This window comes from Parus major, chromosome 10 (assembly GCF_001522545.3).
Source record: "Parus major isolate Abel chromosome 10, Parus_major1.1, whole genome shotgun sequence".
Classification (NCBI taxonomy): Eukaryota; Metazoa; Chordata; class Aves; order Passeriformes; family Paridae; genus Parus; species Parus major.
In genome coordinates, this window is record NC_031779.1 from 3,055,433 (window position 1) to 3,116,380 (window position 60,948).

At 40.2% G+C, this 60,948-nt stretch overlaps 1 protein-coding gene across 1 annotated transcript; it reads left to right on the forward strand.

Moving 5' to 3' along the window:
• Nucleotides 1-47,287: 47,287 nt before the first annotated feature.
• Nucleotides 47,288-60,728, forward strand: CHRNB4 (cholinergic receptor nicotinic beta 4 subunit). Its single transcript, XM_015639293.2, has 6 exons — nt 47,288-47,638; nt 52,259-52,404; nt 54,172-54,216; nt 54,342-54,451; nt 56,907-57,879; nt 59,936-60,728. Exons 1-6 carry the CDS (start codon nt 47,584-47,586, stop codon nt 60,074-60,076), a joined length of 1,470 nt encoding a protein of 489 aa, XP_015494779.1. The 5' UTR covers nt 47,288-47,583; the 3' UTR covers nt 60,077-60,728.
• Nucleotides 60,729-60,948: the final 220 nt, after the last annotated feature.

A 60,948-nucleotide genomic window follows, 5' to 3' on the forward strand; every position in this document is an offset into this window, starting at 1 on the left:
TAATTTTACTATTCAACATCTTGGGAAAACCACATGGTATTTCCAGTATGGGATTAAATGTTTCTGATAATCTTAGTCTTCCTGAGAATCTGCAACATACTTTGTATTCTGAAAAAGCACTTATAAATCTGTTTTCATAAATAGATTCATAATCTATTATGAATCAATATATTCATAATGGACCAATATCTTCATATCTGTATGAATATGAATCAATTTCATAAATAGATTTTCATTCTAGGTTCATAGAGCCTTCACCTGTTTGCCAGTATTTGCTTTGGCTCACACTGAAGTTAACTGGGGAATTAATTCTATATGATGGCTAGACAGAGTTGTGATAGAGTTTTACTATCTGAGGGCAGCACAGAATGGTTTGATGAACAGTTTTCAGTGCAGATCCATTGACAGTGGTTACAATTTAGTGTAAAAGGAAAGTATGCTCACATTAATGTTCCAAAGCTAGTGTATTCCATTTTGTTAAATTTCCACATTTTCACAGGGGAAAAACTCCGTTTGAAGAAGCAGTGTCGTTCAATATTTATCCATGATTTCTTTCCCATTTTAATTTCCACTAATTTCACTTTTTCCAACTCATTTTCAACTAGGAAAACTGGAAACTGCTCAAATCTGTCTTGATCAACCCTATGTTCCTATCTTGTATATGCTGATGTCTTAAATGCTCAAAATAAGAGGAACTTTATAGGAACAATCCACATTATCTGTTAATCTGGAATCTTCATCACCTACTTCAGTTACTCACCCAGAGGCCTGTGGCTTTATGTCCCATCTGGGCCGTTTGTCCATCCACAGAGATCCAGATGGCTTCAGTGTTAGTCCCACATCCTTGCACTCTCACTCAGTTATGCACATGAACTCCAGGGGCCACACAGGTGAGGATGTCCCCAGCTCCATGCAGGAACAAGTCCAACAGCCCTGGAAGCTTCCTGCTTTGCACCAGCTGCACTGGATCATTCCTAACCTGACTTTCAGGATGGTGCTTCCTGATGGCAAAATCCTACTCTAAGTAACTTTGTTGGGGTCACTTCGGGTCTCTTGGAAAACAGACAGAGGCACTCATCTTGGAAAACAGACAGAGATTATATGAGAAGTAAGGCAGTGTCACAGACTGTTTTCCTCAATACATCAGATGTTCGCTTTGGTACCTGGGATTCATCTGTCACACTCAGAACAGAGTGAACTGCTTGGCAGTCTGCTACAATGCTCTTCACTTTTGTTTGCTCTTAACCTTTTGTATTACTGATTTAGTTGTTGACTGACTGTGGTTTCTTTTGCAAAACATAGTAAGAAATATTTGGAAAAAACCTTATCAATGACATAACTACCTATCATTTAAAGTGGCTTTTGTCAGTACTACCTTACATAAGCAGTCTGCAAATACCCCTGTCTTCCTCTGCAGGGAAACTCTTGTAAGACACATCTATTTGTAGGAACAGGGCTCCTAAATGACAGAGATGGACATGGGAGACTCATGCTAAAGACTTTTCAGTCACACACTAGCAAACAGTTAAAAGATAAACTCTCTGAATGCACAACTTAGGTAACCAGTGGCAGAGAAAAAGCACGTGATTAGCTGTGAGCTACAGAGGAGGAACAAAGTCCAAGAAGAAAGACTGAAAATAGACTCCAGGTTGGTTCTCTGGGGAAGTTCAAAACTCCATACATATCAGCAGGCACCTCAGCACCTTTAAAACAGGCTCAGAGTCTTTCAGCAGCTCACCTCAATCAACCTGTGATTCCTCTTGGCTAGTTCTTAGTCACTGGGTTTTGCACACACACAACCCTTCCCATGTTTCTAATGTTGATGCTCTGTGGTTAACATAACACTTCATAGCCACCAGCCACCCCATACCATCCTCTCCTGGCACTCTCCCCACCTGACCTTGGAAGCATTTTAAGGCAGGAGTGGGAGACTGTCCTGCACTGCCTCAGCTGTGGTGTTTTTATTGTCTGCAGAGCAAAGGCAGCAGGGACAGGGTTTTGTGGGGTGCAAGGCTCACTGAGGCAGGTGGAACTCCTCATGGAGACAGCTGGCTGTGCTCCCCAGCTTCTGCCCTTTGACATCTGCTCTCCTCTAAGTCATATAGAGAAACAGTTGGCTGGGAGGCAGCTAGGAAAATGTGCCCAGGGGAGCAGACACTGAGGCATGCTGAACAGCACTTGCTCATAAGAAGTTCAGAAAACAGAAGTATGAATGCACCCTCCAGCAGAGAAAACATAATGAGAATTAATACAAAATACTGATGCTGCAGTGAAAGTTCCCTAGTATAGCTGACAATCTCTTCAGCTTGTTTTGGTATGAAAGTCTTCAATTTCCTGATAAACAGAAGGTGATTTCAACTCCACCTATTCCCTGTACAGCACCTTTTTGCCACAAGAGTGCATCCTTGCAGCTTGCACCAGGCACAACCCCTCTTGCTGGAGCATGAAGGTACCTTAAATCCTAACTTGCCTTGTACCTGCAGCCCTGAGTATAGCCTCTGATAAGTAGCTGTTTGCAAATGCTTAGTTTGATATAAAATCTGGTTTATAGCATAGCAAATCAATGGGATGGTAAGAAAATGCCTTCTAATGAGATTAAAGATAGGTATTGTATATTGGTACACTAACAAAACACTGCTAGAAAAACAGTATCCAAAGCAATACTGCAATATCCAAAGCAATATCTGTGGCCAACTTTCTTAGGACTTCCTTGCCATATTACCCTTTTCCCTAACATGCTAACAACAAAAGAATAACTACCTTAATAGTTTAACTCACAATTCCATACCAGGTACTTGCTATGTCTTTGTAAACATTGAAAAAAAGTGTTTTTGAAACTTTTCAGCAGATGATCTCCAGGCATGTCTCTAGGAATAGGAACCAAGGTGAATAGACATAACACAGAATCTGAAGTGTACTCTTGAAATTGCACAAAGTCTCACACACCCAACACTATGAGGCATGTATGTAAACCAGGCAAAAGGAAAGCTGATTAAAACAGAAATCTCCTCAAGTTTACCCTTCTAAAAGAAGCTGTTTCATCTTTTTGTGGATTTTGACTTTCCCACTTGGGCTTTTTCACTCCTGTGCTTGTCCTGCACATTTGGGTACAGAGCTGGAGACCTAAAGAGAATGTTGAGTATTTCCTACTTTGGTCAAAGAACATTCTTGCTGAGACCCTATGAATTAGCAGGAGCAGCATGGCTGATCCCCAGACAAGCTATTTCACATCACAGACACCTTTCTGGAACTCCACTGCTGTCTTCCCAGAAATTACCCCCTCTGGGAATAATCTTATGCTTTACAGAAGTAGATGCATCTCTTCTGATATTTCAACAATTTCTCCATGATGACTGCCCTGTAAAATAGCCCTATAAATAATCCCTGGAATCCCATTTAGACCTAAAGGCTCTACAGGTTATACACTTATTGCTGGTAATTTTTCCTGGGCTGATAAACAATTGCATTGTTTTGATTTACAGCCACTGCACTGTTGGACTCTTTGTATGGTCTTACTACCTGATACTTTGGGAGACTGACTGGTCTAGAAGCTGTGCCAAAGCCATGAGGACTCAGACAGCTGGATCACTGCCCCAGCGTTGTCACACACCCTGCACATGGGACCTCACGACTGCCATGTGTCAAACAAGTCACAGAGCCTGCTGGTGCCTCCCTTTCATTTTCACCTGTCATCTGTCTCATCTCTTTAGACTGGGAGCTCTGCAGAACAAGGGTTTCTTCTTTCAGTAAATTCATTTAAGATCACAGGTGTGCTTTCTAGACACAACTGCAGCACAATGGGATGCACAAAAGCAGAGCTGAGCTATTGTTTGACACTGTCCACAGCATGAGGCTGTTGAGGCCCAAGAAGTGCTGCCAGAAGGATGTGTCAAGAGCAGAATTGATGACAAATAAGATTGCTCATCTGAACATCTAAAAGCAAATGAGTGTGCACATTAAAGTCATTAAATTCACTTAAGAGGCAGACAACTAATGTGATACACACAGTTGTGGATAAAGAACAGACAGTGTAGTCACTGAAACGATCTAATTAATAAATACTGGTGGCTATTCTAAGTTTCTCAATGGCCTAAGAGGATTTTTGTTTTCAACTTCTTAAAAAGGAAGGAAGAAAATGTTTTTGTAGAAGAAAGGAGGATTAAAGATGGAGATCAATGCCCTTGGTTAAACAGACACATATCAGAGAAAAATACTTACACTAATAAGTGGTGTTTATAAATATGGAACAGTCTTGGATGTGAAAAGAGAGGCAGAATATTGGTGTGAAGTGGTGGCATTCCTACCTGCAAGAAGATAACAGTTCCTGGATAAAAAGATAATAGAAGAAGATAATAGGGCAGCAGGCCTTAGACTGGCCAGGAAACACCAAGGTGCAACAGTTGTACTGAATTTTTGAACTGTACATCTCAGTTAAAAAACTCTGAAACTGTGACTTTTCACTCATCAGCTGATAGGTTCTCCATCAGTAAAACAGTCAAAACAGCCAGTGGAGGATAAGGAGGTACTCTAAATTTAGAGTGGTCTGATTAGCAAAAGGAGGATTTCCTGCATCTCAGCAATTGAGAATGAGCTGCTACTGCTATATCTGCCAGTTACTGGGTTTGGACTTTGAGGAATTAGGAATTATTATTCTTTACTTTTATATCACATCACTCATGAATCAGTTAATCTAGAACAATTTCTGGTTGTATGCCTGAATGAGCACTCTCAAATGGAAAGTTTGTAACACTGAAGTTGATCCCTTTGTTTAAAAGAAACCTTCCCTCCTATAAGTAAATGTGAAGCAGCACAATTATGTTTTCCCAGCATGCCACCAGGCACTACTTACCATCTCTTTTCAAGAATTTCAGGCAATAGGTCAGATGCTTTCAGGCATATGTGATTAGCTGGGGATCAAATTAATCACAAGTGAAAACATAGCTATGACAACCAAGTCAATGGGTGTACTCATATCTGTCTTTGGAAGTCCAAACACAGGTAAAATTGTTTTTAAAACTGGTACAAACTTTGACAGTGCCATTACCTGTGGAAATATCAACTGGAAATGGCTCCTGGTTTTCTATGTGTCAAAGCTGGGGGAGGAAGCTGAAGATCTCATATTTAACTATTCTGGGCCTGGTCAAATGGATAAATGATGGGACACAGTATCAGGCTTTTGCTGGTGCTACCACCAATGGAGCAGCTGGTATCTGGGTCAGTGGTTCTGGGCTTTCCCTTGGCAGAATGGTTCTGTGCCAGAACTTTGCTGGGCTTTTGTGTGCAGGGAAGCCCCCAGTGCATATTGGCAGAAGCTCCAAGACAGGTCTGGAAAGCTTTTTGTCAGCTGCCACCTTCCTGCTTCCCTGGTTTTAGGAAAGCCAAGGAAAACAATAACTGGTGGGTGAAGATCCTCCACTGCCAAACAATACAGTAGGACAATTTGTCCTCCTTGTTCAGGCTCCCTCTATCAGTAATTGCTGCTGGTATCTTTTATATCCAGGTGGATAAAGGAATGACCTAGCAACAGCCAGGGCTCAGAGCTGTTTTTCCCTTGCAATACAGATTGAAGAGGCCCAGTCCTCTTCCAACCCCTGCATCAGGTACTTAAAACAGAGTGAGGGATGAGTCATCCCACTAACAGCAGAAGAATTGTATCCATTATTTACCAGTCCCTGGGGTTCTGTGCTGCTTGGAGATGGCCTCCATCTCCTCTCAATCATTTAACACATTCCAGTTCAGTGCAGTTAATACAGCTTAGAGCACAGATCTTGCTGGAAGAATCTCTCACTTACTGCTCTTTTTGTACAACCTCCTCCCCAGTCTCATGTGCCTTCACCACCCTTATAATCTCTTGGCAATGGTTCAGCCCTTTTTCACTTTAAAAATTCATCTGGTGTTCACAAAAGGTGCCAAACTGCCAGCACTCAAACCTGCAGCCTGATGGTGTCCCCACAGAGCAGGTACAGGGGGATTGTGTTGTGTGGCACTGACCTGAAAATGCATTTCAGCCCTTTTGTGAGGCGCAGTCTTTGGAGGTCAATTAGGTACATTAGAAATTAATTAATTTCTTAATATTCTCTTGAATATTCTCTAGCTGAGAATATTCAAGGTCCAGCCATGCAGAGCTGGACTAAATATCCCTTTGACCCCACTGTCCTGGATCTCCTGGTCCAAGCTAGATGTTCAGGGAAGAAGGCAAGAGGGAAAGTATTAGTCCCAAATACCCTTCTACAGACTGCAGCTCAGAGACCTCCTGGGTTTGAGGTATTTAGTGGTGCCTAGAGAGTATGAATGTCTTTTCCACAAACTCATTCATGGAAGTCTTTGGCATATGTAGTCCTACAGCAATAACCCCATAGTTTATCTACCTGTTGCAACAACCCTCATATTCTTTTCCCTGCTGTGGACCTCCTGTGTGAGGTTCACATGACCAGAGAAGATAGTGGTAATTGCTGCCTCATCTGCCAATGACCTATCCCAAAATACAGGACAAAACACAGCAGATCTCTGGAACTCTGCTTTACCTGGCTCAAAAACCCAGGAGTTAAAACAAACAGGCTTTTCTAGTACATATCTGGATGAAGAGGTTTGTAATGTGCATTTTTGCCATGAGGGGACCACTGGTTATAGCCTAACAGACAGACAACAAGGTCAAACCACCAGGTCATTAAATGGTAGGTTTTGCAATGCAGCTAATCTGAAGCAAATACTAAACACACACTTAAAAGTAGGCCTGGAGCTCCTTTCTGATCCTCCCTACTGATCCAAGGGTAACTGCTAATGCAACAGTGGTCTTACACCACCATCCTCCCTCAGGGACATAGCTAAAATCCCCCTTGCATCCCCATTCAGCATTTCTGGAAGGAAGGTGCACACTGAGTATTTGCAGCAGCAACTTAGAAAGCAGTGCAAGTTGGAAAGGGCTTAGAAATACTCAAAACTAAAGACATCTGGAGAAAAATGTCTACTACATGTTTGCCAAACACAAACAAGGTTTCCTGGGAAATGTTTTGAGTTTTCATTGCAAACCACAGTTGCTTAAGGCAAAATTGTAAATACAAGATTTTAGAATGTTTCCCCTTCCCATTTTTGACAGAAATATGACTGCACAGAAATCTTAATAGAAAGATTGTTTTTTTAAGTGTACTAAGTCTCTGGTAAAACTAAATCAACTCAACCAACCCTTCTTAAAAACCTTTAACAAATGGAAATACCAAGAGGTGAGATAAATAAAAATGAAACTTTTGCCATTTAGAAGACTTGGTGAGTTAAAAAGAAGATAGAAAATGAATTATGGAAGAGAGAAAGAAATTGGAAGATTTTTTTAAAGGTAGAATCCTATAGGAAATCCAGCGTCATTCACAGGGTTTCAAAGGGACAGGTGTGTGACTGAGCACTTTGGCCTTCATTTATGTGAACAAGGAAAGTAGCTGTTGCTCCTTCTCCTGGTGCAATTCCAAATTGCTCAAGATCACTGAAAAGTTTATTGGTTGGGTCTTACCCAGGCAGAGCAGAGCAAACTGACAGTGAGGGTATTTATTCTTCAGAGCTTTGGACAAAGCCAAAGTGCTTTAGTCTGCCTGAGAGCCAGGGAATACATGTTTTGTAGATCATGACTTCGGAAGAGTTTTCTCCAAAAAAGACAAACATGGATTACTCCCATGGAATACTCAGTATTTCACAACCACAGCTACTTCCTTAACTCATTTCTGCAACAAAACAGAGCAATGCACTTCAGACAATACCATGGATTGGTGTTTGCCTGGACTAAGTCCATTAACTGCAGTTTAAGCACTAGAAAATGCTCCTACTTGTGCCCATTTTCTATCTAAATATTTTAAAGAATTCTTGGGATAAGGGTCTGTATCTTCTGGAATACATCATGAAAAGAAAGTATTTTTCTGACAGCTTTGGCAATATTTCTCCACACCACCAGTTGTGACAGGAACTTTTGGTTGTCTCACAGACTTCTTCACAACTTATTCATGTGCAGCTATTCTTAAGTCAATGCATCCTCCATGATTACACAGGAGACTGGCAAATACCCTGTATGAAGTGATCAGTTGCAGTAACTGTGCTCTTAGTGTAACATCACAGCTCTTCCCTCAGCCACTCTGCAAAAGAAGATCTGCTATTTAGAACTGTAATTTTTATTTTTATTTTTATTTTGAGCTTACGTGGTAAGAGATTAAGCCTGAATTGTCCTCAGGCTAAATGAACACAAAGTCTGTTGGAGTACAGGAAACCTTGTGCAGCTGTTTACCTCTGGGTGAACTGGAATGATACCTACCTAACCAATGGAATCTAGCTGGAGCAAGGTAAAATCTCTCATTTTATCCAACTTTAAGTTATAAATATTCAGAGTATAGACTCATAGAGACAAGGGATAGTTTGGGTTGTAAGAAACCTTACAGGTCACCTAGATCCAACATCCTGCCATGGGCAGGGACATTTTCCAATAGACTAGGTTGCTCTGAGCTCCATCCAAGCTGGCCTGGAATTCATCAGGGATGGGGCATATACAGTTTTTTAATTTAAACCATGAACATGAAAAGCTTTATTGTCTTGGATCCAAAAATCTACTACCTTGATCCACATGCAAAAATTTCAATTATGACCCTATTCTGTAGAAAATAGTAACATATTTATATTTTGCACAACAAAAGGCAGGGAGAGATTAAACAGAATTAGCAGGAGAAAAATACTGAAGTAATTGAAAGAGAGAAATTAATCTCATTGTATCAAATACTTGTGATAATATAAAATCTGAATGCAAAAAGAAAACACCCCGCCACATGTGGCTCAAACTGAGCTGCATCTGCGATGTAGTGAATGAACACCGTGTTAAATCCAGCAAGACTCATGCTGCTCTTTCATTCCACACCATTTCTTCAGGGAACAGCAGTGACAATATTCCTCATCTTTATGCTTATTCACAGCTCTTTACATGCACCTGCCTGCTCTCACAGGACTGCCACAAATCTGCACATTTTTCCAGATGGAAGAGCACATAGAAGTTTCTGAGCTGGGCAGAGCATCATCCCTCACTGCTGGGCCAGAGCTGCTCTCTTGGACACGTTGATGCTGCAGGCCATGGTGGTTTCCCAGCTCATCTCTGTGCTGCCAGAACAGTCCTACCACCACTCACAGGAGAGAGCTGAAAGCCAGCCTTGGGATGAGCCTGTAGAATTGGACACTTTTGGCATCCAATACACACCCTCCCCAAATCTGGGAGAGAATTGAACTGGACCAGGAAGCTTTGGCTGTACCCACACTTTACCCATACTGCAACTTTCCTTCTCAGTGGTGTCTGCTGCCTCTGATTCCTTAGAAGCTGCTCCCAAAAGCTGCCCCATTCAGTGGTGCTTCTGCTGGCTGCTCCCTTTGTCTCCTACCATTGAACATTTACATGTGGTTCTCCTGAGGTGAGCCTCCCCTCTTTCCATGTCTGGCTCAGACACCTCTGTGCTCTCCTGCAGGCCCATGGAACAGACTGCAGTATAAACACAGCTGCATCTGCAATCTCCAAGGGATTTAATGCACAGACATTTTCAGCTTCTCTAGCACTGTGCAAGAAGTGAACTCAGCAAACTTTTTAAAATAGCATTCCATGTTTTGATATCTTACTTGAGTTCATCATTACATCAGCATGGAAGTACTTGCTTGACTGACAGCTGGACTGAAATTCATGCAACTCCATTTTTAGGGTGCAGGAGTGTTAAGAAAACCATGAACACTAATACACTTTATAGAATCTGAATGCATGAACCAACATACTTTTATGACTCATCTGTGACACTATTTAAGCATTCTAAGGAGTGAGAAGTTGAACAATGCACAGATGGTCTCCTTCACATTGAAAAGAAATTTGTATTTTTGTGCTTCATGACAGCAGTTTGAATTCAGTGAAGCATTGTAAGAGAGAAACTGGAACTGCTGATATTTGCAAGCAGTGAAATGGCTCAGTATCGAGTGCTGCAGGCATAAACTCCAGCTGACAAAACAGTTCCTCTCAAGTTTTATTGGGAGGTCAATACAGGATGGATTGTGATGATAATGCTTTCCAGGTCCAGGCCTCTGTGGAAAGGTCAAGCCACAAGCACAAATATCCTACAGACCCCAGCACTGCCAGAGTCACTGCAATTTAGCAGAAATTGTAATTTCAATTGTTGCATCTACAAGTGGGAGTAGAGGTCACAGGTAAAACACCTTCTCCTGGATTCTTGCTGAGCATGCTGTATTTATTCTTTCATAAGTCAGGATTAAAACAAGCACAGCATGAAGCCAGGTGGATGTGGTTTGGATTTTTGGTGTTTTGTTTGTTTGTTTGCTTGATTATTTGGCTTTTTAATAAAATGCACCTCAGAAATATTTGCTACAAGTATTATTCAAGCCTTTATCTACCTAAAGGATTGAGGAGAATGTTTGTTTCCCGTAAGTGGAAGAAGATCTCATGATAACCAAAAGAAAGAAAGAAAATTTTCTAACTCACAGAAAAAATCTTGTTCCAATCCCTAGGTACATTTATTTTCCTAAGTGTCACTCTTTCTTAACTCTTCCAGTCAGAAACTTAAATACTAGGCATTTATTCTAATGAATGTTATATATATTTTACATGTAATTACCACATGGAAATAAAGATATGTTGTCCCAATGGATTCTACTGATTCTAATTCTGAAGAAAAAGCAATGTGAGACCTGGGAAACTTGAACCTTTGATTCTGAATTCTTTGATTCTGATGGTTTCTGGAATGTTGTACAATTTTTTTCTAATATATCCCTCCCTTTTAGTCAATCCTGAAATGCATAAATGCATTATAATCTACACCACTTGCACAGCAAGGCAGGCAGTTTATCTATTACACTCACCCAAATCATCATTTCTGCTGTAAAAGGAGTTGCTCAGACTGGGAATCTGGGAGAGAAAGATTAAATATCTGCTCTTAAAGCATAAAGATCTTGAGCCCATACTTTTCATGATTGAAAATTAAATTCTAATTTTTGCTTGCTTTCACAATCATTTCTATCTTGTTCCTGAAAAATTTTCTGACAGATTTTGACCAAGCTGAAATGGTTCTACTCAGGTGCAGCTGTAATACTTTGCAATGAGAAAGCTTTCATTAAAATATTCCCAGCCAGCTCTCCTTTCAATACAATTTTTTAATTTAACAATCAAGATTTTTCCAGTAGCTCTAGAAACAAAGACACTGAAAACCCCAACCTCAATCATTCTTGTGTTACTACTTGTTTATTCTACCCGCAGCCAGAGTTTTGTAGCTGTGTCCAGAGAGTGGCTCTGGAACTTGAAGAGCCTGAGGGATGTGCACTTAACAAGGAAAATTTAGGATATTTACTAGCCAGATTTCAGCACACCTCAGGCACTGGACACAGAAGGAAGTTCTAGCAACTCTCTTACAAGTTTTAAGCATACAATAAATAGAAAGGTTTGAGCCAGGATAAAGATATCACCTTTGTAGTCCTTGGCATAGGGAGAAGCACAAGAAACAAATCTTCTGGAAATCCTTATAACTGTGGGAAAGTCAAATGACACTGGAACTAAAGAAAGTATGATTTCTTTTCCACCTGAATAGACTTACAAAGACAGAGAGCATTGGCAGCTGCTATTCTCAGCCACTGGGAGCCAAAGCTGATAAGCAAAAGCAGAGAAGATGGAAATCCCCTCCAAACTTCACAATTAGCACAATTAGCACTGGACTTCCAAGGAGAACCAATGCACAACTTTCAAACAGAAATGGCTACAGGGAATTTCTGTTGAAATTTATGGTAAAGAATTGCTTAATGTGATTGTAACACATTGAAGTCACATGATTTAAAAATCACATTAAGTGTGATATGAGTGAGAGTTCCTTACAGAAGTGATGATTTAGAGGAAGCATAAACTAGACTAGAGGATTACCTACCTCACAGTAGACAGAAGTAGCTGACTCCTATATATACACCAGAAAAACATCATCTTTAGCTACACTCTAGCTACAGGCACATCCAGCATAGATATTCTAAAATCTGTATGTTACCACACTTGGACAAATCATTCCTGGTGGTCTCTAGCCATTGCTTTTTCTAACAACTCTGTCTCTACTTACCTCCAACCCATCAGCCTTGTACTTGCCCTAAAAAACTATCTAGGGCCAAATCTGGATGATTGGTCAGTATCAGAAACAGACCTTCCCCATGGGAAAATCTCTTTCATCAAATCTTAATGCTTGCTTCCAACCCTGGAACTTCAGCCACAAAGTGCAGACGATAAAGTGAATCTCCATCATCATTAAGTGTACAATTTTGAAAGTTCAAGAGTGCTCATAATTCCATTTGTGTTTCCATTTAGGATGAGACCACAGTTCCACAAATTACACTGCCTACCAAATACAGCTTTTGTAAAGTGACACTAAATCTCGTTTCCTGATACTATCTCAGTGATCTCACGTAAGTAGAAGCACGCAGACAGAGAAAAACAGGGGAGGAACTTTTCAAACTTCTCTTGATGATTCCATTATGTGGCTCCTTCTACAAAAAATATTATAAGTTTGAGAAACAGACAACTTGCATCCTGGATGTCTATTAGCAAAGTCATTAAAATCCCATTATTACATAAGATTACAATGTAAAAACAACTTTAGTGCAATGCAGTGGAGACCCACTCATCTTTCAGAATGAAATTATAACAAGCTTCCTCTGAAGATGAAATCACAAAGAAAATTGGACAGTTTTAATACAGTTTCTACAGCTTTTCAGAAGAACATAAGGAATAAAAGGCTGTAATTTAAATGAATGCTGTATTATAGGCAATAAAGCCCAGCAACATGTAAACCGTGTACTTTTGCATCCGGTTGTTTTTGGCCCGCTCAATTGTTGCCATTTCAGTGTGTGTTGTGCAGTGGATGATGGCACCTGAGCACAGCAGATCTCATTTGTGTGAGGTGAACATGAGCTATCTGAGCCACAACAGTGTGTCCACACAGACAGGAGAGCAGCACAGAAATGCTGCAAAGCCCAGGGAGCAGAGCTGGTGCTGGGCACTGCAAAGCACCCATGTGAAAGAATGGTCTACAAGACAACATTTACAACTGCTCATGAGTCACCTAAAGCTTTAGACCCCAGTTCAACATAACTTCTAAACAGAAGTTCTGTTCTCAGCATGCATTCAAATGTCAGTACTTTTCCAGAAGTGAGTGGACATTTGTGCCAGGTCTTAACACAGATGGAATAAATGCTGTATTTACGTATTTCTTCAGTCCCAATAGGCAAATAATGTCTGGATGATTTAACCAGTGAAAGATTGTTATTGATGTAATATATTTCTTAGCTCTTTTAAAATAAGCCAATCAATAGTCCTTCCAATTTCCTCTCTGTCCTGCTGGATTGCAGTAGAAAGATTTTTTTCCCCCCAATATTCATCCTAGTTTTCCATTAGCTCAGCATTCACCCTCTGACTAATCTTTGAAATAATCTACTTTCCTCTTCAGTGCTAGGATCCTCTGAAATGATTATATGATAAAACACACTCTGTATCTGTTGTTTATGTATTTTTTTCAAAGATAAACCCATGCTAAAGCCACTGCTGAAGGAAGGGTTAGATGGACAGAGCTCAAAACAACCTCATTTTTATACCTCTTCCTGGTCTCAGACCAGCTTTCAATTAATGCATCAGGACCCAAAATAGAGCAGAATTGGGACAGCTGTTACTTGAAATGCTATAAAGAGGCGGAGGTGCTAACACAGAGCAATGCCTGTAAAAGCTACATTCACTTCACTGATACAAAGAGAGATTTGTGTGAAGTGATAAATGCCTAGATAACAATCTTCCATCCAACCATAAAATGTAGCTTATGCCCAGATGCAGCACCATCAAAAAAGATAAAGAACATCAGCAAAGGTCTGAAAGGACAGCATCGTGAATGTTGCTAAGAAAATGCTTTGGGCATTTTCAGATAAAACATCTGCAGCAGGTGTATAAACAGAAAACAAAATTGAAGCTTGAATCATTGCTCCAGAACTAAGGTTTGCTCTTCCAAACTCTTTCTGGGAGAAGTTTCTATATGAATACAATATTTATGCTAAGACATAACCCAAGAAGGACTGCAAAAATAAATAATGCCCCCCCCCAAGCTGACAAGGTTACTCAAGCACAGTCCTTGTCACAAATCCTGCAAGTCATCACATTCAGTGCTCTCTTCTAGGCGTCCACATAGCATCAGACATCAGCTCTGAGCTTTCTGAGTAGTCACTGATTCATTAAAAAAAGAAAAAATGTTGAATGTAAAGTTTAAAATTGCAAATCATGTCCCAGCTGAATATTGTACTGAGAAGGTCAGCTGGAATGCTCAAACCCAGCCCCAAATCATCATGAACAAATGCCAAAAATCACAAATGTGTCCCATTCAGCAGCCAACAGTTTCAGCTGGCACTGCACATCTTGGTCACAATACAAAAATCTGTGGTATGGGAAGTGCTGACAGTGCAGAACAGCCAAAATAAAAACATCTATCAGTATCACACGTCCAACAATCTGCAGAGTAAGTGCATTCAAAAATCCATTCAAAACCCCATGCTCCACCTCAGATCCCAATCACTAGAACCCAGGCTGGAAGATTAGGAAAAATATTACTACAGAAATGCCTCCAGATGATTTGGAGCTATGAGGAGCATCGTGGATGTGTCATAATTTCCAATAAAGCACTCTGTACTCAGGAACTGCCTAGATTAGACTGGGCTATACAGCTGCTGTATCTTTGTGTTCTGCTCAGGTTTAAGGTCCCAGTCCTGCAGGATTTACTCACATGTTTTTCCTTATCTCTGCTCAGTCCAGGCAAGTTCAATGGACCTATTTGCATCTGAACACGGGAACACAAAGGAATCTTTACAGGACCAAGAAAAGACATGTTAATGTACTGTTATTGCTAGCCCATGTTTTTTTGTTTAAACTGATCCTGGCCCAAAGACAGAGAAAAGTGGAAGAAGTTTGAAGAATGTTTTCAGGGTCACACATCTGTCACTGATCAGTGCATAACAAAAAGTCATGCTGGGAATCCATGGAGATTGAGACTCATATGGTTTGGCAGCACCATCATAAATTGACGTTACCCCATTAAACTAATTGACTTTGAAGAAGGAAAAATAATTAGGAGACAAAGAATTCTCACAGTAGAAAAACACATAGCATTAACAAGAATTGCTATTTATTGCTCATATTCCTGCCTGTCTATTTTTGATACACAAGTCCTGTATTGAACACTAGCTGGAACTGCTACATAAAAACTTAAGAATGAAAAGCCACTTTCTTTAACTTCTATCAGATTATTCAGTATAGAAGTAGAGAATGTGACAGCAACACAGTTCAGACAAAGAAGATGACAGCAATACAGATGAGAAATGAACAGGAAATTGCAGGATATGATGAGGAGCAAAAGAGCGACAAAGTAATTTACCAGTTAAGGAGACCTAGGTTGTGGCAGCTGTCCCTGGATGGTTCAGAGATTGAAAACCTGGGCTCAGGACCAAGCCTGCATATGAGACAGAAATGCAGTGTCTCTCCCTGCCTGCTGACAAAGCAGCTACAGAAAGCAGCAGATAAGCATCTTTACAGTCTGAAGGGGTTCTGGTCATGTTGTCCTGTTCTCAGAATCTTGGAGAAAACCTGCTGACCCTACTGAGCTACTTTGGTGCCACTGAGCCCTCTCTCCTCAGGTGATGGCGGTCAGGAAGAGTTTCAGTAAAGTCGATGGAAACTGTCAGTATGGCAGAGTGGTGAGTTCAGAGCAGACCAAATAGATGGTCAGGAATGGAAACTTGGGAGGGAAGTATCACAGAAGCCTGGTCCAAGTCAAAGAGAAACTGCAGCCTTCACTTCAGGCACCACATGCTCCTCAGTTCTTGCCTGGGAACACGTGCGCAGGCAGCCAGAGAAGCTGAGAACAAGCATCACATCCCTAACCTGCAGGCAGAGAGCTTTCCCAGCTAAAGCAGAGCTGGCAGTGTCCCATTCCCTCACTGCCAGCACAGCCCTAGGGCTCCACACCACAGCTGAGTTCATGCACTGAACATGGCCCAGGAAACTCCTCTCCCCCATACAAGACTCCCTGCTCTTGGACTAGCAGGTCTCAAAAAACTAAACCCTATTCTTAACCCACAGAAGGCACAGTTTAAATGTTTTGAAGCCTCCAATTTTGAAATGAGAAAGGGAAGGAAAGAGGAACAAGGAGGAAAGAGTTTTAGGAGTCATGTGGTCTGGAGAATCTTATGAGGACACACTCAGCTAATGTGGCCACAGATTACCCATCCAGAAATGCTGCTAGTGCTGGTTTACCTGATGGTTATGGCAAAAGGAGATTTTGATGGAACAAAATTCTTCCCTGTGGAAGAGATTACATTGACCATGTATGCACAGGGAGGCAAACAGCAGCATTTTTCTTGACTTTGTTAGAAGTGAGATCATCAGCCACATTGCAATTCAGATAAAGTTGGGGATCAGGTGGGAAGGAGAACATGCACACATAAATAATTTCCACTCAAACACAAGACTTAACCATGTCCATTTTTCTACCCAGTATAGAGTTTATGGAGTAAAATAAGAAAGACCAGATTAGATGAAACTGATACACTAATAAAGTATGTAATAATTACTAGAATTAACAAAAGCTCTTTCCTAGCTGGGCAGGCAAAAATGAAATTTGAGATTTTCTTTGTGTAACTGAATGAAACTTTTAAGTCTCACTCCAGGCATGCAAGCCCCATCACTTTCTGCTTACATTATGTCTACAGCAAAAAGCAACCCAGAAAATTATTTTTGCAATATAAAAGCTCCCTAATGGAAAGTGCTGCTAGTCTGAGCTACTGTGGGAACAACAGGCAGATTTAGAAGTACTGGACATGGAAAAAATGACAGTTAAAGGAATGGCCTCAATGAAGTGATAGATTCTTCCCTGTCCTGCCCAGTGACTCAAGAACAGCAGAAATTGCATTTCCCAAGAGTCAGGGATCCAGCTGCTTGTTACTCTGAAGTTTTTGAGAAGCAGTATCTCCTGGGATGATTTTACTTTTGAATGATTAGAACTGCTCTGTTACTCTTCCTCTCTTCCAGGAGCAGCTGTGTGCCAGTTAATTGCAGCTGCTCCCCAAGGCTTGTTGAACTAAAAGAAGCTACAGGCAGTGTCTGTGTCTTGCTCCCAAAGACAGATTTGAGCACAGTTCCACTGAACTTCCAGCCAGGACCTGCATGGTGTGAGCCAAGATCAGGAATGCAATCGGGGAAAGTGTTCTTGCAGCAGATGTGGCAGCATTCAGGACCCTGTGGAGAACAAGAGTCTCACTGCAGACAAGCAGCTGGGAAGTTCCCCAGCAAAACCACAGCCTCCAGGCAGCCACGGTGCCTCAGGCTTCCAGTGTTGGCAGAAAAAGAGAGAGTTGTTGCAGGGTAAATCCATGAGGCCTCATTTTCAGCTCACCTGTTCTCCTTTCATTTAAGTAAAGTTCTGGGTTTAAAACAGGGGCAGGAAGAACAAAATCTGCCTGAGAACAGCTGTTTCCACTAGATGAGCCAATAGGAACCATTCCAGACACTTCTGACCCACCTGGGACCTTCAGTGCTTTTTGGTCTCCAATAGTTTATTTTCCAAATGTGTTAGGAAAACTTCCTAGGACCTGTTATCTGAGCTAAAACCTTCCAGCACCCCCTGAGGCTCAGTTAAACTGGATACAGAAGTGGACATGGATTTTTAGATTGCTCATAAGCTCTTTAGATCTTTAGTACTGTTGTTCCTAGTGGGTGATTTTATAACATGATACAGGACATCATGAGGAATTGCTCAAAACCATACAAGATATTATTACCATGTGTCAAAGCTGGAAAACTCCTTTTACTGTGCTGTTTTCTAAATGTGAAATTCTTCACTGTTGCTCTATTTTCAGAAGAGCAGACTTTTTGAGGGCTCTTGGAAAATCTCAGTATTTGACAGGAAACAGATTTGTCTATGTTTTTTTTTTTCCACCAAGAAAGTAAAGCACACAAATTTCCTTCTCAAAGTAACTCTTCTCTCATTTCAGAAAAATGTCAAGATTCTTATTAAAAAACCCCACAAGGGTATACATACAAAGAGCAACTCAAAGTACAAGTCACCACCATAAATCAGACACCAAGAAATCACAGCTTTAAAAGTGAATAAATTTATCTTGGTAGAAGTGACCTTCATTGCCAAGGTGAACTGTTTTTCTATTAGTCTTTGGAAGTATCTAATAAGCAGTATGTACTCTTTTAAAATCCTCTTACACTATTAAAATACATTTCATAAGGCCAATGAGGCAAAAACCATAAAATATCATTAGAGTATTTCCAGAAGCTCTGCAGATAGAAAATTTGCAAGACTTGCATATCCAGACATAATACAATCAGCAGCAGCAGCAAAGTTAGAGCACTGTACTCAGATCTGCAGCTGCTTCCCACTCCATAAGGAAATGGAAGGCAAACACAGTTATCACTTCCTTCCTTCTGTTTACTGAAAAAAAAAAAAAAAGTAAACTCCAATGGCTTCTGGATTATAAGAGTCCAAGGAAGTTAAAATCCACACCAAATAAAACCCCATCCATTTTCTAGACACAGAAATGGTTCAGAAATCAAAATGCCATCCATTTCAAGGCTGGTGCAGTGTTTAGACACTCTGGTTAAATACCTGCTTTTCTGTTAGGGTTTTCCTTGTGTGTCTCTGAAAGAAGGTTACTCAGACAGACTCACTTGGCAGTGAAATTAGTCCTTAAAGACAGTATAAATGAAATAGAAATGAAACATGGAGCAGTGGAAAGAAATGCTGTCCAAGTGCCAATTGGGTTTGCAGTGCTCAGGTTGCAGCGGCTGTTTGGGAGTCTCCACAGGGCAGCTCCAGCCCTGCCCATAGCTGAGCATGTGGATGAAGGGCTGTGCCAAGCTCTGGCATCAGCAGCTCTGCTCTGTTCCAGCTGCTCTGATGTCTTTGCTGCACTTCCCTGTGCTGCACAACGTGGTACCTACACTCACCACTTAGGGCTGGTCTACAGGAGAAATGTGAATTTCAGGCCATCTCTGAATCTCTCATGTAATTTCCATGCTTTGCTTGGACTAGCAGCTACTGCTTTGAGCATATAACTTACTTCAGTTTGTAAGGATTGCTCTTTTTTTTCCTTCCAAAGTTAGGTTTGCCCATGTGAACCTTCCTCCCCCTGAAAAGCAGTTGTGAAATATCAGTGTGTAAAGGGAATACATCACTGCACAAGAGCTGTGGTAGCCCTTTTTTCTTTGAACTGTGCCTCTGAAACCTGTTCAGCTCAATGCACATATCTGCAGAGAGCAAACACACACTATATGCCCCCCTGGAGATTTAGCTTTTCTTTACTCTTTATTGTTAACTTAATGAGACTAAAAGCTTACTCTTTTGCTCTGTGTAAAAGGAAACCATGTGAACCTCATTTTGCCCTGAAACTATATAAAATTCTACATTCAGCCTCTTTAGCCTAACAAACATATTAATGAAGCTCAGTTTCAGCATCTGTGTTTGATTCTCTCACTTTGTTACAGCTGACATATTTTTTCTAAACCATCCTTTTCTGCCTATTCATAAATTAAAAGAATAGGGTTCCCATGGGAGCTGTGCATGGTAAAAGATGACAGTTTGCTGACTTATTACTACTCCAGCAGATGAGGTTGCTTGTTTGTATTTACCTCAGTGCATTTAGATACCAAATCCAAGAGGAAAAGAAAGACTCTGGGGATGTACACAAGCACTGCCTGACTGGCTGCACTGCCACAGAAACAAGGACTTTGAAAATGGACTGTGAGCCTTTTTCTCACACAGCAGCTTTGGCATTTTAGCTATCTTGTTTATATACAGGCAACTGTCCTGAGTTGTGTATGCACAGGATTAAATCATGAAAAGCTTATTCCTGCATAGGAAACCATTCTGATAAAAGGCAATCTGATTCTAATTTGACTAATTATGAAATGCACAACTATCAATTTGCCATACAAATGTATTTGTGAAAATATAAACCAACATTTTTTTTTTTTACCTACAGACTTTGTTCCTGGTATGAAAACCTATGCCTGCAGACAATCTAAAAGTGTTCTGAGAGGAATGATCTATTCCAAATTATCCCTTACCACTATCAGGCTTAGAACTTCTGCTTCTCAAATTGCACCTGTCATCCTCATGACCACTTTTCTTCTTACATGTGAGGATACACAGTTTCAGAAGCTTGCACTCCCTCAGGGATTGGCATATGGAGTTACACAAATAGATGGATCTGGAAACAGTTCTGTTCCTGTGGCTGTGGGAAATCTCACACGTACTGCTCCCTTTGGAATTGTACAAGTTACAGCACAGGGATCACACATAACTGTTTTATAAAATCAGAAGGAAAGAATTAGAGCAGCCTTATTGATATAAAAGCTGATGACAACATGTCATCCAGGTACAGAAAGGAAAGTAATGCTAACTTTAGAGAACACTTCACTTGAGAGTAAAGGCTGAGGAAGAAATAACCAATCTTCTCTCCCCTCCATCAAAAATTCAGCTGCTGAGTGTTTTTGAGAGGAAAAGAAGGCAGTGGCAACTCTTCCTCAGTTTATTCCCAACAGAAGACAACAAGATGCTGCTTTCCTTGCCCAAATTGCTCCATTTGAACCTCCCAAGAAAGCCACATCCCTCTTGGGCTCTGAGTAATTTTGTCTTTCAGCTTTACTCTTTGGCCTTAATGCCAAAAGGACACCCAAGTGTTTGCCACAGGGAAGTTTGATGTGGACTGTGTACTGTACCACTATTGTCAAGCAATACTGAGCCCCACAGTCACTTCAAACAAGATTATAACCCAAGCAAAGAAAAACAAACCAACACCAATTCAGAAGTTGAAGACCAGAGTCTGAAGAACTTTGTGCCTTGCAAGAGAACTACAGTACACAGAGTTAGAAAAGGAAAACTACAATACACAAAGTTAGAAAAATATTTGAATAATTTGAGTACCTTAAATGTTAGGAAGAACCTTATGGAAGATAAATATAACAGAAGGCACTATCACTCTTGTCAAACCTGCAAGGAGCTCCTCAAAGGAGCAGTTATTTTGTAGTTTCTTCACTGTACAACCACTTCATATATCCCCTCTTTGGAGTTCACCTCCCCTCTTCTCACCTTCTTCAGTCTCCTACCAGGACGAACCAGGAGAGAGCACCAGTAACCATACAGCACCCAAGCCTGCTTTTACAGGTAGGGAAAAGAAGAAACAGGACACTGGGAGAAGGAGGAGCTGAGGGGAGGTTCAGGAATTAGGCTTCTTTTCAATCCCAGGCTGAAGACATGTAAGCCTTCTCTGCTTCTCAGTCTTCCTCAGTATCCAGTAAAAAAAATATTGATGCAAACTACAGTTGTCAATCAGAAGAGAAAAGCAATGGGAAACATACCTGCCCTTTACACAGCTTAAAAGCTCATTAATTTAAAGGCAAAAAGAACACAGCATGAAAGAGTGCTTTAGACTGTTGTGTAGACTAAAACGTGGCTTACATCCCACTAAATTCTTGTCTTTCATTGTGCTTCTACATTGTCACTTGGGCTGTATCACAGGAGCAGCCCTGTTCAGCTTGCCTTCCAGTCCTGTCTGCGTGGTGCAGGACTCCCCAGAGATGTTCTGGGGCTTGCAGAGCAGACTGAGCACACAGTGTGAGCATGGTCCCCTGTGCTGGAGTCTGAAACACAGAGTGTGTGCCCCTTGTTTCTGACACCTGGCTCTGAGATCCACAAAAACATTGAATTTCATACAATATGAAATTTATGAGCATGTTTTCAAGGTGATACATGAAAACAACTGCTAAAGTTATATAGAAAAGTTAAAAGTGTGAGTGTGTAGATTAGAGAGTTTTCTTAAGTCATTGGGTGAAAAAGTTAGTTTAGAGTTTAAAATAATTTCAAAAGCAGAAGACAGGATGGAGGATTTAGAATGTTGTTTCTTTTCCTTCTTCTTTCTTCTTCATGTTCTTCTTCTAGAGGTTTTTGGGTAATAGTGAGTGATTGGACAGAAAATGCCACAGTGCAGCACACAGGTGTTGAATCATTAAATCATTAAGAAAAATAATATATGTATCTACTGTTAATTGGATAAGAATAAGTAGAAAGATAAAAGAACTGCATGGCTTGAACCCATTTTGTACCATCACAACAAAATGAGCCAGGTTGTGGTGAATTGAACTTGTGCAGAAAGTCTGGAGAGACCTGCCAAGTTTTATAATGACATCCTAATAAACAGGAGAAACAAGATTCTAACGAGCTTTGGAGTTTTCTTCTGGCCCGGAGAACTGAGATAAGCAGGACTCCCCGTGAGAGAGTATCCTAAAGGAGCTCAGCCCAGAGAGGACTGAGAAATCCAGGAGTGAGGAAGAGTACAAAAGAAGTGCAGCAGAATGGAGAGAGAAAAAACACAAATTAAAAGTCTCACCCTGTCCTGCTGGCCCTGCAGGCAGGAGTTCAGCCCAGGGTGCCCTGACAGCAGAAGCCTGGTGTGCAGTGAGGGAGGAATTGCTGCCAGGGCTGGGCTCAAGCACAGCCCCGGGCCCACACTTGCTCTGCAGTTTAGATGTACCTGCTGACAGCCCTGAGCTGTCATTGCAACTTCATTTCATTTATATCTCCTTCACTAGACTCTGTCAATCAAAATGACAATTAAGGCTGCCACCAGTCAAATGCAATTCTGGATAACTCAGAGGAGGTGAACTCACTCACTGTACAAATCCTGACAAATTGGCTATCACCTCCTTCCTTCCTTTTTTTATTTTTTTTTTTAAGTAACCATGTGAGCTGTTTCTTGCATTTCTAGTAATCCTATTAACTTCCAAAGTGATGCAGCATGGGATCCCAGCCAGCCAGTGAGAATTAATGGCCAGTGGAAAGGCTGCCTGTGATAGATTGAGCTTTCATGCAAAGAAAATTGGAAATGCAAGTGAAAGAGTCAATGGAATAAGCTGCAGTAGCCTGGGGCCCTGCCAACAACTGAGTGAAAAATATCTACAAAACACACTGTACAGCTCACTGCAATAATCTGACCCTCAGGTCATGTGCAGAGTAGATTGCTCAGGCCACAGAAAAATAAATTCAGATGTCAACACATTGCTACCAACCTCAGGTGGAGCTGCCAACTCATTAATGGAATGAAGCTTTGGGGTTGGGGGGTGAGAAGATAAGGTTTTGGAGAAGATGTTTTGTTTTGGAGAAGATCCAAACCATCCAAGACTTTTATGTATGGGGGAGGCCTGTAAAAGGCCACAGAACACCAAGTCCTTCACCACAGCTCTGTGTCTGCTCACCTCTGTGTCAGTTAATAGAAACTGATGGCAGCTTTTCTAGCAGAACACACCTGAGATAAATGCAAAGTTTTCCTTCTTTTGGCAGCAAACCAGTGTTTCATTATCCAGGATCTGAGATGGAGCTTCAAGGCCTCGGTCAAACTGAAGGGCTAAGGCAATTTGATTGGAACTCTCTAGCCCTCTTCATTTGAAGCAAAAATCTCCTAGTTTTAGCTTCCTGATGCATTCTGCTTCTATAAAAGATTTTCCAGTAAAAAAACAAAAATCTCCAAATCTGACAGGTGGTTCTGGAAGATAATCATCCTTTCATTGGAGGAATGGGAACAAACCTAACCAGTTTAGATGCACAAGCCCATAAAGGAATGCTTGAAAGCCAGGATTTGTTTGTCTGCAACAACAGAGGATAAGCTGTATTGGTTTCCTAGGGCCACATGTAGGCAGACCACAGTCATACAAGAGCTTTTATTGTCACACAAAAGCAGAGAGAAACACAACTGACTTCATTCTGAGCCTTCAACACTGTTCTTTTATCATTTGTGATGCTCTGCATTAAAGCAGTGTACATGGTACCAAGAACACAAGAATCAACTTTATCATTCTCATAAATAAGATTTTCTTGGCCCTGTAATGAACAGAAGCAGATAAAGATGCCTTGAGATGCTCTTTAGTCCTATGTACCACCTACATTATCCAAATGTCACACAAACTGCTCACTTGTATCAAAACACATCTGGAGAAAAATTTATCACTGACATAGTCCAATATGCTTAGATTCTGTAAATCAAGTGTACAGGGCTGTCTGCTCACTCAGCTACTTCTGAAGAGATACACTTGTGTCCAAGGAAAAATTTTCACCACAAAACAAGACACCCAATAATAAACATGTTTGGTTGGGGGGGTTTTCTGTGTGTTCCAAGTGATTTCAAGCAAGAGATGTAAATATTCCACCTCTGGAGTCTAATTTCTGTAGGAGTGAAGCTAATTACCTTTTGGAAGAAGTGACTTCTGACTAGCACTCTACTTAATTCATTCTGTCAGCGTGTACTTTAGTGGTCTGTGTGGGAGACTGACTTTGTCCAAGACTGATGCTCTCTACTTTATAAATTGAATTCACTGATGCATAATTGAGCCCTTGACTATATTGAGCATTTGCTTCACCAGACCCTCTTCTTGCTTACTTTTGCTATATTTGCTCTGTGAAAAATATGCTGCTTTCATTCTGGGGAATGAAAAATTGAGAGCCATGCTGAGCATGCTTGGAGCCCTGCAGAAGTAGGTAACATTTGATACATGTCAAGTAACACCTTTGATTTCTATTTTGCTTTTTTATTTTTTTTAACAACATTATTTTTAAGCAAATCTTGTTGGAAGCAAAAAAACCCAGTTAGTGTTTGTTTTGAAACAGTAATTATTCTGGTTTTGGATAGACAAGGAGCAGGCTGATTCCATAGCTTGCTGTGAACTTGTTTGTATCTTACAAAGCTTACTGGGCTGCTCAGAGTCTGAAACCTTTCAAAGAGCCCACCCAGCATTGACTGTACAGCACCCACAGCACACACCCTGTCACACACCTCAGATACTTCATCTGCAAAATGAGGGAACATGTTTTTACTTGATGAGTCCCACGGGGAGGCCAGTTTCCTTATCCCTCTGTCAGTGCTAATTAATAACATATCACGATTGGTTCTCACTCAGGCAGAGAGAAGCACAGTACAGCAGGATTACCATTCTAAGTGCCATTTGTCTCTCTGTTACTGAACTTCCAGGCTTTGTTCCAAAGAGATTTGAAAGATGTTGGGAAGCAGCTGCACAGAGCTAATGTCTGACAGGCACAAGTGTCTGAGCAGAGCAGCGTGAGGCAGGTGTAAGCAGCCCCAGCACAGAGCCCTACCCCAGGGGCTGTGCTGTGTCCCACAGCTGCCCTGCTAGGATCGCCTGCACTCGCAGTTTCTGCTGCATCTCAACTGGCAGAAAGCTTGCCTGCTTTTCTGTGGATGTGAAATGTGGAAAGGCACCAAAGTGCTGTTAGCACCACGCAAAATGGATCAGATAACAAGAAAGGAAGAAGCAAAAATCAAGTTTTATCCAGCATGCCTATTTGGAGAAGCGTATTTGGGGCCAAACATCACCAGACCTTTTGACAGAGGGGTCTGTGTGGGCCAAGAGGACAGAACTGCTTGAAGTAATGGTACAGGAAAGTCAGACCATTACTGCAGGGATTGCTTGTAACACCCCTTAAACTCTTTTTGCTGTAAGGATGAACTATGTGACTATGTTAGCCTGGAACAGAGAAGCTTATTCCACAAACATAACATAATTCCACCTCACTTGGATATAATGGAAATTCTGCTAAAACCTTTGAGGATCTCGTTAATCTTCCCTGGCTTAATTTACGACAACTTTCTAATTCTGGTGAATTTCAAACCTAGTGTTTGAAAGAGAGGACAATACTGAGGTTACCAACTCCATCTCAATTAAAAATCAAGTTTAAATCAGTTTAATCACGCTAAAAATCAAGTTTACCATCTCAATTAAAAACTGTACTTGCCCCAGACTTCCTTCATGATGTGGCCAAGCTGCTCCCTGCCCATTTTGCAGACACAGAGAATATTCTTCCTTCACCAACTGGTGTCCCCATATGGGACACTACAAATGGATGCTCCTTGGAGTGGGGATGATGTTCCAGAGTGTACAGCAGCACTCAGTGCAACAGGGCTCTGATTTTAAACCACTGAAAACCTAAGAGTGTGTCATAGTGTATATAACAATCACCTCTGGATGGGGGATTTTCTGTTTGACAAATCTCTGCTTATCAGCAGCACTCATCCCCACCAGATTTCCATGCACAGGAAATAAAAGAAGTCATAACAAAGAAAATTGAGCAATAATTAGAACTAATTTCAGGTAATATAACATGTAGCTAAACTGGAAATAACTGTGCTGGGAATTCTATGTTGCACATACAGTAGTTTGCCATCATTGTACATTTTTAGGTTTCCTTTGTTGGGTTTTGTCAAGAATGTATCTGTGGTATTTTTACTGGCACATGTAAGGTATCTCATGATTGCCATTCATAACAAAATGGGGACAGGTTGTCACAAGCTTCACTTTTTTTCTGGAAGCCCTTGGGTTTCTCTGCACCAGTTAGGCAGATTGCTTTTGACATGTGGGTTGCACTTGCAGATGCCAGTCACAGAGCAGCAGAGAGCTTCAGAGCAGCCTCTGTTATCCCTCCAGCTCTAGAGGTCACTGCACAACCAGGATTACACTCAATACTGGACCTAGAGCCTCTGGCTCACCCACAGCTGAACAGACCCTGGGGTGTCACAGGGCAAGGCCCACATTCTTAAGATTTTTAGGTTCTCCTTAAGTGTATAATTAACATCATATTCTGCACCTTGGTTTATAATAGTCCTCAAATAAATCATATTCAGAAGACATTCAAATGAAGGCTGCTATGAAAAATAGTAAGAGTACTACCTGATAATACAAAGGTCTACATTTTCTGAATTTTTGGAAAGTATTAGAGATTTATTGTTTGTTTGGTTTGGTTTTGAGTTTTTGTTGTTGCTGTTGTTGTGTGGGTTTTTGTTTTGTTGTTTTGGTTTTTGTGGGGTTTTTTGGTTTTTTGTGGTTTCTTTTTGTTTTGGTGGGTTTTTTTGGTTTTGGGGTTTTTTTGGTTTTTTTAATTTTTTTTTTTTTGTGTGTGTGTGTGTGTGTGTGTGTGTGTGTGTGTTTTTTTAAAATGAGGTTAATGCAGAGAAGTTTTCTGCATGTATAAACTGTCCTGTCTGGAATAACTGAAGTTCAACATGTACTGGAGCAGGACCCTAGGATGTGATTTCCAAGTCCTGGAACACAAAGGAGTAAATTATTTACAAACATATTGTGTAAAATTTGGCTGAATTACACTGCAGAAAATCTGTTCCCAAGCTCTTAAAAGCCCAGTAAAGTTCTTTACAATTGATTTAATGCCAACCTTTGCTTATTCTATTTTCACCTTACGGAACTGCACAGGACCCAGCACAGCAGCAGCTGGTGGTGGAATCAGATGAGACCTTTCCTAAGAAGACTGAAACATAATCAGCTCCATTGCCCATATTCAAAAGCAGGGGTGGATATGATACCCCACCTTAATGTCTATTTACACATAGGAGAAGAAACAGTCACATGAGTCTCAGAAGCATTTGGAAAGATCCAGAGAGAAAAAAAGCACATTTCCAGTTTCCTCAAGTATCTTTCCACTGTGTCTGCTATGATGAAGATGGACAGTCGTGATGCATTATTTAGAGTTGGGAATGCCCCAGAGCCAAAGGAAGCACACTGTTGGCAAGAGAACTGCTGTGAAATGCAGGGCAAGCATGGTTTGCCATGACACCATGGCACAGCTGAAGCTTTTCAGGGGTAACAGAATTATTCTTTCTGGAAGGAATCCATACTCATGAAGAAAGATATTTCTCAAAGGCACAAAGAAGCATAAAACCTCAGCTCTCTCCTTTAACAATTCTTACTCTCCATTATTTCCTTTATTTCATGGGCCTATTTCAAGGGTCATATATTAATTGTGACGTTCTTGCTCCTGCAAAACAAGTCTCTTCTCTGACCAGACTTTCCTCTCCAGCTTTATTCCAAAGTTGTCCTCTTATCATTCCAGCCTAACTGACATTTCCCTCCTCAAGATCACTCCAGGGGTTTACTCTCAAGTAACTACATGAACAAACATAGCACATGAGGAGAAGTCTGCACCTCAAGAGCAGATACAACTCCAGCTCTCAAGGGGTCATGCCAAAGCTGAATGGGCACATGAAAGCCTGCAGCTCCAGGGTAATGAAGCTTTAGTGTTGCAATTTGCTCTTAGAAAGTCATTCTGGTGAAGCTGGCCAAAGCTTTTTAAATGTTTGGACACAAATTACTGCACGTTAATTAGCAGCCCGGAGCTATAAGCATGGAAATGCCATTTGAAACACTCATAGCATCATTTGCACATATTTGTGGCAAAACCTAAACAGGATTGCAGTGTTTGAGACAGCAAATTGAAGACAAGTCATAAACTTCTCCAGGAAGTTAATGTCCAGCATTTTTCAGGAGCTGAGCAAACATAAGTGCTAAAGTAAGAGTGAAGTCCAATGTAGGTTCTCACATCCACACAACTAACACTAGCCCATTTATATTCAGAGAAGATGTATTGCACTCTGGAGTTTATCTGTTATGTGACATACAAAAATGCTGCCTAATGAGGACTGACCTAGTTTTAAGAATGGAGGGAGCACCCTCTGTTTGCTTCTCCTTCCACTGCTCATTAGCAAGTCCCTTCCCCTCTGACAGTCCCTGACCAAGCCAGTACAACACATGGCTGATAATGGCATTTTATTCACTATTCCTTTAGGATCTCATTGGGTGACAGTAACCATAAATTCCCCAGGGGAAACAAACTGCACCTGTGTTGGAAACTGAAAAATAGAAACTTCTACAGATTCTGAAGGGTTCTTAGAAAGAGCTTAGACTGATGTAGTGATGAAGGTACACAGACATTGGGTAGAGAAATGATAAACTTGTGTTCCTATAGTTACAAGTGAGAATATGCCTAAAGTAAGTAAGTAAGAAATTATATTAGGTAAAATAGTTTGAGGTTTGAACTGCAATAGTGTGACTTACAGAGTAGGTTAGAGATCTAGAAACTATAACAGAGGTGTGCATGAGTATGTGACCTGTCAGCTCAGTGGCCAAGAGAGAGATGCAGTGCAGCAAAATTAAGCAAAGGTGAGAGGTTAATAACAAGTTTTGTGTCAACTGTCTATTGGGCTAAAATGTTCTATATGGCTGTGCAAAGAGGGAACTCCCCAAGCTGTGGCTGACTTGTTGCTTCTATAAACCTCATGCCTTGAGACTGATCTCTTATCTGGCTCCTTGAGCAATAAATCATTTCAAAGCAAGGTGGTCCCATCCCTTGTTTTTCATCTGGACACACCTGAAGCTCAGGGGCTTCTTGATACTCATCTTTATAGCAGGGGCCAGAGAAGTGTTCAGAGCCCCTGGCTGGGGAACCTGTTTGAAGAGTAGTTACTTCAGCAGCATTAAATACACCATAAGGAGGAGACAACACTGCAAAGCAAATTAAAATATTTCTCTGATTGCATTGAAAATTCAGCTCCAATTAAAAATCATTGACACTGAGGAAAAAAAGGATCATGCAAGGCTCCTGAATTAGAAGTCCAAGAGAGGCCTCTCACCCAGGCAGATTTAATGAAATATTATTTCAAAAGCAGAGATCATGACTGCACAGCAAAAGCACTTCATCATACGGAATGTGAGTCATAATACATCTACATCCTAAATAGAAAAGATATAGCCAAGGTCAAAGGGGAAAGGAAAGCTGATGAGGTGGAGGGACTGTGCCCAAAATCATGCTGCAGACCCAAGCCAGCTCTAAAATTTGTGTCCTGACTCTGCTCAAGCAGTCCTGAACAGCTACTGTTCACTGCATGATCTTCCTTCAAATGGTCACATGTGGATTAAACTAAACACCTTACATCCAATTTCTGAATTAAAATCCCTTTTTTTTTTTTTGTCATATAACCAATGTCTTCCACATGTGCCTTGAAAACTTACCTGGAAATATACCTGGAAAACTTGCATTTGCTCCTGCAAAAATTCACTGCTGGAAATGTATCACACATCTTTATATACTCAATAAATTATAAGTTTTTGCATGTCTATTTTCTCTACTATTTTTATTACTTTTTTTAATAACACAGATAAAAGCTAAAATCCTTTAGTCATGAAATTATAAAGTTGTCAGGATTAGGGAGCTGCTGAATTATCTGAAATTACTTAAGTTTGTATATACAAAGAAACTGCAACTGAATCAGACTAATAAACAAGTAGTTGCATGAAAAGCTACTGGGTAACAAGTAATTCAATTTCAACAAAAGAACAGTAATGCAAAAAGAAACATAAGTACATTTCTCACTGCCTCTTATTGCACATGTGAAAAACAGGGGTGGTCTGCTCTTTTCACATCTGGGAAAGAGGAAAATTAACAGTCATTATAGTATGAATACAGTAATTGAGACAGTTCTTTCATATTTCTGTTCAGAATTAAAAACAGTAAAACATTCATTTTAATCTTGTGGGCATCAGCTCTATAAAGTACAGCTCTAGATATCAGGGTGAACAGTCATGTAACCTTTGTAAAAGATTATGTGACTGAAATGTTCCTGAACTACAGCCAGCTGAAAACCCTCAACTTTTCCATAGAAAGGATGAAACACGTTTTTATTCTTAACTAAGATACACGAGGGAAGTCCATATGCAAGGAACCTCTGATTTTCCTGCTGAAACTCTAAAATGCCATCTAAAATGACATGCAATTGCCAGTGGACTAAGCTGCCATTCTTGAGACATTTTCTTTCCCTGCTGCCTGCCCTGCCCATGTGGACTGACATTCCCCACAGAAACCAGCACACAAACCCACTCCCAAACCACTGCTTTCCTCAGTCTTGCCCTTCAAGGCAAATCACGTTCAGTTTTGACTCACATTCATATTTCAGGCTAAAGATTGCTGCCTGTCTAGTGCTGATTTGTGGCCCATTGAGCTCGCTGGCACAGGGAGAAGCAGTGCAAAGGGTCACAACTGATTTATCCCTCACAACTTAATGCACTGCCAAGTGCATGGCAGTCCTGAGAGTGAGCTGACACGAAGCTTAGCCCTGAAAATGGACTGTGGCCAGTGCCATGTCACAGTGATGATTTAATCCTGTTCTTATTTACACTGACTGCTAAATCATGGCTTTCTCCAGTCAATCAAGCATAGTTGCTTGCAGTCCTGCACATGCAGGAGCAGTTAGGTGAGGTACTGTAGATAAACAGTGATAAGTTTCCCTTGGTTCACTCTCACCCTCTGCCATCACTGCTAAAACTTATCAGTTCCTTTTCTTGGTGTCAGTTCTTCCATTTCAGAAAAATTCTGAGCAAGGACAGCATTGCAGTTCTTCCCACAATTGTTTGGATAGGAAAGACTGAAAGAAAATGAATTAACAAAACAAACAAACAAACAAACAAGACATCAATGTGACACTATATTTTCTTACTGGTCTCTGGGATAGCACGATTTATAAAAGCATGCCTTCAGCAAAAGAGGAAAAGGAAAGGCATATATATTTAAATATTAATAATTTCCACTGCTCTAAAGCATTAGAAACTGCTCTGCTCACTACACACTAGAGAGCTGATCCCAGGACTAGAGGCATAACCCATCATAATCTTCCTAATGTGGGCAACACATTGATTTTTGTTCCTTTTATTCATGCATCAAGACTCCCAGTGAGTGCACATGCACATACATATGTGTCTATTTGAGTGGGTGGAATAAAGACTAGAGATGGATGATTTTCTTTGGAGGTTTCAATCCATGTCTCTGGAGACAATAGCACTTGCCCTAACATTTTATGTTTCTCTGCTCCTTCCTGTAGGAGCTGTTGTCCCTGCCACTGTGAAATGAGAGTCTGAGCTGTGTCTCAGCTGAGAGCAAGCGGTGAAGCGTGATACAAACCCGACCTTCCCTCCTCTCTGCACGTAAATATGTTGTTTTTACACTGCTTCCAACCTAGGCTGAACTGAACTGGAAAGGACAGACTCATTCCTGATCCTGCAGCTAGTGCAGGATGTTGTACAGTGCACAAATCAGATCTCAGCTGAAGTCCCTGTTGGCAAATTGAGCCATGTCACAACTGTCTAGAAAAGCAGGAGAAATAGAGAGGAGAGCTAAATAAACTCTCAGGAAAGTAAACTGACAGGCCTGTATCTTATTAGTCACTAGCAGTATTTCTCTCTGTTAAAAAAAAAAATAGAAGTGTGTGGCAATTGTTGTAGTTCTGCTGGTATTTTACTCCCATGGAAAAAGGTAATAGAAGAGACTTTGCCTGACACTCCTTACTGACACTTCTTACTCCCTGTTAGCCACTGACCAGCACTACATTTCAGAATAAATGCTTTTTTGCAAAGGCAGAACTGGCCTCAAGCCCCAGTTCACATTTGGACCTTTGATGTGTCCTTAATTCTTCTTGCAAAAGAACAAGATTTTTTCTAAGGAGAAAGGCAGAAACCCCTGATTTAGTGTTCCAGAAGCCTGTTTTGGGGAATGTCTGAGCATTTGTGTGAAACACATTGCTGCAATTACAGGACACACAATATATGAATTCAAATACAAGGGCTCATGTGAGGTCTATCTGCAGATTCCAGCCTGCAGTATTTCTTCTCCAGCCAGGAGTTGGGAAAGATATAAATAGCACTTAGCATGCTGGCAAACTGAGCTGTGACAAAGTGCTGGGCTGACTGCTCAGTGTCATCCTGAAGGAATCAGCACTTTTTGTGATGCTACTTCAAATCTTAATAATTGGAATAGATTGAAAAGATCAAGTGTGCCATATACACTGATTCCAGCTCAGAGCAAAATTGTAAATACACAAAAATCAGGGGCATGGAAGGAAATTTCCTCTAGAAATAGTCCCTTTTCCTCTCATTTATCTAATCCAAAAGAATTTAGCCTAATACTTAATGTACACACTGTTTAGAGAAAACAATCTATCCAGCATTAGTGCCTTCCATGGCATCTGCTGCACAAATCCAGTGTCCCAGAATAGTCCAGCTTAACCACACTGGTTTTGAGTGGGCTCACGGACAAAGGCAAGAGGAAGAAATGAATACAGGCAGATTGGATGAATAGAAGTGAATATAGGCACACTTCCAGAAATTCAGTCTCATCTTTTCAGTGACCTCAGAGAGGCTGTAACAGAGATAATTATCTCCAAGTGTAGCATGGTGATGACTTTAAAAGGCTGTGCTAGTTGGCAGGAGAAACAGAGAAGAGTCTAACAAGGAGGGGTGCTTGGAGCATGTACATGCCCAGAAAGGCTTCTCTGACTTTGTCCTGTTAGAACACGGAAAGTACTGAAGAAAAACCAAACTCCTCTTCCCTAGAAGCTTGGCTGGGCTCATTTGCAGTTGTAATTCATGCTTACCTAGCCCTTGCCAAGAACTGCCTAAGTAAAACCAAGGTGACTTCCCCAGCCACCTCACTCTCCTATTACACAACAGGATCATGTATTTCTCTATACTCCCCAGGAATAACCTCTATACTCCCCAGGAATAACCTCACTGGCTGGTAAAAAGCCAAAGCATTTTTTTTATTATACATCTCTTTCAGACCCTAAAATAAAGAAACTGTGGGATGACAAACCCAGCAACGGAGGCTTCAAAGCATCATTCCAGAGATTTGGATAAACAAAATGATGGTTTTGTCCAGAGTTCCTATGAAGCTCTACCTCCAAAGGAGACAGCCTGAGACTTCAGGCACTGAATGTTGCTCAGATTGAGGAGGTCTCAGCAAGAGCAGTCCCTGTTGTACCCACCTACACAAGCCATTCAAGCATAAAAGAAAGGAGTGGAAATTAAAATGTTCACTTTTCCTAAGTCTGAAATCAGTAACTATTTGCCCAGATGTTTGCATCTAGGTATTACTCAGAGGTCATGATGTTCAGTGTGAGCTCTACTGCCTTATTATGCTGGTAATGAATTAATAAATGTCTGAAAGGGACATGCAGTGAATGCCACTTTGAATTTCTGCAGAGGTCAGTTGATTATCACGGACCAGAGTGAGGTGCTACTTGACCTACTAAGAGGCTGACTGCATGAAGATTCAGGCTCAAAAGCTTCTATATATAGATGCACTTTTCATGCTCTGTATACTGTAACTTACTGGGTATTTTTGCCTTACTAGAATTAATTATCTTCATTTCTGTCAGTTTAGCTCAATCTCATAGAGCAAAATAATTGGCCTTTACCAAAGCAGGTATCCAAAAATAAAAATGAAAGGTATACTGTCCAGAATTCAGACTTTTTTTTCCATTCCTCTGCCTGTATTTGTGAATTTTTCTGTTAAAAAACAATCACACCCTGACAGAACAGATTCAAGAAAGGATGGAGATACTTTCTGTCAATAAACCCAGCGGGATGATGTCATTAAAGGACACAGAATGATTCACACAAACACATCTCAGTGGGTGATAGAAAAAAGAGAGCTTTTATTTTCCTGACTCCAGTATTTATAGATTCTTGACAACAACCAGGGATTGGATAATTAAGTTACTACTTTCCCAATCACACTGGTCATGTGAAATGTCCATCAAAAGATGTTTCTTAGAAGGAATGTATAAACATCTATGTTCATAGTTACTTTCCTGGGAAAGTGTCTAAAATCTATGAAAACAAAATCAGAAGGTTTATTTTTCAGGGTGACAGGACTGGAAGTTGGAACTTCTATTCTCCTCAAATACAAAACATCTTAGTTTTTACCCCACTGGTTTGACATTCAAACTGCTGCTAATAGCTCTTTTTGGTCTTAAGAAAGTGTTGTTTGCATAAACCTAGCCTAAAGCAGACACCGTTGGAGCAATTTTTAGGAACAATTCTAAAGCAACTGAATATCCTGGGTGAAGTTTGACTGGCAAGTGAATCAAGCTGAATGGGTAAAATTCACATTAAGGCATTATATAATGCATGTATATGATCCTTGTTAACATAGGATTTAACAGCCTCCAGCTTTGTAAGCTCCACTTCCCCTCTCAACATCCCAGTGAGGAAGCAGAGAGAAGCTAAGGGACTTACTCCAGCACACAGAAATTGTGGAGAAGAATGAGGAGTGGATCCAATGTAGACAGACCGAGTACAGGGCTCTGTGTGCAGAGCCTGCTCTGCTTGTGCCACAGAACCAAACCACCTACTGAACTCTCTGTACAGAAAAAAAAGTCATGAGGGGAACCACAGGAAACATCACATGAGAACCTACATCTTGGGCAAAAGCAAGATTGCTTTCCATGGCTCTCCTCCCTGATTGCTGGTTGCCTGCTCCAGTGGTTTCAGCAAGGCTCAGGCTTACTCCAAATGTTCTTAATGAAAGACCAAGGAACCATCTGAATCAACTCTATTCTCTGTTGCATTCAGTTATAAATAATTTTTTCGCTTCTAGGACAAAATTCCTGGATATAGAAAAAAATAATTAAGAACCGTCTCACATTTTGGTTGCTACTATCTTCCTGTTAATTAGATGACTTATTAAGTAAACTATCAGAAATAAAACCTAGCCAGTTAATCATTCTTTAAAATGGTAGATTACTTTGATTTTTTAATTGCTGCAAGATTAAAAAAAAAAAATCCCCAAATTAATGTGCACACTCATGAGCCAAACAGATTATTATATGCCTCCCCCAGAAGCACATAGCCCAAGAAGTCAACTCAACACCACGTCCCCTGGGAGCTGCACAGGAACAGCAATCTCTCTAGGAGAATACACAGCTGGCCTGAGCTCAGCAGCTCAGCAGCTGGATTATTTTTTGTTTGCCTGACAAAAGTAACCAACTACTGCTATGCTGCAGTCACCAGAAAATTCCCTCTGTGGTAATCCACTGATGGACCCAAATGGTTCCCTAGGTAGTGAGAGAAGTAAAAATACAACGCATAACTTCTCCTTTTTAAATTATTTAAACTAATAATGCTTGTAATAAATACTGAGGCAGTAACCAGGAATTCTAATATCTTATTGCCAGACTTAGAGCACACATTTTTCATCCCACCAGATTAAGATGATGCTGGTTGTACACAGGTTAGGATCTGGGTCTGCAGAAATGCCATAACTGATCTCAGAGGGGTAAGAAATCACTGCTAGTAAAGCAAAAGTAAAATTCATCCTTTCTCATGTGGAAAGCACCTGCTGCTTTCTGAACCCAGCCTCCTTCCTCCTTTACAAGAGCACTGTAAATCTACAGGTGGGTAATAAAAGGGAAAAGCTCCCACAGAACAGTTCCCTGTAATTCTGTGCCAGCAGAACATGACAGATGATCACCCTTAGCTCCTCTACCTGTCTTGTCTGCCCAGTGTGCACAAAACCAGATCGACTGCTGCTCTCAGAGTCATAACAAAAAGGAACCAGTTGATGCACAGAAAGCAGTGAGTGCTTTGGATCTCACAGTAATACAAAGTTCAATGAAATTAGACTGTGTCTGGCTAACCAGCTTTTAGTTCTCCAGCTGGGTACTGGCAAACATAGCAAGACCCATCAGTGAAGTGGCTTCATGCATTTGCCAACTTGCCAGTCCCCCAGTGCTGTGATAAAATTGGAAGAACCAGCTGATGTGTTAAGCAAAAGAGGAGGAGGTGGGTAAAGGCAAAGAAGGAGTAAGAGGGTGCAAAGAGTCACATTAGAGAAGGAAAAAATATCTCTAGAAACTCAACAGTAAAAGGGGTCTTGTGGATACTTAATGCATAAAAACATTGGGATAAACAAATTGTGAGAGATTAAAAGGAGCAAGGGCAGAGGGGTTGGGAAAATAAGATTCAATGTAACTACCATCCTAATATGAAAAAGCACCCTATGAGTAAAAAACAAATAAAACAAGGAAAATACCATCTCCTTAACTCCTGTAGGTAGTGACCTTATGCTTTATATTCAAAGCCTTGTTTCCTGGTGAAACAAGAGTTCTTATTCATGTCACATTGCTGCTCAGTTGGCCCCAGTTGCTTTGGAACTTCACAGCTGATTGAAACTGTGCTCACCAGAAGGGCAAGGCTTCAAACCACTTCAATACCTCTGCAGACAGGCAACCAGCAGCAGAGAGGAATTCCAATATGCTCATCTTGATTAATCAGGGAACCTGCACTAGAAACAGCCTTGCAAACCAGACTCCATTTTCAGACAGTTCCGAAATTCCTGGGTCTGACCTACTCATGACTTCAAACAATTCCTGAATGGCCCAAGCAACTAAAGAGAATAAGGCTGGGAACCAGAGTTTCTGGGGTTTCTTGGTGTTTCTAGGCAGTAGAAGCTGTTTAAATTATGGCACAACATAACATTGTATGTAGCTGGTGCTAACTCCAATTAAAATACTTAGCTTACTCTGTATAAAAACCCCACCACCTACCAGGGGGGCTAAGAGCCTTAATTCTTTGCATGACCTCAGGCAAAGCAATGTGTAAGTTTTCATCTGTTTTGAAGACCTGACAGACAGACAGATTCTTCCGTGGGTACACACAGACATTTCCCCAGGCATTCTGTTATTCAGCCAGTGCTTCCAGCTGTCACCTACACAAGTGTCCTTGTCTTGACAAGCTTGCTGCCTGCAGTTTTGTGGAACCTTTCTCCTCAGACACCTGTCTGAGCTGCAGGGCTCTAAGCACAAGCTCCAAATCCTCTGTACTTCTGGTTTAGATCCCCATCTCCCAAAGTGCTCATGATGGCTATGTAGCCATGAGCAGGTGGTACAGCAGCCCTTCAATGGATTTAAAAGCACTTCATCCTTTCCAGCACTTACCACACATTCACACAGATTCACTCCAGAGTATCTCCAGCTTTGGAGCGTGGTTCCTAGTTAGTTCAGAGCTATCTTTTGTAAAGACTGCCATACAAAGGGAAGTATCAGGCATAGCCTTTCCAGCTGGGAGTAATTTATCTTCTATACCACCTTCTATGAGATTCTATCTCTTTTTATTGCAGCTGCCTGAAAACAGCCTGTACAAATAATCTTAATAAAATACTACTCTGCTTTAACTGAAGTATTCTCCAAGTGTACACAATAAGGAAATATGAACACCCTGAAGAGATTTTTTTTTTTTTAAAGCACTGAAGCCAACATAAACCTCAATAATTGCTTGGCAGAGCATAAGGAAGAAAAAGACCTGTGGGATCTGCAGTTTCCTATAGGCTCACATCCACACTACCCTCTGCTCAAACATAACACAAGGGCCAGGACAAGTGGGATGCACTGACATTTCCAGTACAGCTGTGCTTTGAAGAGTGTAACTGGAATATAAACAGCATGGCTCTTGGTTTAAGGCAAGCAGCACTTCACACTAATGGTGTGTGTGCTCAGATCAGTTCTATTGCTGCAGCTTTGGAGGTGTCTCTGGCAAGGGAACCCACGCAGACATGGGATGGGAGTGGGAAGTAAGGCATCAGGCAGGAGAGTCCCTTGAACACAAGCTGGCAGAGGCAGAACTTGAGAAAGCTGAGGGATGTGATATTTCCTCCTACCCACTACACAGCAGCTGACTTCAGTCAGACAGAGAGGAATGTAAGGAGGGGAGAAAAAAGCTAATACATGACATGCAAATATTCCATGCTTCCTCATGACCACCCTTCTTGGAAACTGTTTTACCAAGAGACCCAGCTGGTCATAGAAAGTCTGGAACTATTCCTCTGATTCCTCTGCAAGCAGAGAGCTGTTTCATATAATATGAGTTTCCCAAAGCCACCTCTTGATATCCTTGTGTACTAATCAACAGCTCCTTCCTTTCTCTCTCCTCTGCTCCAGCTAACAAACCTCTACAGATCTGCTTTGGGAGCAGTGGGGAAATTCTTTTTGCTTGAAAATCCAATTTCATTCCCAGCACAGGTATTTGTATCTTCATAATCCACACACTTCTGCTCTCCCACGGCAGCCACTCACTTTCTGCAGCTTCCCTGATCCCAGTGTTGGTAGCCCAAAGCCAGAAAGAACCACTAGGCTTGAAGAAACACAAGACAGTTTGATTATAAGTGGATCATAAATTTTGCATTCAACAGGTGTCTTCAGATGAAAAGAAACTATTCAGTGACTGTTGTTAGAAAAATTAATTGCTCTTAGAACTAACTGAAACCTCAGCAAAATGGTGCTTAGGCAGAAAAAAGTCATGTAAATCATGTCAGGACACCTCTTTCACACACAAGGTAGGAGCATGCAGAAATACCCAATCTAGCTCAGAATTTCAAATGAGTACACATGCTTCAAACCAAGCATCTTCCTGCTCACAGTGGAAAGTGGCCATTTAAATGAAAATAATTTTAAAAAGAGGAATATGAGTATTTTTAAAACTCTGGGAAAGGAAACCAGTGGCAATCAGAGACTAGAAGCATTTCACCTCAGGGTATCTCCAGTTCAGTGCCTGCAATATTTACAATTTATCAAAAATCAGAGCATTTTTTGATTGGAATGATGGCAACACAAAGTATTTATTAAAACATTTTCAGCAAGAAAAATCCTCACAAAATTAGTTCAGTGTTGATCTGACCTGATCTGTCTGGTTTTGTGCCAGTCCCACTCAATTATTCCCACTGCCTCAAATGTGATTGTAACAAGAATATCACAAACACAGCTCTAGCCTAGTCAAAACAGGGTGGCTTTTGTCCCCTTGCATGCTGGCATGCTTCAGACTACCATAAATAAAGAGCAGATGGAATACAGATTGCACTGGATAGAACTTAAAATAGGTTTTTGGCTATGAAAGACAAAGTCGTCTCTGAAGCCTCTCAGTAACATTTAAGAAATTGTAAGGTTCCAGTTGAATTCCAAAAATACACCACCTTTACTGACAAGCAAATGTATCCCATGTTTATATTTAGCTCATGGCCACATTCAGAGTGACTGCTGTTGAGTTTTACGTGGCCACAGGGCCACTATTGTTTTTGACCCACACTGTGATAGACATGTTGCAAACCCAATTTGACAGAGATTTTATGGACTGCTAGAGAGGAATCACACAGACATACATAAGTTAATTATACAGATAAAAAAAAAAGAGAAAACCAGAACATGTAAGCCAGACGCTTTGTTAATCACTTTATATAACTACTTAGGAAACAAATAAATGACCCAGTGAGTCAGATCTATTACCTGCTGAATCAAATGTTTTACTACTCAATCAGATACCTCATCTGTTCAAACAGAAACAAAGGTTCTTAAACTAGAAGCAATATATTGCCTTGTATGTCATATAACATGATTTCCCTCTGCTGAGCAAAACTGCAGAAGCAATGAGTGCACATGGAAGGTAAAGATAAGGTCACAGATGCCACTGGGTAGAGCTGCCCTGGTGAGCTCTGTGTGGCTCAGGGACAGCACAGGCTGGAAATAGAGACGAGGTGTGCCCTCCTAGGGCACTGCAGCTGCCTGCTTGCTGCTCAAGGCAGGGCCATCAGCACAGCTTTGGCAGGTTAAGAACTACAAATAACCACCAAATGTCCATCTATCAGTCTGGGCTGTCACAGGAGTTTGCTGCTGGGGAGGAGGACACAGCTTTTTATTCAGCATCAGCATCTCACTGCCACCAACCCCCTGAAATACCAATAATTTGTGTGGGTTTCCTTGCTGGGAAAAACAAATGTCTCCTGAGTTCTCATAAGCACAACTACTATAAAGGATAATAAACCCCAGAAGTGGTTACAAATCTGAGGCACTCATAATGATTTCCTTTCAGTCATAACTGATTAAAGCCACACAACAGAATCCCAAGGTCACTCATGATAGCTGTCAGTATGTGAGACACTATGAGACTTTGTGAATTAAACCCCATTATTGCCCTAAATGATAGATAAATTTCTCCCTTTCCTTGGTGATATGCAACATATTTTTTCTTCAGGGCAGTTAGATGATGTCAGCACAAATTACTACTTTCCACATAGTGCAGATGATAGAACCAGAGGCATTGAAGAAACTTAGAAAAGCTAAATGTGAAGAGACAGAAGGAACTGCTTCCTTTGACTTGGAAATAACAAATCCTGCTGTGGTGTGACGTATAAGGCAAAAGAAAAAACCTTTTAATTTGGGACACTGATGGAGCTGCAAAAGCTTCACATACTTAAAAATCTAAATTCAAGTTTGGATTCTTGCTCTAAATTACAAAAAAACCCCATCAAATAGAAGTGCCTGTCTTCAGATACTCATGACTCTCCATTAAATGTATATTGATGTGTAATACTGAGAGATTGGGTTATTATCTAGCTAACTAAGGAGCTCTATTTTCAGCTTGGAAGAATAATGAATATGCATTTAGAATGTTTTTCTAAATGGCTTCCTATTCTTTTAATTTTTCTTAGTATATGAAAGTTGAAGGAAGGGCAGAGGAAATGCTAGTGGTTACATGACAGGTTCACAAATTCTATACATGGCAAAGTTTGCTGGCAGTAATAGGATCTTTTACTACACCAAGTGAGAAAACCATAAAAAAACCCAACAGGTTGTCAGACATATGACTCTATAAACTTTTTTTTGTTACTTGAGATAGAAATACTATATTTTAAAATCCAAGACCTGGGAATTGTTTCATTATCTTGTATAATATCCCTTTATTATGCTTCCATTACTGCCCTGTGTGCACCAGCAGCCAAGCTCGTGGTTGCCATCTGCTGTTCCTGCTCCTACACGGCACCACTTCTGTCAGCACGGCCAGGCCATGGCAAGGAGTCTCCAAGAATTGTTAGGAACAGGCAGGGCTGCTGCTTTCACAACAGCCTGGGCTCCAGCTGGTCACAAGGCGAGGAATCAGTGCCCTCTCAAAGCCAAATGCAGAGCACGAGTGGGGAGTCCAGGTTCGGTAGCAGCAGATCCATTAGATTGGTGATGGATCATTTAGTGATCATTGGTATGAAAGCCTTCCTTGCCAGGACTGCCTTCCCTGTGGCCAGTTCTGTGCTCACCATCAACGTGACTGGCAGCATTCCCTGCTCCTGTCCTGTACCTGGCTGAGGACAGAACTAAAAAAGATCCTGCTTAGACTTCCACTTCAGTTCTGGCACCGTTACTCCCTGCGTCCAACACGGAGTTATCATCTCCCAGCTATCTGCTCCAGTGTCAGACATCTGGCTTCCAATTCTCCCAGTGCCTGCTGCTTCCCAAGATGAGAAGGTACAAAAGCCCAAAATTTAAAGAATTAATTCTGGAGCTTCTTTCTGGTCAAAAACTAAGGCTGTACCTGCCTTTCCACCTATGACACCTTTTCCACCTGTGTTTTCAGTTTCATCCTTCTCTGCAGTGTAGCAGAACAATCTGACTCATACCCAAACACTTTTAAGTGACCTAGAGGAAAGTCTCTCATATTGAAAATTTTATGTATAGTGGTCTCCATATTTACAGAACCACATGTCCTGCTAAATCTGTCCTGGTCACATTCCTTTACATTTAACATGTTTAAATAATCAGTTTAGAGAGACCAAATTAACTTCATGACAGACAAGCCCAGTATCTATTTCATTTGCTTGTTAGGGAAAGCAAAAGCCTCTTTGGTAGTAGAAGTATGAAAGCCAAAGTACTACACAGCTTCCCTGTGTTTTCATTATTCTTTTTCATTCCTTGCCATCCAAGCCCTTCACAAACGCTAGTTAATTCTTTGAAAATCCTTATCTTTGCTTTACACCTGGGGAAAATGAAGCTCTGAGGAAGGACAGTACTTACCTAAACACAGCCCCAGAGACTCGTGGTAGAGCTGAGAACAAAGCCCATGTCTTTTGGCTCTCAGTCTTGTATCCTAAAGCCCTCTTTTTTATTGCACTTTTTCAATTTTCTCTTTTTGAAAAGCAGCAGTTCTAAATAAAAGAGGTCAAGCTCAAACAGTACAGTTGTCCTTCACTCTTCTTCTCCTTCTCCATTTGAAGGGATGTGCAGATACAGAAGTTATGATTCCCTCCACCATGAGTGCAAGAGAGAAACCTTTGCACTGTGCCATAAACAGTTGAGAGTATATTTTTTTTCTGGCACACAAGTGATCTCAGTAGCAGGAGATTAATGCACAAATGCCAGTGTCTCATCCTAAAAGCCCAGTGTACAGAAGAGCCATTACTATCCTGGCATGGGCCCAACATGAAAGCAAGGGAGGAGGTAGCAGTGGACACTGTCTCACTGAAGAGCAATGGTTAGAATTCAAGTAAAACTCTTCACAGTCTTGCAGTGAATGTGTTCTGCACCACAGCACTGCTGATTTTCCAGATGACCAGATATGTACTTATCTATTGCTATGAACATCCTGCAGGATAGAGAGGCATCTTGAGAAGCAAAATAATTTTTAAAGTGACCCTTCTAGCACACGCCTGGCCAGTACAAAATTTGCCAAGCTCATGGATAAAACTCACATCACTCTACAGTCCAAGCAGATCTGCAGGTCTGGCCCTGCAACATTAAATTCCACAACTGCTTGAAAATATCATCTTTGATTTATTCATAGCATCTACTTTTGGTAGACAGTAGAGCTTTTCTCAATAGCTTGCCAATTACTGCAGAAAACACAGTAGTAGATGGTACTAAAATTTCAATCTGCATAGTTGACTGTGCATTTGCCTTGGCACAGGCTGCTTACTCTTTACTCTTGGGATAATGATGTTTTATTTCACAACAATGTTATATGCATTTTCATTTTTGACACCCATGATAAACAGTTTTTTGCTTTAGGTTTTTGCTATAGAGCTTTCCATATATTTCAGTAGAAAGGTGTAAATACTGAAAAAGCTGGAAATAAAGCTGGAAATAAATCCTTAGTAAGTGATTCTTAGGCTTTGTTTGATAATAAAGAAAGTGATGAAGATTAAAATGGGCAATTCTAGAATCTAGAAAACACTGTGAATACTAAAATCTTACAAATGGGCCTTTACCAAGAGATGTAATGCACTCTGTTGTTCCATCAAAGCTGGAAAATGCACAGCAATTACACTGATTTGGCAGATAAACAAGCACAGTTTCTTAGTTAGAATAATGTGGCAAGATAGACAAACTTAAGAAATTGTTTCCTACTCCTAGAATCTACATTTAGAGTTTTTACCTCAGAAAGTAAGAGCACACAAAAATGCTTATGCTGCATATAGAACACATTGATATTGCCAAGGAAATGCAGATGTTTAATCCCTTTTTATTAAATTTATACAAAATATAGGCATTGCAAGAAGGGCTACAGCTTCCAGTGTTTTTAAAGAATGCACGACTGTTTGCCAGTCATATTGGGCACTCAACAGGTTTTTGTGCAATAAATCTCAAGGCAAGTAAGAGGAAGCAAAAGAAGACTAACAAAAATATCAACTCCAAAATAGCATAACCACCTCCATAGAAGCTAACCATAGAAGCTGATGCTTCTATGCTGCCTTAGAGAGCTCTCTGGACTTGTTACACTTGTGCACTTCAAAGGTTAAAGATGTTGAAGGTAATCAGTGAGTGTAAGAAGCTTTAATATTATTTAATATTAATTATTTTAATATTTAATATTATTGCCTATTACTCTACAAACACAACACTCCTGTAGCTCACAAAGCACATGGTGACAACTTCCAAAATCAACCAGAAAATGAAAGCACTGTTATTCCAGGAATGACTTTGTCTGCCATCAGGCATAATCCAGAGAAGAAAGGTGGCTTTTCATTTCTCCATGATAATTTGTATTTTAACCACAAAAACTGGAATCACATCCATTGCTACCGAGTCATTCCTGTTATTAACATTGTCCCAGTGCTATGAGTGGCAATTCTCTGGAAGATTTTGGGGGTTTGGAGCAAATTCTGATGCAATAACATATAGTATTATCATTTGAAACTCTAAAGGAGTGTTATTTACCTGATAATTCGGTATCATCCACAGCTGTTTTGCACTGCCCTTTGCAAAAGCTTAATGGTGTTTAATGTTCAGGCCTTGGCTGAAGACAGCTATTACAAATACCTGTACAAATTGGTTAGAACCCATCAGGAAAGGCAAATGCAGCTGCAGAAATGTTGTAGGAAACAACTTTATGACATGATTACCCACATAGACACAGCCCATCACTGTAGAGTAAGCCTCTGAATGAAAACTAGTTCTCCAGTATAAAGCATCTACTAATCCAAAAAAAGCTTACTAAATTCCAAAGCTTTAGATTACAGCAGACTAAATGTTCCACATACCCATGCCCTTCCCACTAATTTCTACTAACAGTTGTGAGGACACAGCTAAGCTCATCCAGCTGACAGTTACTGGAACTACAGAGCCACAGTTTTGGTTTGCCTTGCAGATCTTAAATTGGGCAACACTACAGCAATGTGAAATGAAGCAACAGCAATACAATTTAACCCAAAAACATTAGCCCCAGAACGACTGAGGCATCCCACTTCTCTAATAGGAGAGTTGTGTAGTTGTAAAGAAAGTTCGGTTGTAAAGCAAGTGCAGTTGTAAAGAAAAAATTCCAGGAATGCAAAATGTTAGTTCCAGTACAGCTGTTCAAATGAGCTCATCTCAGTAGTGGTGAGTAGGGAAAACCAGGATTTTACCTGCAGAACCCTCTGGGTATTTGCAGAAGTTACCTGTAAAAAGTTCCATTTTTGAACTGAACAGAAAGCAACATAAGCCTTGCTGCTAATGACATGATCCAGGACTTTGGCAGATATCATTAACTTCACACTTATAAGGGGCTAGGAAAAAAAAAAAAAATTGCTATTAGTTAACATTTTCTATAACAATTTTCAATCAGAAAGTGACAGCTGTTCTGTCAGTGCAACATTAAGTCAGTTCTATGTTTTCTGAAAATTCATTTCAGCATCACAGCTATTGGAAACTAACTGTGCCATTCCACCCAGAAGCAATTATTTTTGCAGCAAACTCCCTGTACCTGTACTTGTGTCATTATGGAAGCCTGCTCTACCCTTGGCTGCTTCCACTTTGAAAGCTCCAGCATTTCTGACTGGTTCTTTCCTAATACAAACAGCAGCTGGAAATCACCATGATAAATCCACAGAAGGGGACTGCCAGTTTCCCTGGACACTTGAACATCTTGCATTCCTCATGCATCTAGGAGCTCTAATACCCTATGCCAAGCATCACAGTACCAGCAAAAACCCCCAGCCAGTTCAGTGGATGGCTCCCTGCCTGCCATAGCCACCCTTTCACAGTGCATTAACATGCAAATCCACGATATCACATACGCTAATGTCTGCTAAAAACGCTTTTCATCTCGGGACCTCAACTTAATGAACAAATGGAATGCTGCAGCATCACTGTGGGGAAAACAATTGCAGAGCACAGAGTGATGAAGGAAGAGCTTGAGTGCTCTGTCAGAATGAATGAATGCAAGTGGATGGCAAAGGAAGGAATATGAAAACCAGTTGTGGTAATTCCTCCCTTCCACCTCAGCCTCAGCAGGACAACCCAAGCAATCGGGGCATGGTCTGTGACCCTTTGGCTCTGTCAGGTCCCACTGCTTTGGTGAAGCAATCCCAGCCTGTTTTGTTATACCCTGAACTGCTACTCAGCTAAAAGTACCAAACAGCATAAAATGGTACAAACACAGTGGCTTCAGGGGCCACACATCTGTTCCTTCTACAACCACTGCAAAAACACAGAGGCTGGGTTGGCAGAAGGAAAATTTGCTTTTGGGGAGAAATTGGTGCGCTGAGAATTTTTTTTGAGTACACATAAGTCATCAACTATCAATTCCACTCTATAGTCCACAGAACTTTTCATCACCTGAAAAGACATTTGCATAGCATAAATACAATAAATGTACCTCTAAACAAAATTGATTACATGTATGTATAGAAAAGTTTAGAATTTACAGGGAATCAAATTTGGTTTGGAGTTTTTTTTTAAACCATGGACTTCAGCCTGTCCTACAGTGCTTGCAAAGGGCACATAAGATCTTCTTTCCCCCTCCTTCCACACACATCTTCCCATAGCAAGTACCAAAACACATGACACTCTACAGTCTGCTAAGCCCTTCAGCTCTAGAAGATGAATTCTGTAGAATTTCTCTAATGCTCCTCTGAAGTGTCTTTATCCCTACTGTTACTTCACCACAGATTGCTTTAGCTTTCTTTTAAAAATCCTATCAGATGTTAACGACAACATATTTTCTGTTCCTCTCTTGGTGCTGCCAAAAAGTTTTTGGAGCTCTGGTTTAAAGAGATCAGACGTGTGGGCCTTGGAGTGGAAAAGGGTTGGCAGTAGGTAATAAACTTTCTCTCTTGACCCAGAAAATAACCCTCTGCTGGGGCTATAATTTATTGACACTAAAAGGTTTTATGGCACAAAGTTATAACCAGCTCTTCCCACACAGCTATTCCCACCCACTGCACTCATTAATCAGAAAGCCTTTTAAATGTTATCTAGTAGCAAGAATTAAGCAGTTATGTTTTGAACATCATGTCTCTTAGCTTGCTCTTTCATTTCCTCTTTTGCAACGTTATCACATTATGTTCACTCTTCTTATTTGCTTTTCTTCTTTACAAAGCTCTTTAAACAGCTGCAAAGGGGGAGGGACCACTATGCTCACGAAAATTCCACTTTGCAGAACGCTTCTGTCAGGTCCTACTGTCTGTCTCTTTCCAGGCATTTCATACCTCCAAGATTCAGGTTTGCTTTTACATCTCTTCCCTGTGCATCCCTGCCAACAGAGCCTATTGCCAGCTGTCTAAGCTGAAGAACAGTAATCCACATCTTCTTACTGCCATGGGGAAAATGCACACCCTCGTTCTCTTTGTAGTGGGCTCCTTTTGTCTGAACGGTAAGTGACCTTTTCTTTTTCATCAGTTTCACAACAGTGAGAGCTTTTGGGGGGTACGAGGTAGGACAGTGACATGAGCTCCGTAACTATCACCTTGGGAGGCTGCTGACTTTAAGAGGATGTATAAAATTGGTTATTTCAGTGTTGTTTTGGGTTTGTTTGGTATCAGGACATGCACTCCGATGGATATGGACAGGCAGTTAGGTTGAATATAAAATTACATAACTGTAGGAGATGAAAATGATAATGACTAAATAATATCGCTTTAGATGCTCCCAGGATCATCTGTGATAGGAAAAGCAGATATTGTGCTGAAGGTGAAAAAATGAACCATGACATGATCCATAAATTGACAGATCTCATCCCTCTACTATTATTTTCTCAAGTTCCTGTATTTTGCAAAATTTATAATTCCTAATTTTTTTAACTAGAATGGAAACAGTATAGATTAAGTTGTCATACATAAATATATGCTACAAAAAGCATATATTTATGCTTTTTATGCAAGAACATTTCCCTCAGTCTGTCAGGATTTCTTGGATATGTTTTAGCCAACACAAACAGCCTGACAGCAGCATGAAATAGTGAATTTAGCATGGGAGCTTATTCCCATGGAGAGGCTCCACTGAAGTGCTCTCAGAGAAACTGGCTGAAACTGAACCAAGATCAGATCACACACTTCCCATTATTACCTATTCATTCCACACTTCTTTTGTTTCTTCCTTCTCTGAAAGGCAACTTCAGAAAACATCTGCTTTGTAACAAAAGGAGAGGAAGGGGCTGCTTTAGATTTTTTAATTATACACTTCTAAACCCATGAGTATTTTCTTTTTTATTTGCATTAATTGCAGTGCAAAAATGAGAAGTCTTTAAAATACAGTAAATTCACTGCTACTTCCATTGGAACAATATGCATTCCAAATCAGCATGTGTTCTTCTAGGAGGATATGAAAATCTTTTTTTTTGAGAGTATGTTGAGAAGTAACAACATTATGAAGTAATTTCAGAGAAGATAATGGGACTGTTTCATTGCTGCTTCTTACTTGCTCCTTATTAATTACAGATGAGAACTTGGTGTGTCACTAGTGAGACAGTAAACTACAAAAATGGTAACACATGCTACAATGTTACTTCCAAACAAATACTATTTCAACATTTATTACAGAAATAGTAATTATTACTGAATTCAGAGAAACACTAGAAATAATGTCATGTTAAATTTTGAAATGTAGACAGTGATAACAGCAAACTTGCCTGAATCTTTCACTATTGCTTCTTATTCTTTTCTGTGAAAATCACTCCAACAAATCTGTCATTACAGTGAAATCAAACAGCATAACACAGGATGTCTAGTTATTTCATTTTATGTATTTAAATTAGACAATGTAAAAAGGAAAGTCTCCACAGCAGAGTGAATGAAGTCCATGGTTTAATTTCTTCTGCTGTGAAATTGGAAGCATCTTGGTGCAATTTTTTTTTTTTTAATGCTCATAGTCCCACAGAGAAAACAAACTTACTGAGGAATGCACTGCAAGTTATGTGGCAATTGCTCTCCTTGTCACAGAGCAGACGTGTAGCATGTTCAGTGAAGCTAAAATAATTTCCCCAGCTCAGGATCCACCCCAATGGGCTTTATTTATTATTGCTTTCAGTACACAAATATACTCCACTCCCAAATTATGATTGCTTGATCATTGCTGTTAAAATCATTTGTCTAAAAGCTTCAGTCTACCCTCTGCAACATCTCTGGTGATTACTGCTAATAGGAAAAGAAACATTTTGTGGGGGAAACTGCACTTCCATTTCTTCCAACCCTGAGAGAAAAAAGGAGAAGTTTTAGAGGCCTGGCTACTGACACACAATGCACATAAAGATGAAACTGGATGCCTGGTAATTTTGTTCTCATTAAGTGCCATCTGGTTTACTTATCATTAGTGCAATCTGCTAGATTGTTAATGGAAAGTAGACTATAAAAATTAGACAAGAAACACTCCTTTTCCCCAGTATTCACAGAGAGATTGGTTTTAACAAGTTTTAAAACACTGCAGGGCTGACATCTAGTGGTGATACAGGCTTCTGAGCGAGGTGACAGAGTAGCCCCTTTATTTCTGATTACTAAGTTACAAAGGCTGAAATGGAATAGCAATTTTATAAAGGATTATCCCTAATGAAGGAATGCCTTCACTAAGTAAAGGTAATAATTTCTCAAAGGGATTCATTGAATAAATGTTTTTTTTTTTTATAATTAAAGTCCTGGCTTGCCATGAATCTTCATAGAGTTTATTAACAGTCAGTACCTGGAAATCTGAGCTGTTCTCATCAGACATGCAGACCCCACAGTACGTTTGGATTTGCAGACCAGATGATTGTGATGCTAAATGCATGTTTCAGAGTAAAAACTAATTACAAATCCAGAATTAACTTTCTGCAAATATTCTACAGTTCCTACTTCTTACTGTCTCTTTAACAAATACTCTCTATGCTGGAATATTCACAGACAAGGCAGAAATGCAGTGAAAACATAGTTAACAATTCAAACAAGAACTCACATCTTTGCTAACAGTATTCAGTGACAACTGAATGAAACAAACCAACTGACAATTTATTTATATTTGAATTACAGCCATGTGCTTACATCACTTACATATGCAAAAGTGGGAATGTCTACTAAAAAATATCTACTACAAAAAATTCCCACATAAAACTCCACCAAATAAAATAACCTTAACAAGGATTCTCTCTTGAACTACCACAGGACTTCTAAACTATCCTTTAACCACAAGAAGATTCATTCCTAGAACATGGCCCTCTTTTCTTTACAGTATCAAATCTAGCTTTTCCTTGATTGCTATACCCCAAAATCCACCCCAGAATCTAAAGCTTAGAAAGATTCAGCATAGCTCTAGCTTGATAAGCTTTTGATTAGGCACCTTGCATTGAGAATAAATGTCATATTAAAATATCATGTGGTATAGGGCTTTTATAATGACTTGCAGGGAGGTACAAAGCAAGTGTGAATCAAAAAGCAAACTGACCCAACAAACACAGATACATTCATCCAAATTTGTTTTCCCAAATGCCTTGGAAAGTATTTGAAAAGTCTGTTCTGAAGAACAATTTTATAGTTAAGTATAGATGAAAAATTTGGGCTACCAGGCCATGCTGGTCTTACAAGAATTAAATCAAGCCTGGTGTTTACCTCAATCTTTCCACAGAGCTTGTAAAAGTTGTTCTTAGATATGAAATCTCTGTTTGATAATCTTTCCTTTTACCTCACTCCACTTTCTCACTGGATCAGAAATCAGAAGGTCTTAGGTTATTTTTTTACCCTGAGTTGGATTCAGAAGAATTTCAAGTTTCAATAGAGACTTGTTCAGCCTAGCAGCTTGCAGCCCAGTTCACAAGGAAATGTGGCACATTATAGACATGCACACAAACTTTGCTTATTTAATCCTGGCTTTTTGGTGTCTGCCTTTCCCCAGATTTCATGGATATGCTACAACATAAAAACCCCCAGAAGAAATTAATGTACCACAAATTTAAAACACTTGCATGGTCAATGTCTTTTACTGGGTGGAATTGCTCTGGGAAATAATGAAGCAAGTATGCTGTAAGGACACTACCCTCATTTCTGCAAAATCTAGAGGTGAATTAGGTGACCTTTTCTATGGAAGAGTCATTCTCTCAATTGCATTGGAACCTGCTTTCACTAACACTGTAATTTCATCAGCATCACAACACAGAACTGCCCAAGACACAGCACAGTGTCTGGCTCAGTTCTGTTGGCAGGATTATGAGAACCTTGCTCATCAGTATTGTCAGGTGGTCAACAGTGGTTTGAAAAGTCCACTGGGATGACTTTAAAAAGCACACAAAGAACATGAGAACAGAATAAACAACCCTGGGGTTGTGCCAGAAGCTGCTCTGCTCCACAGGGAACGTTCAGGCTTGTTTGACAGTAACCTGTAGATACTATATTTTGTAGTCACTGGACTTCAGCTTTGGTAATCAAAGATTTACAATATTTGTGCTAGTCCACAAATCATGTTCTACTTCCACATAAAATAAGCCTAACACACTGCATTGAGTTTTCAAATTTTGAAACAGAAACATCACTAGCTACCAGAGAGTCCCCACTCATTAAAAAATCTTTTATGCCTCCTACAGTTGGTTTTCTCTAAATCAGAATCTTTAAATTTGTATGTCTACCTGCAACTCTGTCACCTACAGCACTAGAGAGAAGTCACAGCTGGACCCCTCCCCTTGGATCATAGAATAATTCTTCCCCTGCTATTTAGAGGGTGGTTGTCTCCCAATTTCTATTTCTGAGTGAAATCCTAAAAGTATCTACCAATTTCAGCTTCACATTTTATTGCAAAAAACCCCAAAAGGGTTCTGATTGATCTACTTTGATCTGTGCTCTGCAAAAGACAGTCAACTTCAGCAGAACAGATATCAATGCAAGCACATATCCTCCTGTTCACATAAACCTACAGTCTTTAGAAAATCAAAAGCTGTCATTATTTCCCAAAGATGATCTGATGCATAGGTATTCTGTGACCCCCTACATCATGTCACTTTAGTCTCCCTCCTATAATCCTGTTTTGTGATGCTTTACAGGAAGCATGGCAGCAGATGCTGAAGAAAAATTAATGAACCACCTACTGAGTCCTGACAGATACAATAAGTTAATTCGGCCAGCTGTCAACTCCTCCCAGCTGGTATCCATAGAGCTGCAGGTTTCCTTGGCACAGCTTATCAGTGTGGTAAGTTCAAATTAGGCTGTGCCTTTACATTCAATACCACCTGCACAGCAGTCTAAGTAATAGTTATACTGGTACTGCTACATCTCTGCTCTTTCCTCATTTGTGTAACACTAATAGGCAGAGTCCATACATGTAATTAACTGGTTTTCACAATGGACCTACAATGGGGAAATCAGTTTATGCCTAGGCATTGAAGGACTGGGGCCAGATCTTCATCCAATAGAATTCCATCTAGCTAAAATTCAAAATCATTCCACCAATTTCAGTACAGTTACTGTAAGTTACCCCAGGTCAGGACCCATCCTGGACTGTGCACACCAGCAATGTGCACACCATCCACCATCAGTGGAATGCTAATCCATCTTCTACTGAAGTGGTTCAGTGGCCTGAAAACAAGTGACAAAGCCACATCCAAACCACGTGACATACCAGGAATACCAATAAAGAACACTGGAATGTTGAAAAGAAAACCACAAATAATTCTGGCTGGAATAGCTTAACATGGTTAATCCAATCTTCATGTTCGATAAAAACTACTTCAGTGGGTCTAAAAGACATTTTCACCCACAAGGTTAGTATGTGTTTGACAGTTATTCCAAGGTATAAAAACATAATTACTAAGAGATGCTAACATTAATTAGTGGGAAGGAGAGCCAGCATGTAAGTGGGAATAATTTCCTGAACTGGGGCTTTCAGCTCTGCTGCTCTCTCCCTGGATGTCAAAGAAGATACAGATGACTGCCTCACTATCAGAATTTGTATAAGGGCTAGTGACTGGACTACTGCAAACTTTTAGAGACATAAATTTATGTCCTGAAATTCAATTGGAAATGAGAGAGACTCTGTTGGAACAAAAGGGAAACTGTACAAACAGCTGAAGTTTCACATACAAATGTAGACTGTATATTGTATATAGATAGACATAGATGTATATATGTATACACACAGGATTCAATGCCATGTATAGCAGATGATTCTAGTTAAGTGTTCTCTCTCTCCTGGGGAACTCCATCTGGACACAGACATGCCTCTGTACATCCTGCACTACCACCATGAACACAGTGTCCCTCCAGACTGCAGATTCTGGGCATAAAAAGGGAGGTGTCTTCCTCCAGAGGCCTCAGAGGTGATCAACAACCTAAACAAGTGGATGAATGGGCAAGGATCAAGACTAGCACAGTTCTGTCCCTATCCCTCTATAGTCTCACTCTTCAAGAAGAACAAAATTAGGCATCTTTTAGGCTCCAACAATCTCAAGCATCTTCAGGATCAGAGAATTAACTCATTTTCTTGCAGAAATCCTCCTGACAGATCTTCTACAGGGAGGTTTCTCTTCTGGACTGCTGTCCAGAGACAGCAGTTCATGAAGCAGAGCCTGCCAGCTGAGAGATTACATGGCAAACTTTACACCAACCTCACACAACCTCATGTAGGCCTCCCCAATGGTCAAATGTCCTTTCTGTTTCAAATCAAAGGTGGAGAAGGGGGGTGGGGGAGGAAAACAGCAAGGTGGTGGTCATTGTTTCCAAATAACTACACTGACTCCTGCCATAACTATTGTTGTTAAAAGGCATTTGGAATTCTGTATTTATGGGGTTGCTATTTATCATCAGTATGTGCACAAGCCTGGCCATCTTACCTCAGAGAAACATCTGTCTTGAAATACACTAGATAAAATAATGCTCAAAAATCCACGGAATAAATCTTATTACTGCAATAAAGTGAAACATTTTAGAGGCCAGTTTTTGTCTCCATTTTTCCCTGCAGAATGAACGGGAGCAGATCATGACTACGAATGTCTGGCTGAACCAGGTAACAAACCAACATAGAAATGGCCCTTGCAAACCACAAATGTGACTGCTTTCACTCCATCACATGATTGTTTTGTTAGTGCTGGTCTGGACACTCCCATCACTACTCTACAATTCTTCTCTTAGGAGTGGATTGATTATCGACTGGCTTGGAAACCCTCTGACTATGAAGGAATAAATAAGCTGAGAATACCTGCAAAACACATCTGGTTGCCAGATATTGTGCTTTACAATAAGTAAGTAAAACTGGTGTAGTTTATGCAAACAATGAATAAAATTTTAATCAAGGAACAAACATCACAAACAACAAAGTAGGTCTGGTAAAATTTTAAAACTGAATTTTGTCACTTTTAGATAGTAGCAAGTGTATCTGTCTGGGCTACTGGCTTAAAGATAATTTTAGTAACATCTGCACTCTGCTTAAAGAAATCCCAGCAGAGCTGGAAGATGTCTGCAGCGTGAGCAGTCACAGCAGAGGATCCATGACAAGGCTTACAACTGAGATTCATTTGAAAATAGACTGTATGGAAAGAATGAATTGTAGGTATAAATCCAGTTGCAAGAAGACATCTGGAATCCTATCAGACATCTTAGGGTCTAAGATACAGTTTTGTCTCCTTCTACCACAGACCCCAGGACATAAAGCTGTTACAAAGTTCACACATACCATAACTCCAGGTGTTCATAGTCGTGTAGAAAACCAAATTGTATTCCATTTTGATAAAGCAATGAAAAAATCTATTCTGTGAATACATAATAAATCTGTCACCATTTGACCCTGTTGCTTTATAGTTCATAGAAAAATATGATCTTTCAGTTCCTCTTTCAAAAAAACAGCTAGCTGACAATTTTCTTTTACTTTGGTTTAAGACTCTAGCAAAACCTTGAAGTGGATGATAAATGTTTGAGTTTTTTTAATAATCAAAATGTCTGCTTTTATAATACTTTGAAAACCAATGAATTCATGAACACATGATGATTTATGAACATATACAGATGGGAAACCCAGGAAGTTTATATATAACAGAGTTAAGTCCTTGGAATCCTACTACTGGAAACCAGATTTGATGAACACTAAACTAATGTATTAGTCACAAAATAATTCAGCCAGTGGATTAGGATGTACTCTGCCTGCTCAAAGCTTATTGTGGTAAATTGTGACTCTGCTCTCTGCTTCTTTTTGCTACTGGCCAAGTGATACCATTTAATAGTTTGTAGAAATAGAAAGGAATAGTTTCAAAAGGTTTTTTAAATGCACAGGAACAAGCCTCACTGTATTGGATTTCTACATTAGTACAAAGCCTCAATTGAATTTTATCTTAAGGACAGTTACACGTACTTTCCTGCTGCTGGAGCAGAGTTTCACAGGCATCATTCAGTTCAAGGTGCTCAGGAAAACACAAAGCATGTCCCTATGCCCACAGCTCTGTCTGTGACCTGTGCAGAGAGCTCTGAGACTGCAGCCCAGCCTCTTCCCACAACTGAGACAGGGCAGTCAGCACCAGAACTCACATATTCCCAGCCCAGGAGTCTGCCCAGCACACGGCATGGCACGACAGCAAAGCTAACTCAGGGAGTACAGATATGTCAGAACTAAGATACAATTAATTTCTAAAAAAAATAGCTCTTTTATTGGCAATGAACTAACAACCCCTATTAGTGGCTGTAGCCACTCACTCCTGCATCTGGTTGTTTCACTGTCTGCATGAATTAACTGCAAAAGTCTCAGCTCGGTGCCAGTACTCATTGCCTCACCCAGGTGAGCCCTTTCCAGAGCCAAACCTAACTGATTCAGATACATATGCCAAGCCTTAGATATTTGTAGCATTTCCTTGCTTAGGAAAAAAACCCCATCACCCTTAGCACTGAAATAGCACTATTTTCCATGGTGCCTTGTCAACAAACATGAATACAACCTCGGGATACTTAATGGCTTAAACAGCCCTACCTTGTTTGCCCAGACTTTTGGGCAGGAGAAGATACTACTGACAGATAATGATCTTCTCCCTGAGTTAAAGAAACCATCATAATATAGAAGACTCCTCTGGTGGAAGTTCAGCAGTTGGAAGAGATACAAAGCCAAGATTATTTGTGGGCACTAAGAATGCCATGGCTTATCTGTTTTGTAATAAGTAAACATTAAATGGAGTGACGCAATAAATTATAACCCATATAATTACATTTCCTCTGCCTCCACTCTCCCTGCATTTCTAACTAATGCTGCTCATCCTTATTTTCTTGTAATTCGGGGGTGATGCTTTGTGTTCTTAGCATGGATATGTTCCAGATCAAAGGTACCTCTGTTTTCACATGGCATGATCTCATTTTTACTCAGCCTTCAGAGATGCAGGAAGCTTTAATTACTTGAGCAAACATTAACAAAATACATCAATTTCTTTGGATGAAACAGAGGTGTGTATTTGGTATTTAATAATAATTTTATAACTTTTTTTTTCTGTAAGTATTGGACCAAAAATCGACTATTTGACTGGGAGAAATGCATACATCGATCTGCCTATCAAGTTATAGCTCCCAACAGCATAGATTTCAGAATAAATGTATTACTAAACTTTGATTCTTGGAACAACTGGGGTCCACACGACCAAGAATGTCATTCCTTTTCTGTTTTGATCTATGTTTTTCCTCCTAGTGCTTTATCACTTTCTCCCCTCTCTCTTCTCCTCCCGTTAGTGCGGATGGCACGTACGAAGTCTCGCTGTACACAAATGCCATTGTAAAGAACAATGGAAGCATTCGCTGGCTGCCACCAGCCATTTACAAGAGTGCCTGCAAGATTGAGGTGAAGCATTTCCCATTTGACCAACAAAACTGCACCCTGAAGTTCCGGTCCTGGACATACGACCACACAGAAATTGATATGGTGCTTAAGACTTCCATGGCAAGCATGGATGACTTCACCCCAAGTGGAGAGTGGGACATTGTCGCACTCCCAGGAAGAAGAACTGTAAATCCTCTGGACCCCAATTATGTCGATGTGACATACGACTTCATTATTAAAAGGAAACCACTTTTTTATACCATCAATCTTATCATTCCCTGTGTGCTAATTACATCCTTAGCCATCCTAGTATTCTACTTGCCTTCAGACTGTGGTGAAAAAATGACCTTATGCATATCTGTGTTGCTTGCCTTGACTGTGTTCTTGCTGCTGATCTCCAAAATTGTCCCTCCAACATCTCTAGATGTTCCACTGATTGGGAAGTATCTCATGTTTACAATGGTGCTGGTGACCTTCTCAATAGTTACCAGTGTCTGTGTGCTCAATGTCCACCACAGATCTCCAAGTACTCACACTATGCCCCCCTGGGTAAAGCTGGTTTTCCTTGAAAGACTCCCAGCCTATCTGTTCATGAAGCGTCCAGAAAATAATTCTCCACAGCAAAAGCCATGCAACTGCAAAAAGACAAAAGCAGAGAATCCTTGTATGGAGCCATCTGACTTCTACAAGAACTCTACCTATTTTCTGAATACAGCTTCTGCCAAAAGATATGGTATGAAAGTTTCTGAGACACTTGACAATGTCAGCAGTCATCGAGATTTTAGGTTAAGAACAGGCACGACATTTTCTCCTGAAGTGCAAGAAGCAATTGATGGAGTCAGTTTTATAGCAGAGCACATGAAAAGCGATGACAACGACCAGAGTGTAAGTAAAAATGAGAAATCCCTGTCCAAACTTCATCTCCTGTCCTCCTCTGTAACATCCTGTTCCTCAGAAAGCATATTTGAACTCTCTAGCTATTGTAAAGATTTTAGAGAGATTCTAGATGTTGTAAAGATTTTAGAGAGATTCTAGATATAGCTCATTAGAGGAAGTAATTTATGCCATTAATGAGCAGCAATTTGGTAACTGCAAATATTCTGATAAATAACATGGCTATTTATACAAAAAGAGTTTGCTGACTGCCCAGTAAGTCATGAAACACTCTTAAAAAAGTTTCATTGTCACGTTCAAGTGGTGACTGGCAGAGGAAGAAAACTATATTCAGTTCCAGGTTAGAAATAGAATATTTTTCACCGTTGTGAATCAGTAAGACTGTGAATAGACCTACGGCCAGGGGAAGTTAACCAGAAACAACATACCTGCAGCTCAGGCATTTATTTACCTGAGCACAGCAGGAAAATTCAGCAAAATTGGTAGAAGGCCTCTGCAAACACTCTCTCTGGGCTAAGACACCTGTCTGTATATGGCAGACACCATGGGTAGGATTAAAAATCTCAGCAGAGGTTTTTACTTTCATTTGAGTTATTTATATATATACCAGACTCATTCATTTAAGCAGTGCTGCTGCTGCTGCTGCTGCTCTATTCCCCTGCCCTACTCACAGACCACTAGCTACACAATAGAGCTGATAGAAGCACTCTGTGAGTAATGCTTGGAAAACTCTGGTGGGTCACAGGTTTTTTTTTAAACAAGCACCCACAGTTGGGACAAAATCATCCTCATACCTACCATTGTCCTCTCTCTAATCCAGACCCCAGTGAGAACTCCAGGTTGTCTATTCCTCTTGTGCTTCCCCTCCCTCAGCCAAGCCAATTAAATAAAGTCTGGTTTCTGATCCTGCAGAAATCCCTAGAGGAGCATGCTGCTGAGTAGCTCATGTTTTCTATTAACTGAAATTACTGTCAATATAAATAAAGAAGTTCAGCTATTAACATTAGACATGAGCTTGTAAACATTGAAACTGACTGAACAGAAGCTGACTTCAGAGTGCAGGAAAAGGTTTTCTAATAGCTCAGAAATTCTTGCAAGGATGTGTTGCACACTAAAGGATCTACAAAGCTTTTACCTGATAGTAAGAAAAATTTTCAAGAGCATTTTATATATTGAAAATCTACTTACTGCTTTTCACATAGGGTCCTGTGATATTACATATAATTTTCTATATTCATAACTTTATTCTCTGCTTCCTTCCATTATCACAGAGGTCTGATAACAGCTGTTCATGTACATTTATATGGTCTGACTGCAGAAGCATTCAATTCCCATTAGCAGCAGTGGGAATTAAAAGTGTGCACCAAAGGAAAAATATGTAATATTCTAATATTGGACATGATTCAACTGACAAGGATGATAAAGTCACTGATGTGAGGACATCCCATGTGTAACTAGAATCAATGAGAGGAAATATTATTCCTGAGATGCAAATGAAGATTGATATATTTCCCCTTTACAATAATAGTCCAATTAGTCACTTCAGTCTGAGACAGAATCTAAGGCCATGACTCTCACAGACAACACATGCAGGGCAAAAAGGGATTTTAATAAAAGCAACAGTATTAATATGCATTAAGCCCCATGAATAAGATGACTCCTGATAAGAAAAGAACTCTGAAGCTAACCTTGTTTAACAGCAATAAACACCATCTATTTTTGCCTACTGAGATTAATAGAATTTACAAACTAAAATTAAAGAAATTCCTTAATTGGATTATAGTATGGGTCCTTCAGGGATGGCACCACACCAGGCAACCACACTCAGTATCTGTTGTATCCAAAAAAGCTAAGAAATATTTACTGTATTTTTCTCCACTGCTCAGATGAGTTGTAGGAGAAAAATCCCTTACCAAGCCTAAAGCCAGTTTATTCCCTGAACCTTGAGATCTCTTTTCTTTTGATAAACAAAAACTCAGCATTAACAAGAAGAAGACCAAAAGAATATGACAAATTTCTAATATCTTTAATTGGCTTTTTCTTCCAGGTCATTGAAGATTGGAAGTATGTTGCCATGGTAGTGGACAGGCTGTTTCTCTGGATATTTGTCCTTGTTTGTGTCCTGGGGACTGTTGGATTATTTCTGCAACCACTTTTTCAAAACCACACTGCTGCCATAAACCCTTAGCTCTTATTTAAAATGGTCAATACTTACACAGACATTTGGTCTCATTCTGCTCTCAGTTCCCTTTTGTTAACTCCACAGAGATGCCAAGTGAGCTGCACTTACATCCCTTAGAATAGGGAAAAGAAAAGTAGAACTTGACTTACTGGGATAGGAAAGAAAAGAAAACAAAGAGAAAACTATTTTTTTTCCAGTGAGTCCAGTACTTCTGGTGATATCTTGCCCTTTTTTCAATTATTTGAAATCTGAATATTACACTGAAAAATTTTTACTGTACAAGATGTCATCCTGGCATCATCATCATCATTATAATATTATTATTAGGTATTTTAAATATATTGCCTTAGGAAGGATATTTTCTTTCCTTAGAATACTGCAATTTCCCTATTACAAAGAAGGTACTGCTGTGAAATTTATTTCCTTCAAATGCATCAAAACTATTTGTGTCTGATTTATAAAGATTTTGCAAGTGGGTTTGATACTTAAATCTGAACTGAGAAACAGAAACACTTCTGAGGTAACCACTGAAAGGTTTCTCACTTGCCATCTCTGGTAGCTGATGGATCAACAAAGGCCAAATTAATGTATGATAAATAAACATGTATAATACTCTGTTTGATGATGAAATAAAAATAAAACATAAAATTTTCCTTTATATACCTTTAGTCCACAAATTTCCTGCAAGTTTACCAGCTCATGTATCTGGGGCACAAACACACTTTAATGAGTCTAAGGCTATGCACACTAATCCCATATCATGCACAGGAAAGCAACAGGAGAATACAGTGGTGAAAGGCAGCAAGAATGAGAGGACACCTGGGAACACACAGATCTGTGTGTGTTTTTCTGGGGAGATTTTAATGTGGATTTAAGTA

Bases quoted from the DNA above. Each gene is read 5' to 3' on its own strand.
- CHRNB4 (XM_015639293.2), top strand. From the start codon at position 47,584: ATGGGGAAAATGCACACCCTCGTTCTCTTTGTAGTGGGCTCCTTTTGT. The intron at 47,639-52,258 runs GTAAGTGACCTT...GATGCTTTACAG, and splicing joins GGGCTCCTTTTGTCTGAACG to GAAGCATGGCAGCAGATGCT. The intron at 52,405-54,171 runs GTAAGTTCAAAT...TTTTCCCTGCAG, and splicing joins TGGCACAGCTTATCAGTGTG to AATGAACGGGAGCAGATCAT.